The sequence below is a fragment of the Salvia hispanica genome, chromosome 4, assembly GCF_029641045.1.
Source record: "Salvia hispanica isolate PSC_SH4W2 chromosome 4, Shi_PSC_v1, whole genome shotgun sequence".
Classification (NCBI taxonomy): Eukaryota; Viridiplantae; Streptophyta; class Magnoliopsida; order Lamiales; family Lamiaceae; genus Salvia; species Salvia hispanica.
This window is the reverse complement of record NC_142695.1, coordinates 47,555,202-47,619,768: the sequence shown is the minus strand read 5'-3', so window position 1 is coordinate 47,619,768 and position 64,567 is coordinate 47,555,202. Positions and strand designations below refer to the sequence as shown.

General features: G+C 37.1%; 7 protein-coding genes across 11 annotated transcripts; 1 reads left to right on the top strand and 6 right to left on the bottom strand.

The window, feature by feature from the left end:
* Window positions 1-34,759: 34,759 nt before the first annotated feature.
* On the bottom strand, window positions 34,760-38,278 carry LOC125192105 (uncharacterized). Its single transcript, XM_048089559.2, has 3 exons — window positions 37,971-38,278; window positions 36,074-37,372; window positions 34,760-35,163 (listed from the first exon to the last, which is right to left on the bottom strand). Exons 1-3 carry the CDS (start codon window positions 38,151-38,153, stop codon window positions 34,936-34,938), a joined length of 1,710 nt encoding a protein of 569 aa, XP_047945516.1. The 5' UTR covers window positions 38,154-38,278; the 3' UTR covers window positions 34,760-34,935.
* Window positions 38,279-38,864: 586 nt separating this feature from the next.
* Window positions 38,865-41,296, bottom strand: LOC125193348 (ribonuclease 3-like protein 3). The gene is made up of 4 exons (XM_048091122.2): window positions 41,016-41,296; window positions 40,388-40,785; window positions 39,672-39,818; window positions 38,865-39,600 (listed from the first exon to the last, which is right to left on the bottom strand). The coding sequence occupies exons 1-4, from the start codon at window positions 41,068-41,070 to the stop codon at window positions 39,337-39,339; spliced, it is 864 nt and encodes a 287-aa protein (XP_047947079.1). The 5' UTR covers window positions 41,071-41,296; the 3' UTR covers window positions 38,865-39,336.
* A 3,116-nt stretch (window positions 41,297-44,412) lies between these two features.
* LOC125196694 (Lycopene beta/epsilon cyclase protein) lies at window positions 44,413-48,775 on the bottom strand. The gene is made up of 18 exons (XM_048095304.2): window positions 48,505-48,775; window positions 48,169-48,286; window positions 47,873-48,060; window positions 47,663-47,770; window positions 47,442-47,506; window positions 47,174-47,279; window positions 47,013-47,096; window positions 46,565-46,711; window positions 46,366-46,494; window positions 46,211-46,278; window positions 46,059-46,092; window positions 45,730-45,814; window positions 45,495-45,562; window positions 45,311-45,424; window positions 45,190-45,225; window positions 45,025-45,111; window positions 44,865-44,956; window positions 44,413-44,621 (listed from the first exon to the last, which is right to left on the bottom strand). The coding sequence occupies exons 1-18, from the start codon at window positions 48,616-48,618 to the stop codon at window positions 44,525-44,527; spliced, it is 1,740 nt and encodes a 579-aa protein (XP_047951261.1). The 5' UTR covers window positions 48,619-48,775; the 3' UTR covers window positions 44,413-44,524.
* Window positions 48,776-50,631: 1,856 nt separating this feature from the next.
* On the bottom strand, window positions 50,632-53,673 carry LOC125192565 (chromatin remodeling protein EBS-like). 4 transcript variants are annotated; one of them, XM_089069614.1, is made up of 6 exons: window positions 53,239-53,673; window positions 52,795-52,919; window positions 52,245-52,587; window positions 52,095-52,163; window positions 51,194-51,332; window positions 50,806-50,908 (listed from the first exon to the last, which is right to left on the bottom strand). In XM_089069614.1, exons 3-6 carry the CDS (start codon window positions 52,568-52,570, stop codon window positions 50,873-50,875), a joined length of 570 nt encoding a protein of 189 aa, XP_088925740.1. In that variant the 5' UTR covers window positions 52,571-52,587; window positions 52,795-52,919; window positions 53,239-53,673; the 3' UTR covers window positions 50,806-50,872. The 4 variants fall into 4 exon arrangements, with proteins under 4 accessions (XP_047946134.1, XP_047946135.1, XP_088925740.1 ...); XM_048090177.2 differs by lacking the exon at window positions 52,795-52,919 and having other exon boundaries at window positions 50,632-50,812; window positions 53,239-53,666; XM_048090178.2 differs by lacking the exon at window positions 52,795-52,919 and having other exon boundaries at window positions 50,781-50,911; window positions 53,239-53,667.
* Window positions 53,674-54,855: 1,182 nt separating this feature from the next.
* On the top strand, window positions 54,856-56,810 carry LOC125193915 (uncharacterized protein At4g08330, chloroplastic-like). Of its 2 annotated transcripts, XM_089057525.1 has the most exons (3): window positions 54,856-55,006; window positions 55,526-55,659; window positions 55,734-56,810. In XM_089057525.1, the coding sequence occupies exons 1-3, from the start codon at window positions 54,924-54,926 to the stop codon at window positions 55,847-55,849; spliced, it is 333 nt and encodes a 110-aa protein (XP_088913651.1). In that variant the 5' UTR covers window positions 54,856-54,923; the 3' UTR covers window positions 55,850-56,810. The 2 variants fall into 2 exon arrangements, with proteins under 2 accessions (XP_088913651.1, XP_047947811.1); XM_048091854.2 differs by having other exon boundaries at window positions 55,526-56,810.
* Window positions 56,350-58,716, bottom strand: LOC125193914 (plant UBX domain-containing protein 4-like). Its single transcript, XM_048091853.2, has 4 exons — window positions 58,235-58,716; window positions 57,611-57,905; window positions 56,967-57,062; window positions 56,350-56,858 (listed from the first exon to the last, which is right to left on the bottom strand). The coding sequence occupies exons 1-4, from the start codon at window positions 58,672-58,674 to the stop codon at window positions 56,475-56,477; spliced, it is 1,215 nt and encodes a 404-aa protein (XP_047947810.1). The 5' UTR covers window positions 58,675-58,716; the 3' UTR covers window positions 56,350-56,474.
* A 2,555-nt stretch (window positions 58,717-61,271) lies between these two features.
* Window positions 61,272-64,343, bottom strand: LOC125195265 (ARM repeat superfamily protein). The gene is made up of 2 exons (XM_048093441.2): window positions 62,466-64,343; window positions 61,272-61,664 (listed from the first exon to the last, which is right to left on the bottom strand). The coding sequence occupies exon 1, from the start codon at window positions 64,186-64,188 to the stop codon at window positions 62,509-62,511; it is 1,680 nt and encodes a 559-aa protein (XP_047949398.2). The 5' UTR covers window positions 64,189-64,343; the 3' UTR covers window positions 61,272-61,664; window positions 62,466-62,508.
* Between the last annotated feature and the right edge of the window lie 224 nt (window positions 64,344-64,567).

The following is a 64,567-nucleotide window of genomic DNA, read 5'->3' as shown; positions in this document are numbered from 1 at the left end:
ATCAAAGCATAATTTCTTCTTTCATTAATCAATATTTATTCTACAAACTAAATTATCGTTTGAATGGTCGGATCAATGAGCAATTGCAGTAAATTAAAAAATATTAGAAAGAATTAGGCACTTGGAGTTTGATTCATATAATATTATTTCTTTATTCCATTTTATCTCTCCCCTCGTACTATCACACACAACTCTCTTCCCTCTATAACACAAATCATTTAAGTTGTTTTTTTCTCTATCCATGCATTGTGACCACAACATACACGAAGATTAATAGTTTAATGCAATTGTATATATACTTAATTTAACATCCAAAGAAATAATAATAGTATTTAGTAAGAGAGAACTAAAAAGTTGAGTTTATACGCATGTAAGTAATCTTTTAGTTAAGAAATTTAAAAATGATTTAATAATAAAATAATTAGATGTTAAATATTAATACGATTTTTTTTATGATAACACGAAGAACATGCACTTGTTTTTACAACTTAGAATTTTAAAAATTATTTAATATTTCTAATAAAATAATTGAATACGAATGATTATGATTATTTCATTTGATGATAGCACTAAGAAATTAAGAATACGTGATATAGTCATTTTTTATTATTAAAAATAGTTGTAGGGTTAAGGTCAGACCAATAGTTTAATCTCAATATTGATAAGGTTAGGATAGAGATGGGCTTTGATGTGGGCCTTCTATTAGTTACGGGCCGCAAATTTTTTTTTTCTCTCACAAACGGAACTCAAAATTTTGAGTTTGTGAGATTTGATCTTGGCAAATCGGCCCGAACGGTCACAAAGCAGATAAAGCACAAAAATTGCGACTCCTTCATTTTTCGAATAAAACGAGACTTTCAATTCACTCCGAATTAAAACCAAACGTGAATTATGCTAATGAGTGCACAAATTTTCGTTCTCTCACCTTGCAATTTTATGGCACTCTCTTTGAAAGATTGTGTGAAAATGGCTAAATGAATTTAAATCCGTGCCTTTATTAGCAATTAAACCTAAACCTATCAAAAAAATTCATTTTAGTTCCAAAACAACAAGAAATTGGGTCACAACGTGACCAAGGAGTGGGCCAGACACATGCATTGAACTTATGTTAGCTCTGTTTAGTAGTATGATTTTTAAGGTTATGTTAGTGATATACTGATTTGTAGAGATGTTAATGTAGCCTTCATCATGTTGCCTGTTGAAGTTAAGAGGCTAAAGTTGGAAACTTTTAGCCCGATAAATTACAACTTGATTAGCCGCAGCCTGAACAGAACAAACCCAAAACTTGATGAGCTAGTTTGATGGGTTGGACCTAGGTACAACTATTATCTATTTCTCTGTTTGTATGACACCTAATTCAACACTTTATTTAATGATTTTCATAATATAAATAACTAAATAACAAAATTTATATTAAATATACATACATGGAGCATTAGGGCGCATTCTTAATTAGAGTTACAACGTACATCCAATCTCGTGCTGCCACGTGGCACGGAAAATGCAATATTGTAAACACTAAAATGCAATATACATTTGTGAAGATGTATATGCATTTTCACAGATGCATTTTAGTTATAAGCAAATTACATTTTATATTGTTGCATTTTAGTTATAAGCAAATTGCATTTTAACACAAATTGTCTACAATGCAAAATAAACTATATATAAGTGCAATCCGTATATATAAAATGCAATTAAACAGTCTATATATCTTGCAAAACTCAACAATAAAATATGCAATATGCCTATAATTAAAATACAATATGCCGAAATCAATCTACAGCTTCTGCATACATATATTGTATTTTAGTGTTTACAACATTGCATGTTTCGTGCCATATGACAGCACGAGATTGGATGTACGTTGTAACTTTTAAATTAGTTATTTTTAAGTACATCCCTATACATATATATTAGATTTTTATTAATATAATAGTAGTAGATAAATAAATTAGAAAATTCAAATTCACTATTAGAAATATTTTAATTTCTAAAACATAATTCAAAATTTCTATTTTGTTTATGTTCTATTTTATTTATACAATCCTTAAATTAGTACTATTTGGTAATGTTTTTGTTTAAACTCAAATCTCAAAATGATTATAATTAAATATTTTACATTCTATGCATATAACTAATTTTCATCACTATGCATTTGACTGATCACATTTTAATTTTATCGGTTGCAATCCGATTAGCCTGTTCGACTAGCCCAAAACCCAATAATTTAGGATTAGAGTTGAATATTTATAATCCGATAAAAATTATAATCCAATTAGTGCACACCCAATTAACCCGCAATCTGAATAGGGTTGACCCGAAACCCGCTCAGCTGACCGGATTGACATCCATATTGATATGTGTCCAAGTGAATAAGATTTTAAAGATCATAAAAATATTGGGTTGTGATACTTGTTGAATTTCCCATTGTTTTGTACTTAAAATATGTTAGGGTTTATCATTATGAATTAGGCAAGAATATCTATCATTTTTCAAAGCATCCAATCTCGGCCTTCGCTCTTTAATTCTTTGTCTCTATTTTATGGAGTACAAAAGCGTTCAGAGCTTTCTCTAGTATTTATTCGTTATTTCGAACATATGAATGTAATAATACCACAAATTATATAGTTTTGCTAGATTATACTATGATGCAAAGAATATAATAAAACATTTAATACTGTATTGATATAGAGAATCTCATCTCAGGATCTCAAATAGTACTCGAGGACTGAAAATCTGAGCAATTTTAGCAACACAGTAATGACACGGAATTAATTTTCTAAAAGAATACCATTTCATTATCAAGAAATGAAAAACGAATTAATTACAACACAATGCTGCATATGTAATGAACTTCATTTTATCCCCTATAAATTCATGAGTTTCATAGAACAAAAGCCAAGGAAAAATTAAGTTTGCAATATTTGTATAATATTAATATCAAAGAAATTGAAAAAAGGGCTAAGGTAGTAAGAATGGCGAAGATGGTAGCTGTGGTCGTGGTGATGCTGATTGCTTTTAGCGCTTTGGTTGAGCCGTTGTCTGGAAAAGTTATCGGCTACCCTGTGATCGGCGTAGACCAACCTGTTCCAAGTACCCCAGCGCAGCCTGGAAGCCCTTACCAGAGAGGCTGTAGTCCGACAACGCAATGCCGAGGCGGCCCTCCAAGCAGCAGGAAGCTCTTGCCCATTCTGAAAAATGTTGAGCATGGAGCTTAGTAGGATCGATGTTGAGAGGATTCAATCCACTTTCTTTTATACTACTCGTGTTGTGCTTCGTTTTACTTTATTTAAACCAGTGATATTCTATGATAAAAATTTCATCTCATTGAGGAAAGTAATTTTCATGTTATTTTAGTTAAAGTCTCTGATTCATGGTGTATTAAATTTGAATACTAGCTATTGAGTTTATTTTTCTCATCAATAATCCGGAAAAGAATTACTAGGGCAGGTGCATAAATGTTCCACAATGGCCAAGTCCATTAATTGCCTTTATTTATAACCTTGTATAAAAGGTATCGTTATAGATATTATATCTTAAAATCATTTTAAAATTTTAAATTTACGTAACTCTCTCAATTTAAATTATTTTTTCGTAAAAAATATATTAAATTAAAGATAATTTCATAAAGATTCTAACGAGATCTTAATTGCATATGTTCCAACTGATCTGATGATGAAATTTTATAATTTTTATTTCAGTTTTTGGATATATGTTGATAAGACGATTTTATAGCAATAAATGCATCAAATTTTTTTAATATAATGCACTTATAATATCAATAAAACTGTATTGATCTATTTTACTTTTTTTTTTTTTTGATATTTTATCTACTATATATTGAAATCCATAAGTCTTACTCACATCCACTTATTTTAAGATCTAATGATGTAGAATTGGTCTAGTGAATTTGATACTTTATGGGTTTTTTACATGATCCATTATAGATATTCTCAATACACATCCATAAAACAGTCATTTAGTGACGTCACTTTTATTAAATGTATTCATAAGTTATTATACCGTAATAAATTCTCTGTAAAAATTGGTAATGAAGCATACCTAAATATTTTTCCTGAAATAACGACATAAATTAAATTCACCAAAATATTAAAATAACAAACGTAATCTTGATATAATGAAGGTTTGAGGCGTAGGGATGAGGAAAACCTAATCTTCATATCTTGTTGTGCCGACATTTTCATCTTTATCTTCTATATCAAAAAGTAATTAAAGCACATTATTTATCCCTATATATATTCATGTGTTTCACAGAAAATAAAATCAAGAAAACATTTTGCAACAATATTTCTACAATAATATTATAGAAATAAAAAAAAGAGGGTACGTAGGGCAGCAAGCATGGCGAAAATGGTAGTTTTGGTGGTGGCGACGCTTCTTGTTTTTGGCGCTTTGATTCCGGCGTCGTCGGCACAACCTGTCATTGGCTACCCTGCGATCGGCGGAGACCTCCCTAAACCGGGAACTTCCCCGCCAGCGGATTCCGGAAACCCCTACCACAGAGGCTGTACTATAGCGGAGAAATGCCGCGGCCGCGACACTCCAACTCCAACCGCCAGGAAGCTCTTGATCACACTCAAAAATGTTGTGCGTTGAGTTGAGGATTCCATCAACTTCATTTTTATGATTCCTTTTTTCGCAAAATATAATCAATAAAATTGATAACATTTAATTTCATGCTATTCAGTTTAAAGCTGTCTCAATTCTTTTAATATTCATAAAAAAATGGCACAAACTAGATCATCTACTTCTAATTAACTGACAATATTGGAGTTTATGAACATTAATTTACTGGATGAATGAGAATATACTTCAATTTTCTTGTCGAAAGTCGATGAATATATATGATACATGAAGTTGCGTTGCGATGTATAACCAGAGCAACAACTCAGGCGTTGATCGATCATTTTTTGTCGCATAAATAGTTAGACACAAATGTTGTGGGAGAAATTCAATATAGTGTCAATCATTGTCTCTTTATTAGTACTAGTATATGATATGATAGTGATAAAAGAAAGAATAACACAACTTTTCCGAAACAAATTAAAAAGAATAATAAATGGAAATCAGAAAATTTCGGATCAACTCTAATTGAAATGAATGGTTAACCAACAAAATTTGCATCTCAACTTTGATCTATAAATAGCCATGAGATTATACAGAAAATAAAATCAAGAAACAGCACAATTTCAGAGGAAACTCATCTTACATTAATTTCAATTCTCAGCTCCATTTTTTTTTTTAAAAAAAAGTTGCTATCATGGCAAAGACTGTTGCATTGATGTTCGCGGCATTGTTTGTCATGAGCGCTCTTTTTTCATCATCCGAGGCAGCCACTGCAATCGACTACAGTGCTCTCATCCCTAAGCTGGATTTGCCGACAAACGGCTTCAAGAGGGCTTGCCAAGCATTACATGGATGCCGCAGCAACCGCAGGCTTTTGAGTGATGAATCTGAGAAGCTTTTCAGTGAATCTGAGAAGTCCATCTCCATGGTTGTGCAGGCAACTGAGAAGGAAGCTGAGAATCTTAAATTTAAAATTTTGAGCCTTTTCCATTGAAGAATTTGTTTTCTTCATTATTAATTTGCCTCTTCAAATTGTGTATTAACCATATTATGGTTGCTCTTCTTTTATTTGATTAAATATATAAATGTTTCATTGATTCATTTATGAATAAATAAGATGAAATTTCCTTTCAATAATCGTACAATTTGAACTACTCTACGCAGTATGCTTGACTCATTGGTATTGAGTAGAATTCCAACTCTATTTATCAATGAATTGAATTTAATAAATTACTTATTCTAAAATGAGAAAATACTTTTACTTGATTTCATCAATTCTTGTATTATATAATGTCAAGTTCAAGCTCTACTCGATCAACTGTAAACCTTCGTTAAATTATCATTCAAGAATCAAGATCATGTAACTCACAGGTAGCTAGACTCATTATTTACATTCCTAAATACAATTGCATGCGGTGATATATATGGAGAGAGAGAGTTGTTTAAAAAATAATTAATGTCTAATGCAGAATCAAAGATCAAATTTAAATCATTGAATCAAATAAAAAATCATTGAATCAAATCAAAAGTACGTTTAGGGCCGTTTCGGTTTGAAATATTATATCTCATGATTGAATATGTATTATGTTTGGTTCATAATATTGATTCACATCTTAATTCTAGATAGATAATCATGCAAAAATGAGTAATGGTCACTCCCATGTAACTAAAATAATCTCATAATTTATACCTAAATGGATAATCATATAATAATAAGTCATAGTTACTCACATCCAACTAAAATAATCTCACAATTTATCATAAATGGATAATCATATACTCATATCATCCCATAGTAGATGTCACACTTGTGAGATGACACGAGATTTTAGGTGATGTTATTTTGTGTGTTAAGTGGTGAGAGAAAATATAATTTTATAATTGATGTGAGAAGGGACTTTTTTCAAAAGAGGAAATGCATGTGACATCTTTTGTGCCTGGTGTATAACGGGCCTCGGTCTGGAATCATGCTCGGCGCATGTGCTTCTCTTCGGGCCTCGTGCCCTTCCGCGTCCAACCCCTTAGGGCTTCCGTGCCCTTCGGTGTCTTATCCCTTAGGGCCCCGTGCCCTTCGGTGTCTTATCCCTTAGGGCTCCGTGCCCTTCGGTGTCTCATCCCTTAAGGCCTTCGTGTCCTTCGGTGTCTCATCCCTTAGGGCCTCCGTGCCCTTCGGTGTCTAATCCCTTAGGGCCCCGTGCCCTTCGTTGTCTATCTCGGCCTTGTGTCGTGTCCTTCGTGCCTTCGGGTGCGTCCAACCCCGGAGGGTCTCGTACCCTTCGGTGTCCGACCAGCGTCCTTCGGGGCGTTGAAGAGTGGAAACGAGGCTCTCCAAAAAATCCCACGACACGGGCTTCCTTAGTGGGCATGTACCAATTAGGGTTTCTGGAGTAAGGGGTTGTTCGCGGTGGGCCCGTGCCACTATAAATATTGTTTACCCATACTACAGTTTTAAAGAGCCCCCTTGGTCTACTGGCAAAGGGCGCCCCCCTTACCCGTCCATGAGGTCAGTGGTTCAATCCTCAATGGAGACAACTTTGTGGAATTAATTTCCATGAAGGCTCCGCCTCTTGCGTGCATGCATGCATGAGCGTGTTTCTCGCCAGCCTTCGAGCTCGTGTTTCTCGTGGGCCTTCGGGCTCGCGTCCCTCTCGGGCCTTCGGGCCCTTGTGTCTCCCATCGGGCCTTCGGGCCTGGTGTATAACGGGCCTCGGCCTGGAATCATGCTTCGTGCATGTTCTTCCCGTCGGGCCTCGTGCCATTCGGCGTCCAACCCCTTAGGGCCTCCATGCCCTTCGGTGTCATATCCCTTAGGGCCTCGTGCCCTTCGGTGTCTCATCCCTTAGGTCCTTGTGCCCTTCGGTGTCCATCTCGGCCTTGTGCCGTGTCCTTCATGCCTTTGGGTGCGTCCAACCCCGGAGAGTCTCGTACCCTTCGGTGTCCGACCAGCGTCCTTTGGGGCGTTGAAGAGTGGAAACGAGGCTCTCCAAAAAATCCTATGACACAGGCTTTCTTAGTGGGCCTGTACCGATTAGGGTTTCTGGAGTAAGAGACCGTTCACAGTGGGCCCGTGCCACTATAAATATTGTTTACCCATACTACAGTTTTAAGGGTTGAGATTTTTTCTCTCTAGAAGCTACCACCGTTCCTCTCTAGACTCCCTCCTTCACCTTTCTTCCTCATCTAGGGTTAGGGTTAGCTTTTGACGGCGCCGCCACCCCTTTAGAGTTTCCTCATGCCGTCTCTCTCTAGCCGTCTGTTACCTTCGTTCTGCTCTTTTCATCGGATCATCCCTTTTCGGTGTTCGTTTCAAAATCGCTTGGCAGATCCCAAGTTGTTTGGCGACCCCCTCTCCTTTCTTATTACGGTGGTTTTCCCCCGTGGATCTAGATTGGAGAAGGGAGGCCTGTGTTGCTCTATATTATTCTAGCCGGCGACAACTGCAGCGCTACTTTAGAGTATCTTTCATGCTACTTTGGTGAGGAATCGAGAAGAATCCGACGCCATCAGCCCAACACTCTCTTTAGAGGAAGGTCACCTTCATAGGCGGCGCTCACCGGATTGAGAGAGGCCGGTTCGACTGAAGTCTCGCGATCGGTACCCTTTTGGTATACTCGCTCCTTTATGTTTTTCTGTTTCTGTTTATTTTAGCAGTATTCTCCACGCATCATAACAATCACCTTCATCTTTGTGTATACAAAGATTGGATATAGGGACATTGGTTTTGTTTCTTGCTTTTTAATTAGGGTTTGTTATGGATTCTATCACTGGTGTGAGAAGGCCTGGCCTTGATTCTATGATGAAAAAATATAAATATTTCGCTCACCTTTTTAAAGTGGGTGGAGCTCAATATAACCTTGCTTCCCTAGTTCAGCACTTCAAGATCTCCCTTCAATACATAGAGAATGGAACGAGTCGAAGCAAGTCGGAAGATGAATTAATAAGTGAGGTTGACTACCAAATTAAATGCAACAGTGCGTGGCTGGCCGAAAATCAAGATTCAAATCCCGACTCAAGCCTTGCTGCACGTACACTGCTCCCAGTGGAAGGTATATCTACTGACTCTTCAAGTATTTCACTAACCAAGGATGATATCCTACCCATTCGGGAAGGATGGGGTTCCTCGTTGTGTGGAAAATTTGCAGGTAGGTTTCCGGGCAAGGCCGTGGTCTATAATCCGGTCCAGAGATGGGGTGTTCCAACCAATGTTGCTTATCATAGTAAAGGTTGGATCCTCTTCGGATTTAAGACCTACTCGAACCTCGAGAAGGTTCGGAACAGGGGCCCTTATGTTGTGTTCGGGATCCCTCTCAACCTTGAGGATAATGTAAAGCTCCAAGTCCCAATCTGGATACGCATTCCGGATCTCCCACTTACCCTCTGGACCAAGTCGGTGGTGGAAAAAATTGCTTCCTCCGTAGGCATGCCGATTGCGGTTGATCAAGCCACCATCCGACGTCAATCCCTTGATGGCCCACGTGTTCAGATCACGCTAGATATGCAAAAAGACCCACAAGACAACATTGATATTATCCTACCGGATAGGTCTTCACTTCAACAACGCATTATCTTTGAGCATCTCCCTAAAATTTGCCACACTTGTCATGTGTTCGGTCACGTAACACTAGGTTGTCCCGGACCAGTGGAACAGGAAAGGATACAATTGGAGAACAAAAAACGGGAGCCATCTAGGCCTCGTACCAGCAGCAAAAGTAGGGATCCTAGTCGAGGAAGAGACACCACCATCCGTGGTTCGGCGAACAGCAGACATATTACCCAAACACAACCTGTGGTGGGCCAAGCAGTCTGGAAGCCATCTAGAAAGAACAAAACAAATGGGTACATGGGTGCTGAACCGTCAACATCCAAAGACCCACTGCATGGAAACAGGTTCTAGGCTATCCAAGACGACCCGGAGCAGGTCAACGGCACCATAATGTCTGAAGAGTGTTAGGTTTGGTATACTGAAAAGCATGTTTCGAGCAGTTTCGCTCGAATAGAATCTTGCTTGTATACGTAAAACTCTATAATCCACTTTTAACCTGATTCAGTATTATTCGAGCAGTTTCGCACGAATAGAATCAGTATATTATTACATTGTGTTTGCTTATGCATTTATAAGATGTTTTATAAACATTTAAATGTATAAGAAGCAAACAAAGTCTAAGTCTTTTGCTTAGTAGACTGGTTGTGGGCGTCGTCCACTTTAAGGTAACACAGTCGGTTCTATGCAATGCTTTGCAAAAGAAAAAGAAGAATTTCACAACCCAGATAGGCTTAGACTACCTATCATGAAAGGTTGCAATGTCAGTCCGATTATTTCTAAGCCTTACTGAAATAAGATGACGTTGGTGTGGTATAGCACTGAATGGATCTAACAGCAAGACGTGTCTTTATGCTATCTACTAAAAGACTAGGTCTTGATAAATAACTATTTCTTAATCTACATACGTTAGCATTGAGCATACGGTATTGATTATGCACTACTTTGACTTATCAAATGGTGCGGGTTTTTCGCAACCCAATAATCCTGATATATTGGGTAGTGGTGATTAATATCTAGCGGTGCTAGGATTGCTATTATGTTGAATCGCGCACGAGGTGAGTCTCGTTTGATAATGTCCTCAAGAGGAGCTCGAACAAGGTTTTATTATTCGGAAAACTGGCCAGTTGGAGTTTTATTACTCTATGAATAATAAATAAGTGTTTCTTGCTAAGTCCACTCTTGGAATTAATAAGATGTTAATTAATTAAGTCCATAGCAGACATTAATTAATTAATGGACATTTATATCTTAAGCGCGGGAAATAAATAATATAAATAATGGAAACCCGGATTACTTGTAATTTCGGATTTGGATGGGGAGTGCAATATTACTTCTGTAGTGGCTGCTCGTAATATTCCAATATAAGCTTGTATTAAATTGTAGGTTCAATTTAATTAGTAAAAAGCTAATTGGGCGAGCCCATATCCAAAACCTTCCATAGATCCCTGTCTGGGCCCAAAATGAACTTAATATAAATAGGAGAATAAAGGAGACAGAATAATCACAATTTTCATATTTGTAATTTTCGAAAATTTCAGCTTCCCCAGCTGTAGGAATTTTCGAATTCCACTCCTTTTCCCAAAAGGATTTCTTCTGTCTTCTTTATTCGAGTCCTAATATTTTGATAAGATCAGCCCACCCTGATATCGAGATACAGTTCGGGAACCAGTCAGAAGATCCGTGGTCTAGTATTGAAGATCATCACGTGGAGAAGGCGCGAGCAATCGACGATTCTTTGGAGAATCAAATCGGTAACTCTAAACCGTAGAATTCATGTTTTAGGATTTACTTTCTATAAGTATGAATTATTTGCGTTCTAGCATGCAATTATCTGTTTAACATGTGAATTGATTAATCGCATAATCGGTCAAATAGATCCGTGTCTGATTTATTTGTTTGTACAAGTCTTCCGCTGTGCAAGGGGCACCAAACCCCAGAAATTGGTATCAGAGCCAATTTTTGACTCTGATTATGTGGATTAATTTCATGTTATGTGAATTGCATGAACGTTTGTGTTTTCGTTGGTTATTATTTGTTTTATAATATGAGATCTTCCAAAATCCTTCTGCTGCTTGTTCTCGAGACAATTGTTTATAGTGAATTGATTATCCAAATTAATTAATTCAATTGCATGATGTCATGAGAGTATTGATGTATGTTTGTTGCAATCAATTAATTGCTTGCACGAGATTTTGTCGTCATGCCACAATATTAGTTTATGTTCGCGACTAAAATCATCATCATCAATTCGCAAGTCGGCAATTCACGGTTTGCGCTGATGCGGGCGGTCCAAAACCGGGCAGCAGCGCCGGCGGCTGCAGAGACGACGTCGCACAAGCGACGACGCAGCAGCAGCGCCAGAGGAGTTGCAGCGACGCAGCAGCGTTGAGTGGGAGCTCCGCGCGCAGCGAGTTGTAGCGCTGCGAAGGCGACTTCGCAGTAGCGAAGTCGACGCAGCAGCAGCAGGCGCCGGCGGAGAGGATGCAGCAGCGCCAGAGTTCCGGGCAGCAGCGGCTACGATGCCCAGCAGGCTGTCGGAGATGACGCAGGAGCAGCGTCGGAAATGAAGCAGCAGCGTCCCTCCGTGAGCAGCCGCGCGTCCCGTGACTTCGGTTTCCAAATTTGATTAGGGTTTCCAAATCCTTAGATTCAATTTTGGAAAGTATTCAAGATGAATTTGGAAATAAGATTTGAATATATCTTTTGGGGATTTTATATATTATAAGAGATTTAATTTCACGGATTAATTAGATTCTTTCCTTATTTAAATGGATTTATATGGATTTTATTCTTATGAATTCTAGTTATATTTGGAAAATAATAATCTATGTTTTTATCTATATCCTATAGATTTATGTGGATTTAATCCTAGATGAATCTTAGTTGGATTTAGATAATTATAATATTATTTTATTCTTATCCTATGAATTTATATGAATTTATTCATAGATAAACTCTAGATGGATTTGGAGAGTAATAATATAGAATTTTATTCTTATCTTATAGATTTATATGGATTCATTCCTAGATAAATCTTGGATAGATTTGAATAATTATAATATAATATTATCGTATTCTATGGATTTATATGGATTTATTCCAAGATAAATCCTAGATGAATTAGGATAAATATTTATATTAATTTATTTTATCCTATGGATTTGAATAGATTTAATTCTATTTAGACAAATCTTAGATGGATTAAAATAAGTATTAATCCAAGTTGTCCTTATCTTTTGGATTTATGTCCTAGATAGATTCGGATGTTAATGATATATAAGAAAATCCTTATTTAATTGGATTTAGATAAATTCATTTATCTAAGAAATCCTAAGTAATATTTCATATATATTAGATGTCTATTCTAAATAGAATTAAGATTTGTATAAATCTTGATTGATAGGATTTTATTTTTATCGATTATGATGAATTTATTTCTATCTAGTAATATCCTAGTACGATTTAAATAATGATAATCCTAAATCAACGTTATCTTGAATTGTAGGATTTGATTTTATCGAAATAAAATCTAGAATAATCCTAAGTGGATTTAGATAGTTGACTCTATCTTGATAAATCCTAAATAATTTTGGATAATTATTATCCAAGATAAAACTTAATTATTTAATTGATTCTCCCTTGACTAGATTAAATAATTTTCGATAATTATCATGTGCGTGTAAATGCCATGCATTAAATGGATTTATCTATTTATTTGGTGTTTATCTATTTTAAGTGGATTATCTGTTTTATCTGCTTATGTGATAATTATGCAAAAACCATATAAAAATATCTAAGTGATGATTACAACAAGTGCGTTGTATACGGTCTCCATCGGTTGGTTTGCAAATTTATGAAGCTAGTTTCTAATATTATCGCCACCCATGCTGTGGGGACAATAATCCTAAGAAATAGCAAATTTATGAGGGCAGACTTCTCAAATATAAATAGTATGAACTAGAAAGTAGTTTCTAATATTATTGCCACCCATGCTGTGGGGACAATAATCCTAAGAAATTACAAGTTTTAGAAGTTCAAACAGAATTTATGAGATAGCTTGGTTTTGTTATCAGCACATGAGCATTGTTATGAGAGTGTGTTGTAGAAACAAGATTCTGTAATGCTAAATCTGATGGTCGTGCTTAGGCAACATTTGACGGCCATGTCGTGCTGCGGTCTCTGGACTATTCGTCGGTGTTGTAACCAGTAAAATTGCTAAAATTTTAATGTGTATTGACCTCTGCTTGAGGGTACAAAATTTTGATTTTACAGTTGCAAGATACATAATTGTTTTGTGGTTATTTGCGATTATGTATTGAGCATGAGTATGTGATAATAAGTTTATTTGCCAAATCTTCATCATGTCATTTAATATTTGTCTGCGATCCTTAAATAAAGTAAACTCGAATGCCTAAATTATGTAGACCGGAAACGAAAATGGATAAGATTCTCATCGCTGAAAGCTTGGAGTTTATACTCAATGATTCATGTCCTCCATTTCCTCGGCATAATTCCACGAAGAATGTTCGAGAATGCATTATGCATGTACTTGACAAGCTCTTTGAGGAATAAGGTCAAGCTATTTTCCTTTTAAGTAGCTCGACAAGTCTTGGTTAATGACGATGAAAGATGGATATAAATATAATCTGTCAAGACGATTCGATTGGAATATCCTAGAGTGACAGAATGTTTTGAGGATCTTTTGATCACTCAAATAGTTTCTGACACACAAGTCATCGCCTAAAGTAATAAGAAATGACTACAAGAAGGTTTAACTGAAAAGTAGAAAATCTTCAGAATAATAGTCGTTATATTACTGTTAGAGGAAAGTAACATGATAGATGACGAATTCATAAAGGCTGCATTTTCTTAAGTCCTAGTTCATTTGAACAAAAGACTAGATATGGAAATTGGAGAGCCTGAATTGTCGTCAAAGTTTGTTTAAAGCGAGAACAGATGCTTTGTGAGTTGGATTGACCTATTTTATAGAAGGACAGTGACTTACATGACAATGCAACTTCTAAGTAAGAGATCTTGATCCAGTTAGGTTTTTGTTGCAGTGGGAGCTATTAATGCTCAAATATTGTTTTATGGTTGATGCTTAAGGCATCATAGTATTAAAATAATATAAGTGCGACAAGGTTGAGTATTCAACAACACATCAACTTCTTAATCATTGAATGATAAGGTATTTATGGCTCTTAGTCATAAGGCCAAGAAAATACTTAGCAATTGTTCGAACTGATCTAGACTATCAAGATTTTAACATTTCGTTAAATAGCTTGAGAGTTGAGAAAGTCTATTTGATGCACTATGAGTTAGAATCATTTGATTTTTCAAGAGATTCAGAATACTTATAGAAGTGCAACATAGAAAGACTAGCAAGTCTCAATGGTTTGCACCATAAGGAGACGAGCAAAGGGTTATGATCAGTAGTGGGAGTCTAATCTCCATTAACGAATCCAAGCATTCATCTAATGAATGGGATAGTTATGTAAGAAGGAATCGAAGTCTTTCTAAGACAAGTTTGATTAAGTGATGAGTTGTGCTCATTAAGATCTTATCATTAATGGGATAAACATTAAAGAAACTACCAACATCAGTACCTTCTACAAAACACGAGTTGTGGATTAGAGCGTCTTTAGTCTAGCACATCTCAAGGTGTAATGTTGTTCCAACACGTGTTGGAAAAGTGTCCAAGAAATTGGAGTTGTGTACTGAGACATGTTTTAAGGTTTGTCCCAAATGATGTAAGATTATAAGTTCTGTAATCTTCAAAGATATAATTCTTGTATGAAGATCATGAGATGAACTACAAGCCTAACAGCGTGATGACTCTCAAAATAAAGAGAGAGATATCAGATTTTCCACATTACCAAGAAGTCATACCATTAGAAACTTTTTCACTATAAAATCAACTTCAGTACCTAAGATTGTAAGAACCATGTCATAGTGGGAGCGTTCCACTGGAACACAACAAGTTCATGGGTCTAAGAGTGTCGTAAGACTCAGTCTTAGATTAACTTGAACATAATCCCTTTAACTACAATGTAGTATTGGTTAATTTGGATAATCATCTTTGAAAAGGTGATAGATTCCATATTACAATCTATGATAGACAACATATTTTACAAGAATTGCAATACTACCTACAGGCTGTGTCAGTCAGTGGGAGCAAGTATCTTTGCAAGTGTAAATGTGGATCTCAAATGGCTAGACAATGACAATGGGTTATGCCCAAAGAGAATTATCTTCTCGCTATCGTTGTGCTAGGATTTAATCGATCATATTGTCTATTAGAACTTACATAAATTAGAATGTATGTATTATGATTGTCAAGACAGCCTTCTATAAATAGAAGTCTTGAGGAAATCATCTACTAGAACATTCTAATGGATATGTAATTAAGGGCAAGAAACACATGATTGGAAACTTATATAGACCTTCATGGTCTTAGGCAAGCATCTAAATCAGAGTATATGTGTTTAATCAAATTGTCAAATATTTGGAATTTGACTTGTGTCCTTATCAGTGCTATAAGCACAAGGAAGTTGAAAGTACATTACATATGGTATTTTTGGTACTCTACGATGATGAAATCTACAAAAGTTGCAAACAACTAAGATTGACATTTGGCGTAGGAAACTGGTCATCTACCCAGTTTAAGATAAGTGATTTAAGAGAAACTAATTACATTCTTAAGCATCTAAGTTCTTTTAAGATGCTAGAAAGAATGTTGACATTCTCTTAGGAATCCTATATCTACACATTGCTTGGAACATTTAAGCATTAGAAATTCCATGAAAAGGTTTATACCTCTCAAGATGGAATTGTCTTGTCTCTAGCCAAGTGTCGTTTGACGCTTAGTGAGATTAAGAATAATGAGACTAGTGTTGGAGATAGATGTCTCATATATGCTATAATGTGTACTAAGTTTGATATTAGTTGTGCTTATGCATTGCAAGTATATATCATATTAACCATGGCAAAGGATTTTGATTGAGGTAATGAATATACCCTAGTGCTTGAGAAAGACTAGTAACTATATTCTAGTTTACCAGTCATTCATGTAATGTCCTTGGGGTTACACTGACTTAGTTTTATGACTAATTAGTGATCGAGTAAGTCATCCTCTAAAAATGTGTTTACCTTAGGAGTATCTTCCTAATAGCTTTAATCGTAAGTTTGAGTATGCCTATGAGTATTACATTTGGAGTATGACTCTAGTAAAGGCTAACTCAAGGGACACACGATCTAATAAAGCTAAGCAATCACGTAGAGAGATGAAATTAATTAAAGATCAAGTACGCAGCAAAGACATTATGGTGGAAAAGATATGATCAGAGAACAACCAAACAGATTTTTCACATAAAATGCCTTTGTGGCAACATGTTCAAACATGATGTGAAATGAATGGTGGTTCGATATATCTAGTACCAATACCTGCTTTGTGTATAAGTGGGAGAGTTTTTGGCAGTGGGTATACTCGAAAGCATGTTTTGAGTATAAGTGGGAGATTGTTAGGTTTGGTATACTGAAAAGCATGTTTCGAGCAGTTTCGCTCGAATAGAATCTTGCTTGTATACGTAAAACTCTATAATCCACTTTTAACCTGATTCAGTATTATTCGAGCAGTTTCGCACGAATAGAATCAGTATATTATTACATTGTGTTTGCTTATGCATTTATAAGATGTTTTATAAACATTTAAATGTATAAGAAGCAAACAAAGTCTAAGTCTTTTGCTTAGTAGACTGGTTGTGGGCGTCGTCCACTTTAAGGTAACACAGTCGGTTCTATGCAATGCTTTGCAAAAGAAAAAGAAGAATTTCACAACCCAGATAGGCTTAGACTACCTATCGTGAAAGGTTGCAATGTCAGTCCGATTATTTCTAAGCCTTACTGAAATAAGATGACGTTGGTGTGGTATAGCACTGAATGGATCTAACAGCAAGACGTGTCTTTATGCTATCTACTAAAAGACTAGGTCTTGATAAATAACTATTTCTTAATCTACATACGTTAGCATTGAGCATACGGTATTGATTATGCACTACTATGACTTATCAAATGGTGCGGATTTTTCGCAACCCAATAATCCTGATATATTGGGTAGTGGTGATTAATATCTAGCGGTGCTAGGATTGCTATTATGTTGAATCGCGCATGAGGTGAGTCTCGTTTGATAATGTCCTCAAGAGGAGCTCGAACAAGGTTTTATTATTCGGAAAACTGGTCAGTTGGAGTTTTATTACTCTATGAATAATAAATAAGTGTTTCTTGCTAAGTCCACTCTTGGAATTAATAAGATGTTAATTAATTAAGTCCATAGCAGACATTAATTAATTAATGGACATTTATATCTTAAGCGCGGGAAATAAATAATATAAATAATGGAAACCCGGATTACTTGTAATTTCGGATTTGGATGGGGAGTGCAATATTACTTTTGTAGTGGCTGCTCGTAATATTCCAATATAAGCTTGTATTAAATTGTAGGTTCAATTTAATTAGTAAAAAGCTAATTGGGCGAGCCCATATCCAAAACCTTCCATAGATCCCTGTCTGGGCCCAAAAGGAACTTAATATAAATAGGAGAATAAAGGAGACAGAATAATCACAATTTTCATATTTGTAATTTTCGAAAATTTCAGCTTCCCCAGCTGTAGGAATTTTCGAATTCCACTCCTTTTCCCAAAAGGATTTCTTCTGTCTTCTTTATTCGAGTCCTAGTATTTTGATAAGATCAGCCCACCCTGATATCGAGATACAGTTCGGGAACCAGTCAGAAGATCCGTGGTCTAGTATTGAAAATCATCACGTGGAGAAGGCGCGAGCAATCGACGATTCTTTGGAGAATCAAATCGGTAACTCTAAACCGTAGAATTCATGTTTTAGGATTTACTTTCTATAAGCATGAATTATTTGCGTTCTAGCATGCAATTATCTGTTTAACATGTGAATTGATTAATCGCATAATCGGTCAAATAGATCCGTGTCTGATTTATTTGTTTGTACAAGTCTTCCGCTGTGCAAGGGGCACCAAACCCCAGCAAAGAGATGGTGCAGGAGACTCCCCTACAACAAGAAAACTCGGCGTATGTGCCCACGAAAAAAGACTAAGGACTTGCGGCCGTGATCACTGAAGACTTTTATTTGGAATACAATCTTGATGGTTAGGTCAAGGACTCTGAATGTGAAAGGCTAGATGATATTAACCATATTATGTCTCACAGTAGCCACCCCTCTGAAATGAATATTACACTTAAAGGTGAAACTAACGGAGGTATTGACCCATTGGAATTCCATCTCCTTGGTGATGCCATGGCGGCTGGCTCCGGTAAAAAGAAAGGGGTCTCGGCCAAATCAGGTGGGATCCAGGGCCGGAAGCCGCAACCTCGCAGTAGCTCGGTACCGAGAGAAGAAGCTACGAACCTTGCTCCGGTGTTTGAGCAGGCGGCTGACCTTGCAGCGAATCAGCCATGCAACGAGGACTCTAATCCTCCTAGTGTGCGCTATTGCTCGAAGAGCCGAGGCCCTAAGAAGGACTTGGCAAGTGGTACCTCAGTTCGTAAGAAGATCGGCAAGAACAAGCGATCTCTTTCGTGTAACACTCGCCCTCTGGGGGTGTCCGATTTTATCCAAGCTCAATGATTATCACAACCTGGAATGTCCGGGGAATGCAGCCGCCTGAAAGACAACCGGTGGTGGCTGATCAGATCAAGAGGAATCGGGTGGATGTTATGGGCCTTGTTGAAATCAAGATGCAAAAGCCGAACTTGGAAGCCTTCATGGCCAGGTATTTTCCCTCGTGGAATTTTATTTTCGTTCTTGCAGACAGAAATGGTACATGCAGAATGCTCCTTCTCTGGAACCCTCAAACAACGGTCCTAGATGTAGTTACTACAGAGCAACAAGCCATTCATACAAGAATCAGGTGTGTCCGCTCTAGAAACTCCTTTCTTTTTTCCCTTGTTTATGGTTTGCACTCATCTGAAACACGACAATCCCTTTGGGACTCGATAGTAGATTTTGGTTTGCAGGGCCTTCCATATTTGGTGAGTGGAGACTTCAATGCAGTAATGCACGTGGATGAGCAGCGTGGGGTGAGGAAACCAGAAAATAGAGAAATGGATGGTCCGTTTCAGGCTTGTGCGATTTTAGGGTTACAAGATGTGGCTTCTACGGCTCCTGGCCCGGATGGTTATTCGTCCGCCTTCTTCAAGAAAAACTGGAGCACGCTAGGCGCTGACCTCATTGGTGCAGCTTCGGAATTTTTTGAATCTGTCCATCGCTTAAAGAGCTTCAACACGACTGCAATTGCCCTCATTCCAAAGAAGGCAAGTGAAGAGTGGTCAAAGAGTAAGCGAGATGTGTTTAAAATAAAATCCTCTGATCCAGAGAATCCACTAGACACCAGGTCTAGGAACTCAGAGAATCTTTGGGTAACCTGTCATTGGGCACACAATCACTTCCTTCGCCCTTCAAAACCCTCAACCCGCTATAGCTAAAAAGATTAGTACAGGGAAGCAGGGATTGAATCCACAGAGATGGATGTGTAAGAAAACATGTTCAAAGACCTGGAAGCTATTTTTGGCTGCTGCCACACAATTTTTGGGGTTGAGCTTTAATTTCTAGACTGGATAAATGAAATATTCTACTCTGACAGCTAGATCTAGGCAGGGACATGTATAATGACTAAAAGTAATTGAAAAGACTACTTGACTGGGTAAACAACTTCCTAAACTATCCTAGACAGACGAAAGGCGAAATGTGGGGACCATTCCCCAGAATAGCATAGTACGACCGGAAAAGCTGCAATTTAACTAACTAAAGGACTAACTAACAGCGACATCATCTTCTCCAACTTTTACCATGAAACAATCAGTGAAAAACAAGGTAAAACAAAGATCAAACAGGGCAAACCAAAACTAAACCGATAGACACAATAAATGGGCAAAATTAAAGCAGATCTACAACTACTAGACGAGGCAAACGAGAATGCAGAATTTAAACTTCTCAATCATGCAAAAGTAAATAGATCTAGCCACGGGACACTTAATCTACTCCGGATCCAAGCCATCCACAGCAATCAAACATCATTTCCATCTCCGATCTTCACAGATTCCACCAGATTTAACCGATCAACTTCAAAACTCCATACAATTCAAACTCCAAACTCAAATCAACCAACAACATCCAACAAATCAAACCAACAACACTGCAATAAGGTAAACGAAAAAAAAGTAGCAACATCCGTAGCAAAATACGAAGTATTCAACGAGAATAACAAAACAGAACCGAGCTTCGAACAGCGAAGACTCGGGAAGTACGAAGTGTAAACTGGAAAGCAAATAACAATTGTTTCTTCGCCTCCGTAGAGACGGTGTTACGCCACAACCAAACTAGAAACGTGAACCCCCGCGATAGTGTGTGTAGAGAAGTGGAAAAACTAAGCTAAGAGCCGAAAAAGTGATGGAACGAGATATCTTCATGTTGATCGCATGCTCTTATTTATAGTGGATAGAGCTTCTAGACTGTTCTTGTGTTCCCTATTTTGCCCTCCAATTTGATGTTCCTCAGTCTAGTAACAGCTTCTTCTTCCAGACAATCTTCGTCTTCTTCCTGGGGCTGGCGATTTCTCTACACACCTGGCTTATAAAATCTTGTTAGACTCAGGAAATCACAGAATTTTACCACATAACCAATGCATAAAATTAGCCTTATCAGCAAGTAATCCCCAGGTAAGTGACTTTCACCCTATAGTCTGTTGTAATGTGTTTTACAAGGTGATTACTAAGATACTGTCTAGACGGATGAAAAATCTCTTGCCTAAGTTAGTGAACCAGGCTCAATCGGCTTTTGTTCCGGGCCGCAACATTATGTACAATATCCATCTCGCCACGGAGCTCATGAGGAGATATGACCGAGCTAGAGGTGTTCCAAGGTGCACAGTCAAAATTGAATTGCGAAAGGCCTATGACACGATCTGTTGGGACTTCCTTGAATATGTTCTCCTTGGTCTCAACTTCCACCCCATCTTTATGGAAAGGGTTATGGAGTGTGTGACATCCCCGTCCTACTCTATAATGATCAATGGAAGCCCTCACGATTTCTTCAAAGGTAAAAGGGGGATAAGACAAGGTAACCCTATGTCCCCCTCTCTCTTTATCTTATATATGGAATATCTCTCTCGCCTTCTCTCGTTTCGCACACAAAGGCATGGTTTTAACTTCCACCGGAAATGTGCCACCTTCTCGGGTACTCTTTTTCCTTTCGGGATCTTTTTTCCCGTTAAGAGTTTTTGGTCTCAAAAGGGTTTAACGAGGCCCATCTTCCATACTGAAGGCATCATGAGTTGATTTTTATGTTGTTTGGATCTCGGGATTTTGTGCCCTTTAGATTGTTTTATTCTAGCAACCGAGCCTGTTCGGTTTGCTATTTCTTGGATATGCCCAAGATAATTTCTTGTACGTTTTCCTTTGAGAAATACATTTGATTTAAGTATAAAAAAAAAAGGAAATACTAACCATCGAATGACAACTTAGAACAAGAGGTGCGGTTATACCTTGATACAGTGTTATAAGTTAGCATAACACAAGATTCATCATCTAAAGCAATGAAACGTTATTGGCCAAGAATGCACTCTTCCATCATGTTTGGCAGTATGGGTGCGAAGCTCGACAGTCGACAATACTGTCATTTTCCAATATTCTGCTTTTTTTTTAATATGCATTTAATTCTTTAATATTTTTTATTTCCAATACGTACATTAATTCAAAAATTTCTCCTGTAAAGGTAATTATTTTTTTGTACACTCCAAATTCCTATGTTTTTTTATATACTAGTATCATTTTTCGTTTATCTTGTACTTGAATCATTGTAATTCTCTTCTCTGCATATATTTAATATGTTTAGTTTTTCTATTCTAATGGCCAATGCGCATATCTTTTCCATTTTATAAAACAATGGAAACTTTTCTTAAATAAGTCAAATGACAATAAAAATAACACACGCCTAAAAAAGTTTAAGGACATTATTTATAATAAATTTAAGAACTTTCATTTTATATAGTAGAAAACCATCCAAATAATAATACTACTAGATTCATACAATGAAATATATTAACGAAAAAAGTAAAGACATAGACTGTGATTAAGAAAGCAAATTAAGGAGGAGATAAAAGATCAGTCGAATTTTGAAGCTCCAAGAGGCTATAATTATTTATGTCATATCTAAACTAAAATTTCTCGATATGCCATTGCTGGTATCGTTTTGTTGCATATTTAGATTTTTAGATAGGTATATTAGTCGTGATAATTTCACTATTCAATACAAAATTAAAATATAATTATTATAACAAAAAACTGAATTTTGTTAAACCTAACTCAACTTGAATATGGAATTCAAAGGGATCAAACAGGAAAGGATACTCTGAATTAATTAACTTTATCATCGGAATTACTACTCCTATTAATTTTTAAATTGAAAAGTAAATATGCAAAATAATCGATATGATAAAGTTAATTAATCCAGAGGAAGGCTATAAGCGCTTTAACAAAATTCATTTTTTTTACTCCCTCCAATATGAAAATTTGTTACTTATTTTTATTTTAGTTTATCTCTAAAAATTTGTCATCTTTCACTTTTATCCTTTTTGGTAGTAGACCTCACATTCCACTAACTCATTTCTACTCACATGCCATTATTGTTCCAGATTAAATGGTGACAAATTATACTAGGTGAAAACACGGTGGGACACAATAACCCTGAACGACATAGCCAACTTATTGACTCAAAATTAGGGCTGTGATAAGGCTAATTTCATGCATCGGTAATGTGCGAAAAATGTTATAATTTGTTGGGTCTAACACGTTTCCTAAGCCAGGTGTGTGAAGAAAATAGCTAGATCAAGGAAGTACTGAAGGAGATGGTCTAGCGAAGGAAAGGAACGAAATGAGCAGGATTTACAAGGAAAATTGGCGTGACAGAGGAGTCTACAGCTGAGGGCAACAAAGTCTTATCTACACCTCGCTGGGCCCACTCAAACGCCTATATATATAGAAGAGCATGCAACGCAAAAAGAGAGTTTTTTTTTCACTCTTCTTAGCTCACACACTTTACACACACTTGGGAATGGATCTGGGGTGGTCGTGATCGGAAGGGTACTTTCTAGAAAATCTCGTGTTTGGCAACACCGTCCGAGTGAGGGCGAAGATACAATTACCTTTAATTTCAGTTGTTTTGCTTGTTTCACCGTCGAACTTCACTTTTGGGAGTCGACCTTGATGTTGATGATGCTTAATTGTTTTACCGTTCGTGGATCTGCGTTTAGCGGTTAAATTTAAAGTCATTTTGCATAGATCTCTCTGCTGTTAGCTTATTTCTTCAATTGTTATGTCGATCTCTGTTTATTTTGATGTTGAGGTGTTTGATGTGGAATTTGGTGACAGATCTGTGGTTGTTTGAGTATTCGGAGTTCTTTTTTTTTTAAATCTGACGTGATGGAGAGTTTCTGCTGTTTGGAGTTCATGTCGGACGCTTGGATCCGGAGTGGATTTAGCGTCTGAGGTTGGATTCGACGTCTGGAAAGATAGTAGTTTGATAGATCTTTTTTTTTTTTTCTTCTTGGTTTCTATTTTACTTCGTCTAGGGTATGCAGATCTGTTAAGTTCTTCGTTTATTATGCATAAATTTGATTTCAAGTCAGTAGCTCTGTTTTTATTTTGCTCATGATGCTTTTCTTAAGAAGTTTTACGCAATTTTGGTTGTAGAAGACGATGTCACTGTCAGTCGGTATGAGAGTTAGTTATTCTGCCAACTTTTCAGTCATACCTTGCTTTTTCAGACATGGTCCCCACAGTAGGTTTATTTCCTAGGTCTAGCTGTTAGTTTAAGAATTTTTAAAAGTTCCCAAGTCAAGTTAATTTTGATTTTCCTCAACCCAAGAAAATGCGTGGTAGCAGCCAACACCAAAACACTCCCAAATCCTTGAACATGAGTATTATGCATCCTTCTCTGTGGGATCGATCCCTACTTCCCTATACTAGGTTTAGTAAAGTGGTTGAGGGTTTTTGAAAGAAAAAGTGCTCTGTGTGTCCGACGACCGGGATTCCTCGCGACCCACGAGTTCCTAGACCGAGTGATCTGGTGGACTTGCTGGATCTAGGGAACCTGCTATTTCCTATTTGAACACGCGTAGACCAGAGAACCTTTCAGGCTGGCACGGTACGGTATACCGCACCGAGAATGCCATACCGCATACCGTACCGCAAATTGCGGTATGAGAAAATGTCATACCTATACCTTACCGAATTTTTCGCCGAAAATTCGGTATGTCAATCTTTGAAAACCTTTACCTTACCGACATTTCGATATACCGTACCGTATTGCAGTATACCGCGGTATACCGCATACATACCTGTTTGATATATAAAATATTGAAAGTAACATTTCATCTATCTAGAAAAGGTCCAAAATATAAAATTCCATCAAAATCAAACATAATTCATGTCATTCAAAAATCAAAACATAGTTCATGACATTCAAAACATAGTTCATCAATATTCATACAACTTCCAAAAGGTTAAATAACATGGTTTAGGTAGAGAAAGTGATGCTAGAGCTTCAAAGAAGATGCCATTCCATTATGCATCAATCATCAATTCATCATCAACACCTGTTCGAGATCAAACAACAAACATGGAAAGCTCATATCAGAAAGATTAATACCAAACCATTGATAGAAAACATGAAGCATAGCATACTACTCTTCTCAAAGTGTTGATACACAAAATTGCATAATTATTAAATCAACTACCAAAAAGAAAGTTTTTTGCTCTTCCATTCAATAAACCTTGTCTACAAAACTGAAGAATCATTAAATCAAGTTCAAAAGGAGAACTTTTGTACAAGTTTATAGCAGCAACAGCCAACAACACATACCCACGTCACACTCATTATTCATTAATTCATTCCTAATCCAAACAAACAACCCTATGAATTAGAAAAAATTGCCAAAAGAGATAAAAATTAAATTCACTACCAATTATGTATAATACTTTCCAATATTATACGAGAAAGAGAGAGATTCTGTGAATATGCAACGGTGGACAGCGGTGGTAGAGTGGTGGTGGAGTGTTGGCGAACGGCGGTGGTGGAGAGAATCAACTGTGTGTCCACCGGTGGTGGAGTGAATCACCTACGGCAGACGGCGGTGGTGGAGTGGCGGTGGAGTGGTGGTGGAGACGTGAAGAGCTGTTACGGGCCTGTGGCGGAGTGGACTGTGGAGATTTGGAATTTAGAATTAGGGTTAACTTTACTCTTTAATTTTGACTTTTGAAAAGTTTTGAAAGTTTAGAATTTAGAACGGCGGTGGTGGAGAGGAGAATTCAAAAGTTTTGAAAATATATATTGATTAAATTTTATGCCTAATTGCTAAACCCATAAAATATTAGTATAATTTTATAAATATTAAATATGTTAAATATATATATAATTATTAACGGTATATACCGCAAAATTACGGTATATACCGTAATTGCGGTATGATGCGGTATACCGCGGTATATGCAAAATTCATACATTTGCCGTACCTTAATCTATCGGTAAGCTATCATACCGTACCGAAAAGTGCGGTATACCGAAAATGCGATATTTTCGGCATTTTTTCGGTACGGTAAGTGCGATATTTCGGTATTTCGGTATATTTTGCCAGCCCTACTCAAAATTTACCAATTTAAGATTTTGAAAAAAAATCAAACATCTCAGATTTATTACCTAAATATCAGTGTTAAGCATTTCCCCCTGTGATTTCGGAAGAACCCTAATTACAATGTACGATCCTCCTCAAAAGAGTAACAACTTACAATTTTGTCAACCATCAAACATAATTTTTTCCAATATGCAGTTATGAGATTATAGAGGCTATAAAACCAAGAAAACATCCCCACATTTGAACAGAAAAATAAAAATCATTCCACACTTCCACCTCGATAGATTTTCCAAAAAAGAAAAAAAAAAAAAAAAAAGTTTGCAGCATGGCGAAGACAACAGCGATTATGTTGGCAGCTCTGTTTGTGATGAGCGCTCTTGTTTCGTCGTCGTGGGCGGCCTCCGAGGTCGACTCTACCGCTCTCCCATTGCAAGAAGCTGAACCGGCAGCGGAGGCGTCACCAGGAAAAGGGTTCAAGGTGTGCAACTCCGCGGAAGGGTGCGGCGGAGGCGGCAACAGGAAGCTTTTGAGTGATGCGGAGGCGCCGGCAACCGCTATGCAGGCGGTGGAGAAGGGAGCTGAGACTCTCAAAACAAAGATTATGAGCCTTTTCGGCGGGTGATTCATTTTCAGACTTTGTGAATTAGTGTAGGCATAGGAGTGAGTATTCATGTTGTTTGTTTTCTTTTATTTGATAAAAAAATATGCTTATTCGTTGTTTGTAATTGATTATCTCGTGTAACATTATTGCACAAAGGGATCGGTTATGCATTAATAAAGGAAATGGAATTTTCTTATCATTTCAATTGCAATACACATAAACAATATATATAGAGCAATCCTGGAGGCAGTGGTGGAAATCTGAGACGGATAATCGATGGATGATATGATGCGAACCCAACCGACACGCATCATGCATCGAGCCCGTTCAAGGACGTACACCAAAAGAGGACGAGGAAGATGAGTAGGAAGATGCTAGAGTCCTTAGGTCTGTTCATAACAAGCTTAAGACTCAAAGAGGAGGCCCAGAAGGAAGACCCGAGTGTCTCGAGAGCAATACACCAAATTCGGCTCGGCCCCGCACCAAATCGGAACTGGGGGTCTGTTCAAACGCCAATCTTCCTACTAAGACGGTGTCCAAATGCTGATCCAAGACCACCATCGTCTTCATCGTCGAAATACCTTCGCGTGGGTACCTCACACACCCCAAACGGAGTCCGGATGAGAGAGATATGGTCGTTTGACGAAAGTCGCGCAGAGCTGCCGAGGAACTAACCGTGGCCGGGCGAAAATCGCCCGGGCGGGCAAGAAAAACGCCCGGCGTCAGAGGAAACGCCCGGGCAAGGTCCCAAAACGCCCGGGCAAGGCCCAAAATGCCCGGCCGGGCATTTTGTCCGAAAATGTCATTTTTTTAAAGCTTTTGAATATTTGTAAGAGACTATTTCTCCATATTTGAGAGCTCACCTTCTTCATCTTTTGAAGACTTATCAAATTCCTTCGGGTTGCATTCGATCTTTTGTCGGGCTAAGGTTGATTCTTGTGTTGCTAGTTTGTGGAGCCATTAGGTGTTTGTATGTGAAAGTGCCTTTGGGATTTCTTTCTTGTTCTTCACCTAAATCATAACACTAATCCATCATCTATCCTTTTATCAATTTTTCTTGTTCCATTTCTTGGTTTATCTTGTTTATTTGTTGAGTTTATTTACAAGAATAAGTTTGGGGCAAATTCATGAGTCTTCAGTCTAGAATATTCACATTATGATATTTTGGCATCCACGTAGTTATAGATGCCAATATCGTTATTTCTTCCATCCTCGGCAATGACGAATTGTTGGCCAAGTGTTGCTGCTCTTCTCCATTCCACAGAATATACAAGATTGGAGTATTGAGTAGGCCATTCTCCCCTTGTATGTTAACGGAGTATCCCTCAAATTAAATCAATTTTTTTTATGACCTGTGGGCTACGATTCATTAATTTAGCTAGACCATTCATTTCGATTCACTCAAATTTGAGTTACTGACTAATTTTAGTAGATTATCCCTTTTTTTCTCATAGAAGAAAAGAGTAGAATTCAATTCAAGATTTATCCCGATCTTAAGTCATAAATACTACTCCCATAATAGATGAGATACTTGGATAATGACACGAAATTTTAAGAAAAATTGTTTTGTATATTAGGTGGACAGAAAATAGTAGTAGTATATATTAATGTGAGAGAGTTTTTTCCGAAAAAGAAATGTGATATCTTTTACCGAACAAACTAAAAAGGAAAGTGTGACATTTGGATGGAGGGGTACTAGTATTTGAGTAATTAATAAATTTATTATATATATAAAAAAACTGAAAAATAAATATTTTATTGAGAATATAATTTGTTAATATAGATCATTCATTTCAATTCTAAGATCCGTCCCAATCTTTAGTCACATTTGAATTACTCGTTTGAAACTTTGACAATGATGCGTTGTGAGTTATTCGTATGAACTCATAATTAATATAGTACTACAATGTAAATTTGAAACTTTTGAAACTCGTTTCCCCTAATTTTAGTTAGAATATCAACAATAAGAACACTTTATGAAATATTAGTGACATAATTAGACATATAAATTAGCATCTTTAATAGCATTACAAAATGCTTTTAGCCATTCTTTTTTGTAATGGTGTATATATTTCACCTTTTAGCTGTAAAGAAATATTGTGCATCAAGAGTAATACTTCTGCATTTTCACATAATAATAAACTCCATACACATCATCAACTCCATACACATCATCATCATCATCATCATCATCATCATCATCATCATCATCATCATCATCATCATCATCATCATCATCATCATCATCATCATCATTATTAATATTATTATTACTATTATTACTATTTTGTTACTACTATTATTATTATTACTACTATTATTATTACTATTATTATTACTACTATTATTATTATTACTATTATTATTACTATTATTATTGTTGTTATTATTATTATTACTATTATTAATATTATTATTATTATTTCAAATATTTATGGAATAACTAATTCCTTCCAATGGTCGTTACATGCAATATTATATTTATGAGTTTTGGCCTTCTTTTAAAATATTTATAAATTTTGTCCTTATTATGGAATATTTATAAGTTATGGGATCAATTCAAATATTTATGGAATAACTAATTCCTTCCAATGGTCATTACATGCAATATTATATTTATGTATATTTACGTTACATTATGAGTTACTTTGGCAATTACTTTGGAGATTATTAGTCTCACTAAAATTTAGGAGTTACTTTGTTTACTCACAATATTCAAATTTGTGATTGGACAAAATATATTTGTTTCTTATTATTTTGTAATCGCCACGTTAATAATTTATTTTCAATACTTTACAATATCTATAAATATGTATCATTTGCAAGATTCTATTTCACTTCTTCATCATCTCCCCTCACTCCATCACAAATTTTCGCCAAAAGTAAAAATTTGTTCAAATCATGGAGTTCACATTCCTTAACGACCTATAGTCTAACAATACTTCGTTAGTGATTCGATTGCGGTGCATGAATGTTTATGTTCAGTAAACGTGGACAAACCTATGTAATCTTCTTGGAATGTGTGTTCATGATCGGTTGGTATGCGTGTCGATGCTTAGCTTATTACTAACTTTTAGTTATTTATCTAAAACTAAAATTATTCATTGTTTATTTTTCCATGCATGAAACAAGGATTTAAGGCACGGTTCCAAGGAATTTATATAATACTTTCAACTTTTTGTCTATAAATATGTATCATTTGCTAGCCTTTTTTTTAAAGCACTACGGAAGGGAGGGTTAGGCGGACCCACGCCTGTACATTTCATCAACAAAGACCGTTATATGTTTAGAGGCCAAAAGTGCCTCTAGTAAGACATTACATTACAAGCAAATAGGTTTACAACCAAAGTGGTCCTGAAAAGAGTAAAGGAGGGGCGGTTCTCAAGGTGAGCCGACATCCCTGTACTCTCTTCCACGTGACTCATGTAATTCCCAGCTCCTGAACGCGTCTGATATTAGCCATTCCTATCTTCTCCAAATCCGAAAGTGCCTTGATGTTTGGGGGAGCAGAGTTGTGGTCGAAAAACAGGGGAGCCTCCTGTTTGCTTCCATGCCTTGCCAGCCAATCTGCAATCTTGTTTCCTTCTCGATGAATATGTGATCACTTGGTACTACGTTTTCTCACGTAGTTACGTATCGTTGTAATCAAGTGGCGGCTTCCTGCTGGTCCATTGCATCCGATTCAATCCAGAGAGGAGCTCCCATATCCTCTGCTAGTTCCAGTCCTTTGTGTAAGGCCTTGAGTTCGGCTTCCAGAGCTGACCCAGCGGTGAACCCAATGGCGTATCCTCCCACAATATTTCCATGCTCATTTCTAAAGATTCCTCCACCTCCCGACCTGCTTGTTTGAGATGCGAAGCTGCCATCCGAATTGAGCTTGATCCACTTTGTCTGTGGCGGCTCCCATCTAACGATCCTAGGGCTGGGAATTCTTTCCTTAGGTGTGCTCAGGAAGTTGAAATTTTCCAGAGGAGAACAACCAGTCCACTGTTGTTTCCCGATTTTCGAAGCAGATATCGCCCCTTGGAGGGTCTGATTGATTCTAACAATCACCAGATCAGAGTTGAATATCGTCTCCTTGTGTATCATTTGCTAGTTTATAATTCATTCTTTCATTGTCTTGTCCCATTGCATAACAGATTCTTTGCAAAAAAGAAGAATTTTTCTCGGTATGGTTATTACTCTTTACCTATAGTAGTACATTTATATGTGATTAATTTGTTTAAACGATGTTAGTTCATATTTAAGTTTTTTCTTAACGTTAGTTTGTTTTATTTTTATTAGTTTTGTTTTAATTTTTCTGCCCAGGCTATAATAGTTCTTCTTTTTACAAATATAGAAATCACATAAGCTTATAACTATCTATAATATTTTGAAGATACAATATTACACATTTGTCACTCAACTTCGTCACTCAATAGTTTTCATGCAGAGAAAACACCTGAAGCAACGAACTGAGGAAACAAAGAAGACGAAGATCATAAACTATCACATTTGTTTTTGCGCATATGCACGAATCATTAATTTATAGATTAAGGAGGAAAATAAGGCTAATTTATTTAATTTATTCACAATATCTAATTAATAGAATAAAAATATTATGTGTCGCGCATGACGCGTGGGCTAACACTAGTTATTATAAAGACCTACTTCATCTCTCAGTCTGTCTAATAATTTATAAACTAATAAGCAGTTGCAGAATTCTCATTGTCAATAATTAGGGGTCAGACCACCATTTTTGGCAACCCCTTCAATATTTATTTATATTAATCGAAAATGTATTATTAGTTGTAATGATATCTACGATGGAGTGTAGTACAAAATTATTTTGTTTTCGTTTTTTTTGTTGGATTAAAAGAACTCCATGATTTCCTATAACCTAAAATTTTGGCTGTCCACTAAGCCTAGCTACTATTTTCAGTAACTTTTCATGCATCTCTATATAATTATTAGAAATTCAGCTTTAAATATGCAACCAAAAAGAATATACAAGCAATTTGAGAAAATAGAAAAAAAAATTAAAAAAATCAAAGCAACAACCATGGCGAAGACGCTTGTTTTAATCATGGCCACGCTGCTGTTGGTCGGGACGATTCTTCCGTCGTCGCTGGCACAGGGATCGGGTCATAAAACTATCGACTACGGCGCCCTTCAAGGAGATAATTATTATGGACACCCGGGGCATAACCCTGCCAACACATACGAGCGCGGTTGCACCGCTGCCGAGCAGTGCCGTGGGGGGCGGCGCCTGATGACGGATGAGGAGGAGGATGCCGTGGAGGCGGCGGAGCAGGGAGCTGCCAATATTAAGGACACGGTTGTCAACCTTTTTGATTGAGTTTTTCTAAATATGTAGTATAGTTATAGTACATTTTCTTAGATTTGTAGTATATTTCATCATTTTAATTAGCCATCATGGTTGATGTTTATTAAGATAGTGTGTAGTATAGATTCTCTTTGCAAGTGATCATATATTTATATAATTATATTTCGTGAAATTTTCAATCAATTATGATCATAGTTTTTCATTCAATTTCAATAATGATGATTTATGCAAGGTAGATTTTTTGTTGTTTAGGATTCAGTGGGAAATATATATACCCAATTTTTGCGATAATGTAGATGCATGATATTAGAATCATTTGGTGAGTTAATTAATGATAATAGTTTGGAAATGGTCTGGCTTTTGGGCATGCACGAGGTAACATTGAAAAAGAGTTTTTAGCACGTGTAATGTAAATGTGTCATTCTTGTGTAAGTCATTTTTATAAGTTCCCATTTTCATAAGTACTATATTACCACACTTAAAAGCGTTTGGCGATGTCATCACCCTTTTTACTAAGGGTAAAGTAATTAATTAAATACGAATTATTAACAACATTTTAAACTAAGGTGGGATCTATTTTCGCAAATAATATACTTGCACTGTTTCACAACCTTTGCCCTGTGACATGTCTTACTTTTCTTAGTCTGTCCAGACTAGGGCTGGGGAAAAATACCGAAAAAATGATATATCGCTCGTATCGTATTGAAAAATATCGAAAAATTGTCGAATTTTCGATATGTCGTAATTTTCGATACGATACGATATCGTATCGTAAGTTTTCGATACGATAACGATATGAATTTCCTTATATCGCGATACATCGTTTTATATCGAAAATATGATATATATCGAAAATTTTCGATATATCGATATTTTCGATATATATATCGATATTTTATTTTCGATATATATCGATATTTAACGATATATCGAATTTCGGTACGATATATCGAAACTTTCGATACGATAACGATATGAAATTCTTTCATATCGATAATTTCAATACGATACACGATACGACGTTTCCGATACGATATATCGTATCGACCCACCCCTGGACTCCAGACAAAATCACGCTTCCATTAAATTATCATTAATATAAGTATTCAATTATATTTATTTTTCTTCATTCATAATTAATTCAATTAGTACTTTTTTCTCTCTCCTTTTCAGCAGCAACCACGTAGGTTGGATTTGATTCTCTATATATCAGTGCTAGTTTTAACCTCTAACCTTAAGGTCACAACTCACGATGAGTATATTTCACCATTTAGCAGTAAATTTATAGTGCACCGAGACAGTAAAAAAATTTTGGGGCATGGAGACTAATTCTGCTGTATTTTCACCTAATGCTACATACTCATTATTAGCATTACTAAAAAAAGAGACCTACTTCATCTTTCAATCCATTAAGTAAAAAAACTCAGCTGGTACAGATTTTTCATTGTCAATCATTTGAGGTCAGACTAGCATCGTTGATAATATTTCCTATCAATCGAAAATTTATAATTAGTAATTGTAGATTTCTCATGGTTGCAGCCTAACCACAAGCAGCAGCATCACCACCATTTTTCCCATTTTTAATCAATGCATATCTACGATGGAATATGGCTACTATTTTAAGTAACTTTTACATGCATCTCTACGTAAAAATAGATATTGCAATAAATAGGTAGCCAAAAATATATAATAGCGATTTCAGAAAGTAGCAAAAATGAGCCTTTATAAATAATTAAATAAAAGGAGGTGCAACCATGGGTAAGACGCTTGTTTTAATCATGGTGGCGCTGTTGTTCGTCGGGGCTATTCTTCCGTCTTCGCTGGCATATGGATCGGGAAATCATAAAGTTATCGACTACGGCGCTCTTGAACGAAACAATTATTATAGTCGTCACCCGAAGCATGACCCTGCCAACAAATACACCCGCGGTTGCTCCGCCATCGAGCACTGCCGTGGCGGGAACCAACTGCCGACGGACGTCAAAAATGCTGTCAAGGTTGTCGACCTTTTTGATTGAGTTTTTTTAAATATGTTTTTATCACATCACTTGTTACTTTATTACTTATTTAAGAAATAAAACTCACAGCCCACCATATCTTTCCTATATATTCATGGGTCTCGCTTTTTTATTACTGTAGAATATTCCAGTCCAAAAACATAATTCTGTCTTTAGTTTAAATATAATCCACTTCAACAATCAATCTTTTCTAGTAATATGGTAGAATAACAAAATAACAAAAATTAGTGGCGTTATCATTTTATCAAACAGACATTACATTCCGTAACTTTGGAAGAAATTTTCTGGAGGATAGTTTCCAAAAAAAAGGAAATAGAACAAATAGTTTGCAATAACCTGCAACAATTGCAAATAGAGTTAGTACCTTGGGACAGAGGGAATATAAATTTTTCCTCTCAGCTAACATCCCTCCTCTATTTCCTAATAATAGAGACTTTATAGAGACGATTTTATTGCAAAATTGAGAAAAAAAATGGATTACTTTTAAAGTGGATGAAAAAAATTCTATAAATCTATTTTAGAATAAAAGAAAGGGGATTAAAATAGACTATTTTAAAATTTTGAAAGTGAATGAAAAAAAATTCTACCCCCTTCGTCTGCCATTTATAGTCTCATTTTGACTCGGCACGGGTATTAAGAAATTGTTTGACTTTGTGAAGAAAAATGAGAAAATGAGTTGCTGGAATATGAACCTCACTTTTATATGTATTTGTTTGATGATATGATTTAACAAATTTTTTTTTATCATATGATCATCTCGAGAAATGTATTAGACGATTTTATTCTATCAAAATGCATTGGATTTCTTTAGAATCAAACGAACGATTATTTGCTTTCCATATTTGAAGGTGACATTCTCAAAACTAATTCAACATTATTGAGTTAGGACATTTTATAATTTAAATAACAACAGATCAATATATGTTATAATAAACAAAATAGCCCAAATGAATTATACAAATTATGATTTTGTGTAAACCGATTTTATCATTAAATCATAAGATATTCATTGGACAAATTTACAAAACAACAAATAAGTCATCAATGATGATGTCAAATACTTAGTACTATATATCCCAATCATCCTAACTAAAGAGGTTGAATATATACCAATTATCTGAGGACCGAAAGGGGACACGCCTACTAGTTCTTTGGATGGACTGCGATTTGGTGGATATCCATGTCCTTGAGCATGACGGATCGTCCACATGAATCGCACGGTGCAGTTCTTGATCCACAAACACTCTCATGTTCTGATAATCCTCTAATACGGTCTCGGGCATCAGCAGCTGACCTCCCAGCTTGAACCATGTCTCCACAAAACCGGCATGTAATGAGGCGCAATGGGCAATTCGAGGACTGGTGCTGCACCTGTAGAGTGCACACTGACATTAGTCGAGTGGGAATAGGAAATATCTGCTACGTATATAGATTGTATCCAAAACAGGGTTGGACAACTGTATCTTCCACCTTTTAAACATTTTAAAGATGACTAGAACATTGTGGTGCCATGATTTTTTTCAAGATCCAACTGATCGTTTCCTTCGGATTTCTTGGAAGGGAAAAAATCGTGAATCATGGCAGTCGTCGATAAATAGTATGGCCATGCCATTATTGAAACATTTTACAAGTCATGTAAAACTAAAATCAGGTGCAAGTTGGTGAGCCAAACGAAGGCCTTAAATATACAGCTTCAACAAACGACAAAGCACAGTTCCATTAATGGTAAAACACTTTCCTTCCAACCAACAGATCGGGACTTCAAGTCAGTGTGTGTGTGTGTGAGTTGTAACTCTAAAACACTATAGAGCTTCAACAAAAAGATAACTAAGCCATAAAGCATTTTACATAAACATAGACAGTCACAGTAGAACAATTTAGCTCATGAAAACAGGAAAATAAGCCACATCACTGAGACAGAAGAAACTGAAACAATAAGCCAAAGAGCACAAGAAAGAAAGAGCTTCAACAAAAAGATAACTAAGCCATAAAGCATTTTACATAAACATAGACAGTCACAGTAGAACAATTTAGCTCATGAAAACAGGAAAATAAGCCACATCACTGAGACAGAAGAAACTGAAACAATAAGCCAAAGAGCACAAGAAAGAAAGAGCTTCAACAAAAAGATAACTAAGCCATAAAGCATTTTACATAAACATAGACAGTCACAGTAGAACAATTTAGCTCATGAAAACAGGAAAATAAGCCACATCACTGAGACAGAAGAAACTGAAACAATAAGCCAAAGAGCACAAGAAAGAAAGAGCTTAGTTCTTACCATTTGCTCCTTCTCGAGAACAATCCCACAAGGGCAATGAAGTGGCTCGTGGAAAACTTTCATGTGTTTCTCAATCTCTTCCCTTTGAAACGCTTTACTACATTTTTCACAGTGAACGTGCCTCTCACTCTCCTTGATCCTCAAAACAACCCCACAACTGGGATGCTGGCAAACGGTATTATGCCTGCTACAATAGGCTTCATGAAGAGCAATCGTTCTTGAGGGGATATGCCGTTTACAGTTTCTGCACTCTGCAGTGTCTACCTCAGCAGACGAGGTTGAAGATGCAGCGTGCTGCCCCACCAACTGCCCAGCAACATCTTCAACATTCACCGAGACCTCGTACTTTGACGTCCCTTTGTAGCCATACACAGCAACGGTATAGGTACCTGTTCCCAAGTTCTGATCCTCGGCCCCGATTAGTAACACCTTTGAACCCAAATCATGAGATGACCACACATGTTGGTGCTGAGTCGGGAACAATAAGGGATGCCTAGAAACATACAAGTCGGTATCTCCGTCTTGTGTCTGCGTTTCAAGATTAACCAAAATATTCGCATCCTTGGAAGAAATTCTTTTCCAAGTCTCGTCGTCCAAGGAGAATTTATAATACATGTACTTCCCTTCCTCAACCACTCCACACTCTGGTTTTCCAAATGAGAGAGGCCTCAGCATATACTGGTTTGAGTTATCCACGGTCTCCGGACCTATGATGTAGACCTCAATATCCGTTTCCAGAACAGATATGCTCGACGAAGGCTTCAGCTCGAGAACACGCAAATGGTATGTCAACACACCGTGATTGACAAGTAGAACATCCCCTTGAGTAAGAGTCGCGTGATGGCGAAGACTCGTCTCCAGTACTGCCTTGTGATTAGGAATGTCGGAAAAGCCAAATTCCACAGATTGAAGTTTCGCATACGTTCCTTTGGGAAGCCAAATGTAACGTACTTCGACTGCAGCAGAGCTCGGAGCCTCTTCGGGGAATAGATTGCTCCAACAGTGCTGGGGAAGTGCTACAAAACCTTCCTCAACAGTGAACTCGAGGACACCAGCATGTGTCATCCTGGACGCTCCTTCATCACCATTATCAACGTGCATAGCACCCTCAGGGTGAAGCAATGATAGAGAGAAATGCAGCGGCCCTTTGTCAAAGGCTCCTTGATCGGAGAGCTCTGTGAAACAGGAAGGAGGCAGTTTGATCTTATCACCAATACCCTGATAAGGCACGGCTTCTAAAATACGAGAAAAAACAACTCCTCGACCAGCAAGCGAGCTGTCCTCTGCTAGCTGATTAGCCTAAGACACAAACAAGTTTACAATCACCAAAAAAACACCCCATTATTCCTTAAGCCAATAAATTCCACTAATAACATAATGTTTTTACCTGAAAACTCAACTCCAACGAGTCAATAATCACTAAAGTTCGGACAGTGTGGTATGAAATGTGTATTAAAACATGTAGCTATTGATTTGGAAAGCATTATAAAGCTTCTTGACATAATTCCTAAATCCTAATTTCTAACAAGAATTATATACAATCACTAAAGCATATAATACGTATCTTCTTTGTCATCACTAAAGAATATTCAATTTTCTGCTTTTCTAGCTATAGAATGCAAAATTGGGGAAGTGGGAGACTCCACATAAACACAATAGATCACATTTCACTGAAATCCCAATCACTTAGTAATCAACCAAGAGATTTTTATCAACCAGACCAACTAAACGCCCACAAAATACAATTCTAAAATAGGATTAAAATTTTTTTTAAGGTTTCTAGCAATCAATTAACCTAGAAATTTTTATCACAGAATAGCAAACACTAGCAACTGAAGCATAAAAAATGCAATCAACTGCATTTATAAAATGATCGATGGCGGAAAACAAATCGGACCTTGAATTCAGCTTCGGCGGCATCGAGGCGGCGTTGCCGCTGAGTCGCTTCTATGGCTTCCCGTTGGCGAACGGTTTCCTGCTTGACCTTCCTCTCTCTATCTAACTTGAGCTTCGCTCTCTGTTTCCTCTCTCTCTGCTCCTTCTCCAGCTTCTCTCTTGCCCTCCTCAATTCGAAGTCCATCACACAAATTAGGGGGAAAAAAACCTCTTTTATGAAACAAAATTCTGATCAATCTCGACTACAATTTCTTGAATTGAATGAAATGTGATCACCGAATCCCACTGAAATTTTCATGGGAGGGAGATGATTGAAATCTTCTACCTACCTACCAGTGGCAGAAGCAGTCAGTTTGGGCTGACATTCAGGCCCACCAGTAAAGAGCCCAAAACACCTACTTCCTTTTAAATCATTTTAAAACAACGCAAAAGCCCATTATAACATTTTACTTCATTATAGGAAATTCAAATTTTAAAATGAACTCAAAATATAAAAAATTAAAAGTGTCATTTAAGATCTAAAATTTTTGTATTAAACTAACAATGAATGTATTCCTAATAAACTATTTCTATTTAATTCTGCATTCTACGTTTAAAATTAGTATATGCTGATCACGTACCTATACTAGTGTTATTTAAAGGTATTTTGGTTTCTTTTTATGCCATGGAGAGTTAGCCTTTGACGTTTGGTTAGATATTGGGCCTTTGGATGTGTGGTTGTGCGGCACTTTATGACCAAATCATCTACTAGCAGTTAACAAAATGAAAAACTTACCTTACATTATTAGGTGAATTCCATTAGGGATAAAAGTAAGTATTTAAAAGACTTTTCGTGAAGCCACACCAAAATAGCCATCGGTTATAGGTGGTCCACAAGTCAATGTTTAGAATTGCATTGGGCAAAATCGTTATGTTTTCAACGTTTGCTTTTACAAGGCCTTAAACATTTTAATTTATTTTTGGTAGAAAAAGTAAATAATGATAACAACACATTTTTTTGTTCATATAACTCCAAGATAGATGAGTTATATACCCCATCGAATGCTATTGGAAAACTGAGCATTATTCATCGACTTGAACTAGCTACAAACAGCCCTCCATGGGCCATGGCAAATGTTCTTTGTTCCGACAAGTGACGATGGATTCAATAAAACCTCCTCTGGGACAGGGTCACATAAAACCTGTTGTCGAGGGCTAAGCAAGACATGGGACAGGTGAGAGCAAGTCTGGTGCGCCAATTAATCGTGAAGTGTCTCAGAAACAACTCGAGGAAGCTGTCCCCTTGGGCCGTGAAATCCAAGAATGGAATCCATAGCTTAATACAAAAACTGATACGCATTGTTGAAAAACATTAGCAGCCTTCATTTTTAAGTTTTTGGGCTCAGATTGAGTAAAACTTCGTTATAAGCAGCATTTGCTGCTCTGCTCAGTGCTACTTCCTTCTTTGCGTGGGACGTACCTGTCCCTCTAAGTTTACCGTCGACATAAACTTTGTAAGTTCCATCTCTCGACCATTGATCCACTAGTTTCACTTCAAGCTTGTGTTGTTGGCAGATCTCATAGAGCTTCTTCACGGGGTGTTTTTCAAGCATTCTCGGGGTTATTATGGGTTGTATTAGATCGCTGGCTACCTGCAGGAAACCAAAACCGGCGTTACACAGTTTTACGAGCAGCTAAATGAGTTGGTTAAAAATCACCTTACCTCCCATGTCGTATCAATTGAATAATTGCTGTCAACATAAACAGCTCCAATAGTTGATTCAACAACATCAGCAAGCACTTTTGGGGTATGAATCAAACCATGTGAATGCAAAGGATATTTAGGAAGAGCATTGATAAATGTCTGAATCTGCAAAATATCTAAAATAATTGAGTTTGAAAAACTAAGAAAACAAATTTTAGAGCAACATGGTTGGCAAGAAAGAAGCCAAAAGAAAAAGTTAGCAGAAAACATCCGATCTTGAAATCCTGTTTCTAATCACCATATTCACAGTTTCTCCATCATTCCCAACAAATATACTACTACAGTTAAACTATGTTAGCAATGTAACAAGCTGAGATTGTTGATTAGAAATGAAATTTTCCCTGTCGTTGCTCTACGATTCAGTGATTCTAACTATGTACATTTAAAGATGGTACATCAGTTCTCCTCACACGGTATCAGAACAACTACGAAATCTTTCCTTAGTCCACACCAACTAGTGTATCTCAGTATAACTCCAACTATGAACAACTTGATCCTCCCTGTGTAGAACCATGTCAGACTTACATAGATTCAGTAAAATGGCTAATCACTAACGTAAAAATTGCTCATTCAATCCACAAGACAGAATTAAAGCATATGATCAAGGTAACAAACACTCCTACTAGACAAGTCACTAATACTAGTATACTACAATCTGAAGCAAATCAACATACCCTCTTGGTGTAGATTTTAGCGCCAAAACGGATGTATCTGTGAAAGTTATGCTTGACAGCCACCCGTGCAAGCTTCTCCGTATCAACATTGGCAGCTCGAAGTGGGGACAACGATCCCGGTGCAAGATCCGGGTACTTGGAAAACTGTTCCTTAGTTATCAAAAAATTAAGCACCGAGTCACCAATATACTCGAGCCGTTCATATGAAATGCAACCCTGCTGGTAGGATGGATGGGTAAACGCTTCGTATAGTAAGCTACGGTTGTTAAATCTATATCCTATTATTCTCTCAACTTCTTTAAGATTCTGTAGTGACTTAGTTTCTGACTCAACTTGAACCAGTGATAGGTCTAATTTCCTGCCATTGATGCTCTTCAGATAATTACATAAAATATTTCCTGGCAGAGAAGAAGCAAACATGCTACATTTAGATCATTAAAACACTAATAGCATCTGCATCAGAAATTTTACAAAATTTACCATTAAAATAGTTCAGAAATTTCAATTAGGTTTACAAACTAGAGTACATCACAAATCAGCAAATGATAACGCAGCAGTTATGTCGAATGAATTTAAAGAGAGAGAGGGAAATCCCCAAACAGACACAGAGAGAAAGCAGGGAACATACCGTATATACGGAGGCGCTTGGCAGGAAGAAATAGAGCTTCCCACAACGAAGACATTTCAGCTTAAACGACCAATTCCTGCGGATACTCCGCCATTCTCAATCCCGATTTCGGCCAAATGCAGTCTCAATCCCACTGGAATTCAAAAATTCGAAACTATATGTGGCCTTCAGCACCGCAATGCCGCCGATGACGACAAGCGGCAGCTCAGGTGTAGTGTATCAGTATACGACACCGTTTTGGCAGTTAAGCGCTAATCGTTTCATTTTCTCATAATAATTTCAGTATGTATTTACAAAATTACATATATAAATTATTAAATTATAAGCAAAAATTTCATCAACTTTAGACAATATTAGTGGTGACAATCCAACATTGCCTAACAATTATCAAATACAGATGAAATACGAGTTACGGCATGTATACTAGGAGTACAATCATTTTATTTAGTTACTTAAACTATTGAAAAACTATATGTGCTGAAGCAAAGTAAACTATAAAAAGGCCCAAGATAAAGCCCAATTTTGCTAGACGAGTTCAATTCAGAGAAGCAAACATATACCAATTCATTTAGTTAAGAAAATTAAATACTTAATGATAATATTGTATTTATGCTTTTGTTCTGTAACGAAAAATTAGGTACGACTTATATATCAATACCAATTTTCTTTTATCACAATCATAGTGTCCAAATTAAAATTGCATATAATACTTTTATACTATCTCATTAATATAACAAATAAAACGATACACTCATATTCTAATTTTTGGTATATTATTTGGTCATCAAACTTCAATTATTCAGCTTGAAAGTTTGAACATATTCTAGGTTGGTCCAAAATCCACTAATTGTTATAACAAATAAAATGGAAACATAGTCAAAAGCATTTTTACCATTTTCTCTAAACAATTTGAAACACAAGTTTTTGAGTAGTGAGATTTTTCGAACGAAGAATCATCGTGTCCATGTACATGATACATCGACATGTGATTACTTACAATACTTTTTAAACCAATAAAAATACATACGAATTTCATCTCAGAAACAATAATTAAGATTAATAAAAAAACATCCATATTCCTAATAATTTACTCATCCCTCTATGAAATGTTTGTGTTTCGGTTTACATGTCACGAGTTTTAATCAAATAGTTGGTTGTATGTATACTTGAGTGGTCCCTACTTTAATGTGCAGTGGATGTTATAAATTGTGTGATCCTACTATACTATACAACAGTAACAATTTCATTTTGTTGACAAAATAAGGACAAAAAATTCAGCAACGGAAATTGTATTTTATATACAAGCTTGATAAGTGATAACCTCATAAATCAAAATCCCCAACTACATCGATCATGACAATTCACCACATCTTCAAAATAATAGGAGCAGTATTCACCGCCACCCTCCTCCTCTCCCTCGCCCTCTCGCTCCGTGCTGTCGCCGACGCATCTCCTGCTTCCGAGCAAGTTTTCTACAAAAACGAAGCTCGTGATCAAGTATTGGCAAATAAATTTGGTTCGGAGAAACGTAGAGTTCCTACAGGATCCAATCACCTCCATAATAAATGACGTCGGCCGATATATAAACAGCTCAACTTAAATGGCTCTATATATTCTCTCATGCTCGATCGTATAACTAATACTTGTCCATCTCCATCGATTAGTAGAGCTCAAGCTTTCAGGGTAAGTTTGTTCGTGTATGATTTCTTTTTTTCTTTTTCTTCTATGTAGATACTCAGATTGCGTATAGATATATCACATACTATATGCTATACATTTCCTTGCATTTGTATATATTTTGATGTTACAAAGAATTAATATTTTAGCTACCTATCAAATATTGATTTGAGTTTGTATTCAAATTGAGCGAGCTTATTGCAACAATTTTCAGATTCACGTAAAGATATATACTTCTTCCTTTAAAATAAATAGAAGAAATGTATTGAAATGGAAGGTTTAGTTAACAAACTTTATTTATTTTCCTCCTGCCACGAAAAAATGTCTGTTAATTTGGTAGACGTATTAGAATGAAAATTTGAATTATTTTTCATAGACAAGTATGGAGTAGTATCTATTCACTAACATTTAAACATGAGAATTTTTTGTTGATATAAATTTTGCTGAATTTAATTAAGAATATGTATATGTATTTGCGTCTTGGGTTAATTTTAATTATAGTTGAGCTTTCCAGTTTCCTACCTGGAAAAAATCCATCTTTAAAACAAATGCAAACACAGAATGACAATATTTCACATTTTCACATTTATACCTTTCAAAGAAGTTACTATAATTAATTATCAATATTATATGAGGCGGGAATTAATTTATGCATTTATACTTTGTCCAATTATACATTTCAAAGACTCAAACAAATCGTGACTGTAACAATTAGCACATCTCATTGTATGGGACCCATATTTAAAATAGACATTATTTTATACAACCATCTACCAAATTCGTAATTACTCTAGCACACATACAAGATCTATTTGATGTCACACTAGCTACGAATATGCTAAAGCATGTATGCATTTGCAAATAAACTAGAAATTCACTTAATAGTCAACAATATCACTTTTTTAAAGCTTTTGCAAATAACCCATATACCATTAATCACACTATATGGTAAAATTGGTCTACATAGTCTAATATAGACATCATTAGTCTAATTGTCTAAAGAGCCATCTTTAGAAAAATGACACTCCCTTTTCCAAGAAAAAAAGGTTTCTTTCTTTAAGTATTATTCTTTCAATCATGATTTATTATTTGACTAATCAAATAATGGATTCAAATGTCACCCTTTTCCCCCACCCTAATTGGCAAAAACTTAAATTGATCAATGATCATGTATGTTTATGTATATGTAAATAAAAGAATAAAGTATACTTGATCATGTGATTAGAGAACATATGAGGGAGAAATGGAAGAATATTTGAAATGTAACGATTAGACTAATTTGCCTTTTTTTTGGTTTAGTGAATTGTATTGACATTTTTGACAAAAAAAATAATTACATGATTGACTAAACCATACTTTATCAACCACTGAATTTGTATTTGTATTATTTAAAAGAATTACATTGCATAGATATTTTCAAAGTTGATTGCGTATTGGCCTCACCTCCCTTTGTAGTATAAAATTAGAGATCATATAAAATACTGCCTCATTATAACAAAATCATACTAGTATTTTATTTTATAAATCTCCCACACTTCTCACTTACAAAAATTTACACTAACATATCCATCCATCCATAAAGATATTTTTTGACTAAGTAATGCAAGTTTTAAGATATTGTTTAGTTCTGTACTAAAAGAAAGACGTGACAAAAAGTTAGATTCTATATTTATAATTAGTTTTTAATGGAATGTGAATTTAATGATTTAGTGGAAACTAGTAAGATGAGAATGCAATATAATTTCCAAACAGAAAGAACAGCATTTCTTGACATTAGCGCCAAATTACACTAAAAACTACTAAAAATATGTTTAAAATGTGATCATTTTTTGTTAATTTTCATAATCTAGACCAGATCCATACTTCCAAGCCTCAAGCTTCTGATTCCATTCATATCTCATTCTTGCTGGAAATCTCTTCAACAATGGCCTGCAAAAAACCTCAAAATGAATTCTCAAAACGTTTACCAGAAAGCAGAAACACCTTCAATTTTGGGGGAGCTAAAATCGAAAATCTCTTGCCATAAACAACAAATAAAAAAACTGGTTAGGCGTGCTGAAAGCCCCCTAAATCTGCTTCCGCCGATACACAGCACGTCTCGGTAGAAAGAAATCAGACTCGAGCTACGTTTCATGGAAATCGGAGGGTTAAAAACCACATGTTATTCATTACCTAATCAAGGGGTCGGCGTAAGAAGAGAGGAATGTGTAGGATCCAAGCATCACAAAGTGTCCCAACCAGTCAAGAAGCACTGGTATTCCAACCTGCATTGCAAGAATCATAAGCACTCCCTGTGAACTCAAATCTCTCTCTCAAGAAAAATGAGATATACCTGCTCAAAAATCGATGGCAAGATTTGAGGTCGAGATAGCATCACTAGGCCTAATGTCTTGACAAGAGGGCCAAATTGTATGACATCCTGCAAAATTGTGAACTCCAATTTTAGTAGTTTTTTGGGCTCGAACCAGATTGTAGAGCATAACGAGACAGTACTGACCTGAAGAAACGGTCTAAGCACCGGATCTCCTAGCTTCTGGTGGAGAAACACGAAGATCAATTATGTGAGACGATGAAGAACATTTTCTATCAAGAAACAACTATCAGAGTAGTTTTAACACCTCCATGCACGCGAAATTGACATAAAGAAGCTCGTTTATGAAAGTAGGCGAAACATTGGAGTGCCTTTTCGCGGACATGGCTCTTTGAAACAGCCACGACGAGCTCAAGTTTGGCTGCAGGAACAAAAGATTTTATCAACACGAGCCGTTTTAGATTTTCTAGGGAGAGAAGAAGTTAACTAACCATGTATGGATTTAGCAACGATAAGCTCTTGGAATCAAGAAGATCATTGTTGATTGCTTCATGTATACCTTAAACCTCAATAAAAAAAAAACACATAAAAACTAGTTGATAAACAGGCATCTTAAACTATATTTTTCTAAAATACGGTGAAAATGCAGATCATTTGTTTTATCCGAAGCTGTCTAAAATCATTGTGTACATAAGAAAAATGCTGATTTATTCAGTAGCGAATAACCTGCTGATAATCTTCCGAGGTGCCTTGTCAAGCTCCCGAAGCCTCCAAACGAAACGGGGGACTGTATGCCGCTTGCATCCCCAAACTGTAGAGATCACACTAAGTCGCAAGGATTAGTTGCTCCAAAAATCAATTGCAAATTCGACACGAGAATTAAAATTTAGGCCCCAAAACCAGAAGGTGTTGTAAAATTTGTGAAGTTTAAAAGTCATGTCGGATTAGGAATTATGTGAAAACACTAGTGATTTTTGCTGCTATTAACCCCAGGGCAATCAACGAACGACAAGCATAATTTACTGACTTTTAAACAAAAATGGTGGGTAAAAGACCTGTAGAACGCGATCAAAAGCAGCTGGCAACGGGCTGTTGGTTCAATCCATAAGAGTTAGGCAGAAAACAGCAACAAAAATTAGTCAGATTCACATAATTGTGTACTAAGGCTTGTATTTTTGATAGTTTATAATTAGTTGCAGACATTTACCTGTCACAATAAGTAGGAAAAATGCCGTATATCACCCTCAAGACCTCTAGATCGTCAAGAGATACATTCTGCAAAGTTCAAACAAACGAATCAAGAGAGTCGAGCTATTAAGACATAAAAGTCAGGCATCTAACTGAGAAAATGAGGAGCATTACTTGATACTTTGGCATCAGTTCCCAGTAATCTTCGAGCAGTTCTTCCAGCAGGGGAGATCCGGGTTCTGGGTTGAGGTAGGTGAACATATACGTGGTTCGATCAAGAGGCCCCGAGCCAGCAGGAAACGCCTAGAAATGACTAATTATTACACAAAACAGTCGCTAGAAAAAAAATGTGCATGTAGGAAGCTCGTTTCACCTCCCAGAAGTACTGTGCTACTGACTTTCCAACACTCTTCGCTGAAGCACTGCTGAATATGACGTCACTCATGGTGTTCTCTTTGAAACCACGGCAACAAGAGCCAACCACTAGGCAGACGCCATCCGGCTTCCTTCCTCGTCTAATCTGTAAAACTCAAATGCATCAGAATGAAGCTTTACACAATTTTATCAACATATGAACTTATAGCTTTATGAATTTCACTTCGGATGAATGAATAACGTTATTATATACTCCATATTGCGAGAATGTGAGAACACTTCACTGAACTTTTAATGTATCTGCACCGTGAGAACACTAAAATAACTTTTAAGATTATCACAGTTCAGATACTTTATCCGTTCAGTTGAGTTATTTTACACGTTCAGTGCAACTGGTTCTCATATTCTCATTTGAACCTTCCCCTATGTGTATATAGTATCTCAACTTGTCTAACAACAGGAGAAAAATTTCCCATTGCATCAATAATGAGACGTGAAGATAAAATCCTTCCATCCGATAGTTGTAACACCTGTGAAAAAACAGAGAAATTAGTCAGATTCTTTTCAATTTCAAGGCTTCAAATTGTAGGTATATGTATATGCTCACAGATGCATCCTCGTAGATTGATATGTTCGATACACTGCAACCCTCCAATACGACACCACCAAGGAATTCAAACCGTTTTCTTGCGATTTCTATGAGCTTGGCAGGCCTACAAATTATATGAAAAAGTATAAACTATACAAATATACGGCTTAATAGAACTGGACGGTTTCAATACGTAAAGACTTCTATGTTCTTTGCATAAGAGATGCCTATGTTCACTTTTGTATAAAGAGTTAAACGCAGTTAATGTAACTCATACTAAACTTACGAAATACCAAGATTGAGAATGTCATCAACCCAAATCTCGCCTTTCCCTTCGAATCCACATCTGTTCTGCCAAAGTCATAGAAACGATAGGCATCAATCACGTCATATTAAAACAAGAAACCTCTTCCCAGCGAGATGAATCCAACTTTGATCTTAGATTTCTCATGCTCGTTCTAAGGAAAGTCATAGATCAAAACTAACAAATGAGATGAAGCAACATACGGGATTGAAACTAGCTGCAACAACACAATCAATGTCGTCTTCTGTTAGAACACCGACTTCAGCAAGTTCCAAAAGCTCTTTTCTGGATATATTCCATTCTTGCTCTCTCTGGCCATCACAAAAGGGAAATGGTCAAGAGTTAGCTACCATTTTTTAAGCTCATTCGCTCCTCCAAAGATCCAATGACAAAGCCAGCAGAAACCACAATACCCCTTTGAGTATACCCTTCTCGACAATCCCAACACGAAGGCTTCTAGAGCTCAAAGCAGCAGCAATGAAAACCCCCAATGTACCACCACAAACCACCACATCAAACACATCACCACACTTCTCAGACATCTCTGATTCTCGAAACCGACCAGGAACACTGGAAACTACTTGCTGAGGTTCTTGCACAACTGAAATTCAAATTTTGGGACATTTATCCTCTCTATTCAATTTCAAACCCTAAACTGAAATTAAGGAAACACTGGAACTATAGAAGTTGAGATATAATTAAAGTAAACCTGATGAAGCAGAGCAAATGCTAGTCCACAAATTATCCAATCTTTTTAAAGCATTGTATGAATATGCACCGCCAGCACCACCAACTTCCCCACTCATTGGCAATTTCTCCATTATCCTCTAAAATTAACAAAATAAACCCAAATTCAGATTAGGGCACTCTTCAGAAACACAAAAAGAATCAAAATTGGTCTGATTTAAGGTGCAAATCAATCTGTAAATGCAATTCCCAGAATCCCCAATTACTAGTACTACAATTGGCTTTGTGTACTGAATATTGAGAGGTGAAAAGGGAACAAATTTGAAGTACATAATAACAAAAAAGAAGAAGAAAATACTTGGGTTGTTGAAGGAATAGAAGCTTGAGCCAGTAGCTGAAATCTCCTAGGTTTTGGGAGCGGAGAAGGAGCTGCAAAAGGCCAGCCTCCATTTCTCACCTGCACCACCATCATTTTTCCCAGTTTGAAATTTGGGTTTTCAGCTACAAAGATTCTAGTATCATTTTTGCAGCAAAGCCATTAATGGAAATTTGGAGCTTATACGTGCCCAATTCTCCCCTTCTCCTTGTGGAGTGATCTCGACCTCTGGTATAGTCTATCTGTCTATGGTAGGAAATTGATAATGACGATATAGTTTATTTACATGCAGTAACGTCAAATCTACCGCCAAAATAGGCTCATGTGGAAACTGTATTCAATATTGGTTTAGTAACAAAAAAAAATGGACTTGAGTTGAATACAAAAAACTTATGTACTATAAAGTAAATTATTTTTTAACCAAGATTATTTAACTGATTGAAGAGAAAAAATAGTAGGAGTATCTTATTTTGTGTTTCATAGAATTAAAAAAAAAAAAAAAGTATAATTGAGGAGCCCATTTTTAGCATTTATGGTCAATATTGATGTTCTGCATATCAGAGAAAACTAGAGGAATTTTCTGCAATAATGAGAACTCGAAGCTCAAGAAATAGATTTTCTCACCTCTTTGTGGATACACTGCATAGTTTTTCTGTAAGATGAAGTTTTTTTAGCGTTTAAAGTTTGTGTTAATAAAAACAATCTGGGAAATTATCTCTCTTATCAAAGTTGCTTTTGAATTACTCCTAAAATGTGATATCCGTTAACACATTAATTTGGTCTATGATATATGCACAATAGAATGGTTTCCCAATGCAAGATTGCATAATTACACGAACAATTCTATTTCCATACATTTATGATATTTTGGTGATAATTTGTAGTGCATCCCTTGTTTAACAACGTTGTATGCTTTGAAAGAACAAAATAATCTCAATCCTCGTGTTTTCGTGCAGTTTCTGCACGTCACTGAATTAGCAAGTGGTTATACGATCATCAAATATGGCTAGGAGTATCATCGCTCCAATGCTAACACCCTCCTTGTCTTCTGCCAAAAAGCACAAAGGGTTTGCTCCTGGCCCGAGGCAGTACCAGCCCGCACGAGCAATGAAGGTGGAGACGCCATTGGAGGAGCTCTACTACATGAAGGTAGAGAGGAAGGTGTCAAGGAGTGCCTGACAGAGCTCGGTGTATCGAGATGGTCTGCATGGAAGACGAGCAAGTGCCAGCTTCCATGGGACTGGCAGGTCAACCAGCTCTTTATATCGAGGAAGGGGAAGTGAGAGTGGTGCCCGAAGGGAGCAAAAGCTACATGAGCTTCGTTGCAGGCGAGACCTTGTTCGTTACCTGAACCTGATCTCTTCTTCAATGATTTCTAATTTTCTATTAAGAACGTTACAGCTTTCGAGCATATGGTGATGATTAGCAGATGTCGATGATCTTGATTCTCTCTAGAATACAATCTTTGGCATATTAACTAAGCCTCCATGTTGTGATTACCTTATCTGGTTCAAACAGTGATCAAGTTTAATGGAAATATTCCTGAAACTACCCCTTTCTCAACAATATGGAATCCCCTTCACCCTTTCACAAACCCAGTCGCCTTCGCTTCCGATTTCCATCTTTGACGATGGCCGCACATTCATGACTGCGAAGGAAATGTGGCAGGAAGCTGTAGGGACAACGATCACCTAGACCCTATATCAGTTTCACAAGTTTCTTTCGCGTTAGGGCTATAACTGAATCGAGTTCAAACCCAAGTCTATAAGCATTAATAGAGCTCAAGCCTTGGTAAAAAATCAAAATGCGAGTCAGAGCTTGAGCTTGTCAATGTTAAACCAGACAAGATAAAACAAGCAATCCACCCTTACATTCCGCTCTGCAGGAACACATGGAGATTGAAAACTAGAAACACTACATACACATCAGAAAACATAACGAATTATAAATCACACATTTAAAATATTTTACTTCTACCATTTTTGGAAAACTAGGTTTAACGACAGGTTTTAATCAACAATTTCATGTTTTTTAAGGGAAATTGTACACGCACATAACAACAATAATGAGTAGTAGTAGTAGTACTAATTTACTAGTCTGCACAATAAATAGATGATGAAAACTAGGTTAGCATAAATTAGGAAAAAGCCTCAGGCCTTGTCTTATAGTTTTCCCTCTCTCTGCACTGTACAATTCCACGGTACAACAACAAATAGTGCACTACTATGCAAGAAATCTTCGTACATACTCATGCACTACTCATTCACCTCTTTCTTCGCTTCGCCTCCACCTAACAATTCATTATCATCGAAGGGGTTAAAGATGCCCACTTGAATAAGTATGTTGTGTCTCAAAATAGAAAGAAAATCATCCCTCGTCCTCGCAGCTACTGCACAGAGGAGACGAAGTAAAAAGAGTTCCAAACTTTATCTTGATCCCACTAAGAGAGAGAGAGAGAGTGTGTGTGTGATGTGTGTATATCTAATACACAAGTATAGTGTGATTCACCTGAACACAAAATTTTGATATACATGATTTTTGTTTCTCCTATTATTATCTTCTCAAGAGAAACCATCATTTTTAACAGCCATGGCCTAAAATTTTAGGGTAGAGGCATCTACTGCTACAGGTAAGAAGAAAAATGAGCTCAAAGAGAAGAAAACGTCTTCACCTTTGTCTCAGCAGCTGGTGATACAGGAAATGAGTTCAAAGACCTTTTGGTATCATCGTCGGATGAACAATCCAAGCACATGAACTGATCCAGCTTCTTTGCCTCTTCAATAGTCATGCCCATACAAGAAGGATGAAACCTTCAATCGGAAAGAAGCATCAGAAACATATCCTCCAAAGGGATGTAAGGAAATGACGTCCACATGAAAATAATCTTCAGTCCAACACAACACAAGTTCTAAGTTGGCCGAAGAAATAGAAAACATCAAATAGTATGGAAAACGTGTGTCATGAGCATCAGAAAGTACTCACCAATTTGGCTCTCTTTAGTCTACAATATACCTACAACTACTAACTAACCAGAATTTAAAAATAAAATCGCTCAAACCACACATCTGTAGTGATATCTCAGTAAATATTTCTGATTTTTTCTAGCATGAGATCTTTGCCTCTGATGGTAGAAACTATACCAAAATTTTCCAAACTGGACTGCCTTTCCTGAGTAGAGGCATGTTCCTCTCTGTTGTAAACTCCAAATATATCTTGAATAGGAGAAAGACATAACAATATACCCAGGGAAGAAGGCCAATAACGGTTTAGACACAGAGGATTCATGGACTAAGGAGGCCATCCGGGTGATCTTTTATGGAAAAACACCCTTTTATTTTCGATTATCTCTTATAAACGTAAAATTAGTGAAATACAGCTAGTTGGACTGGTCAAAGTGGCAAACATGATGAACCTTGACTTGGCAGCATAAATGGATAGTTATGAATTTGCGAGGGAGGGGGAAGAGTTGAAAGTTCCGAATTTGTGAAGAAGACAAATTACTCTCAGAGACCCTCAAATACACAGACGAATGTTACATTATAAGAAAAATAACTGTAGGATATATATCATACCAGTCTTTACATCCTTCACATTGCACCATGAGATCGTCTGGATTATAAGGCATCTCACACTTGCAATATCTTGAGAAACAAAGTCAACAAATAAATAAACAGATAGAATAAAAATAACTGATCATCAAAGATTTAATAGCTGAGACTCACACAGCAACACGGTCGGGAGTGAAGCTTCCAGTAGCAGCCTTATACTCAAATCTGCAAAAGTAATCATTCGTCCCCACATTCTCTAGCTTGGTGTAGTTCTTAAACGTATGCACAATGCACTTTCCTTCAATGGTGTGAGCACTTTGTACATCGTAGTGGTCCGACAAGAATAGCTCCTTGGAACTGTGGAACTGCCTACGGCCTCCAATTGATTCCTCAGGGCGGTAGTACCACCTCACCCGCACTTTCATGTTACTCCTGTGGTCAGCCTCAATCTTTTCGACTCGTGCCACATATGGTGGCCTGTCCGTATCAGGCGGTCTCATCAACACACAATCTCCAGCTGACAAACACCAGTTTATTTCAGTTCACATCAACTAAACTATACTAAATGAATGTATCAAGACACAACATATATAAACCATCAAGTTCAAAATTTCAAAACTAGACTTAAAGTGGCCGAGGTGGATGAAAACACGCATATTCAAAACTAAAACAGTTCAAGCACATTTCCTAGGACAAGAAAACGAGTTAGAAACAGCACCAAAACCTTTGTTTCCGTTCGAATTGAGATCATTGAGCTGCCCGGTTACACGTGTACAAACAACCGGCTCCAAACCAAGTTAAAATGACAGCATTTAGGCATTTCAAACTTGCAAGTAACCAACCAGAAACCTGATAAAGAAGCTTAAAACAGAGTTGTTTAACCAAAGCTAGTTAACAAAATTATAAACAAATTCCAAATTCCAAATTCTAATCAACCTCAAACAAGCATTCCCTAGCTTCAGGAATAGAAAGAAAAAAAAACATTTTTAGCAACACAAAACATGAGCCACGAACATCAAAACAAACAGCCCCAAAACCCCACATTTGATACCTCAACATACAAAAAGTACAAAATCATGTTAATCAACCGCCAACACGACGATTTAAAACACAAGAGAAATAAAAACGAATAAAAAAAATAGAGCAAAGGGGATGAAAATGGGAATACGTCTGACAACTTTGTTGGTGCCTTTTATAGTGTAGGAATCAACGTCTTTTTTCCCCGGCTTCGTCTTCGCCATCGCGATCGAAGGACTGGGTCCAATTTTGAGCAGGGAAGTGAGAAACAGAAACCCTAATTGCCGTGTTGAAGAGAGAAATTCAGTGGCTACGGGTGAAATTTGTCGGACGACAAGGGTTCAGTCTTTGCCTAAACTGATCAATGGATCTTTCGATTTAACTCTTCAGCATCTCCAATGGCCGGCTAGCCACCGGCTAGCCGATTCGTCGCGCTAGCCGGTCGGCTAGCCGAACCATTGCAATAGGCAAGCGGCAATTCGGCTAGCCGATCAGCGTGGGCTGGCCGATCGGCGGGCGCTGGCCGATGCGCTAGCCGATCGGCTAGCCGCTATTGTGGCAGCCCGATCGACCAGCGATCGGCCAGCGCCAAATTATGTTTTTTTTTTTTTTTTTTTTTAAAAAACCTATATAAACGCGATTTTCTCTCTCTCTAAATTTCGGTACAAGAACAACATTTAACGATGGACAACAAAACTAGTCCCAATACAAAATTAAGAACTAAAACAGAAACATGTCATACCGTCGGGCCGGGGGCCTCTCCGCGCCCCCGGACCCCCATGGCAAGGGGGCGTCGCCCCCCTTGACCCCCTGACTTGCTGACCGGGCAGCGAGACCCCCGTTCGGCTAGCGGCAAACTATAACTGATTCAAGGCATACTTACATTTTTTTAATGTATTTTTTTAATAAATTAGTGAGGAGTAGAGTGGGGCGGTGGCTCGTGTGTGGAAGTCCGGATTTTTCTTTATTATGTAATTTTTTTGATTTTTAGTTAATGTACTTTTTTTTATTTAAATAAAATTAACGAATTTTTCCCGTATATGTGTCGAAAATTTAATTCCGTAAATGTAGTATATTTTGAATTATTTTTATTGCGGCTGGCCTATGGCTGACCTAAATCTGATGTGGCAGGTGGATTTTTTAGTGTTGCTGACGTGGCAGGGGAGAGAATGGCTGGCCTATTGCTGACCTAAGCACCATTGCGGATGCTCTTACCACTTCAAATGATAAATGCTCTTTTTCTATATTAGGCTCATTTTACTAAAAAAAATTTAATAAATCAATGAAATGTATTTTACTAAAAAAATTAGCGTACTAATGTTATTTATAAAGAGTAAATCTCCAAAATATACAACATAGTCAAAAGTTGAATGTTGCAATTATATAGATTTTGTTCACCTCTATAACTCTTTTTTCATACTTAACACCAAAACTATTTTTAGTGGATGAAAATAGTAGTATTTGTATTTTCATCTGCGAAAGCCAAAGATCAAATACGAAACAAACTAGAAAGTTTAATTTAATTTTAGGCGATAATAACTCTTCTAACATTATTTTGGTATTGTATTTAGACTATTTTTCAATTTACTTAGAATTTCACAACAGATTATTTAACATAATGATAGTATTTGCTAAAAATATTTAAAAATAAATAACGGTCAATTCTTTGAAAAAATAAATCCAATTTCTAGGTGCAGCTACACCAGCGTAGGAAATCACGGCAACGTAGTTACCGTTGCAAGCCTTTTGATGCTGTCCGCTCACAGCTCGTTACTTAGTAGTACTATATTCTTCTCACACACTCACAATCACTGCACACACAAAAACAACACAGTAATGAGCTTCGGCAGCGACGATCTAGAGGCTGCTCCGCCACTGCAACTGTCATCATCTGATTCCTACTCTCATGTGTCTTACAGGTTTAACTCTCTCTTTCCCACCCATCGTCTTCATCAATTCCTTTCCTTTTCATATTTTTTGCTCATTCACATACTCTATAAAAGTATCCATGAGTTATAAATTAAAAAAAATTGAATATAAAAGATTCTTGATAGAGAGATTGAGCTTATCATTTTCTTGTTTAGAGCTGTTTCAGCTACATGGATTAATCTTACTGTGATCTCAAGAACTAAAGATGTGTGATTTTATACAAGAAAGAGGAGTATGTAATGAAATTCTCTAACTAGATAATTAGATGAAGGTAAGCCATGCTGTAATTTTCCATATGGTGAATCAAGATTGATATGTAGATAAAGAGTTAAACCAAAGTTATATATGTCCAAAAATGTGAGTTTGTGATGAAAATGAATTCAAATTTTCATATATATGCATATGTACTCGTTGAATATAATATTATGTTGATGATCCAGTTCTCATGCTCAATCCTAGTTCGTTAATTGTCAATTCCCTTTTTTTTTTTTTTTTTTTTCTTGCGGCAGTTGTGGCTCGTGTGGGTACGAACTGAACCTCAACTCTTGCAACCGCAACATATCAATGATCGATTCAGAGTACGGCAAGTCGATGAAGCGAGGGGTCATATCCTTCTTCTCTGTTGATGAGAGCCGATTCACACAGATAAACAAGCACCGATGGCTACCCTACTTGCCTTCATGGAGGCTATTTCAACGACCAACCAAGCTGTTATGTAGGGGTTGTCGGAGCTACATTGGCACGGCGCGGAATGTGGAGGATGGCATTTCTTCCTCTCCGTATCAACTGGTAAAGCAAGGCTCAATGACTTGGGATGGGATCTCTGCTCGTAGGATGTACGAGATCAAGATACGTTCTCTGAGACCCGTGGCATTTACTCTCAGTGATGAATTGGACTCAAAATTTGAAGAATTCCATGATCATACAAGCTCAACTGTTCAATTGGTTGATTAAGTATGCATCAAAAGGTTTTGTAACTTCTACTTTTCCCAATCAACAACCGAATACAGATAGCTTCTATTTTTTCCCAATTCAGAGTGTCTAAATATATACTCCCCCCGTCACATAATAAATGGGACACTTTGTAATGACACATAATTTTAGGAAATATTGTTGTGTGTAAAGTAGAAAGAGAAAATAATATATTTATATTAATGTGAGAGAACTTTTTCCGTGACATCTTTTCTGCGACAAACTAAATAGAAAAGTGTGACATCTATTGTGGACGAAGGGAGTACTATATATTATACTAAAACAAAAGTTGTCTAGCAAACATTTTATGCATCACATGGGAAGTGTAGAAGATCCAAATTTGCAAAGAAGAAGTCCCAAATAAAACTGAAACCAGTGGGAATATAGAGGGCTAATCAAGATGTAGAGTAATTGGTTTTCAACAAAATATAAGACTTCATCAGTTTCTCACATAATATACCCAAATAATTACCAAATAATTACCGGCTATAGTTTCTGGATCACAACCGAATTTGCAATTCCGGTTTCGTCTATCGTCTGGTCCAGATCAATGAGCTGTTTGGGAGGGAAACCCATGGATTGCAGCTGATAAGTCCTTGGTCCATCAGGCCGCGATGCATCAATGAAGCCTCGGATATCTCTGATCGTGTGGTGGTTGTTGAAGCGTGAAACCATGCGTGTCCCATCTGCCAGCCTCAGCTGGATAGATGTGGAAGGCTGCGCCTGATCAACAACCAGACCAGGGGATGGTGTGGGAGCAGCAGTCAGCACAGTATGAATGCTGCTCGCTTCCATTGGCGCTGCTGTGTCACTGGTGCCACCTAGAGTTCTTCCAACTCCTTGGAAGGGAAGACTCTTTTTTGGTGGCTCCTGCATTTCAAAAGCATGAGCAACACTAAAGAAAATGAAAGTCTGCAATATTGAAGTAGTTGCAGGTGAAACGACACTGGTATTAGATCGTTAGAAGTGAGCTTAAACCTTGTAGTCTTCCTCCCTCCTTGTAAGATTAGCATGAACAGCATTCCTCTTATCTGCCGGTGCAAGCTCCCTTGGGCACTCGGACTTTGCAATGCTCTGCATCACGATATATATTTACAAATACCACCATGGTTTCATTAGGAAGCTAACAAAGAAAAGTGTCAGTGAACTAGAGCTAAAACGACACAAGGAATCCTGAGCCTAAGATATACGAGAATATAATACAACTGAATATTTCTGGTGATCAACTGATCATCAAAAGAAAGTAGAAACAATCTTCAAGCAGAGGCTGATGATAAAATATGGCATCTTAATCAAGAAAAATGCCAAAGTTTTGACCTGGATTTTAAGGCATAATAGCTACCAGAAAAAAACAGAAATCAAGTTTCTTTTGAAGCTATAAACAGATTGTGAATCATATCAAGATTAATTAACTTGGAGCAATGATACGATATGGCATCTCAATGAAGAAAATACGAATACCAAACTTTTGAGATGGATTTAAAAGTATATTAGCTACCAGAGAATTAAAAGAAATTAAGTTTCTTTAGAAGCTAGAAACAGAGTGTGGAGTGACCACATCAAGATTAAGTTTCTACAAACAAATTTTTGGGATCAAATGAACAAAAAGTACAACAATATACCTCTAAGAAGGAGGCGTTTGCAGGGTCATCAAACCTCCTCAGAGGCCCATCATCAATTGTGAATCCATTTCTCCAAAAAGTGATGTTGTGGGTAACAACAGTTTGAGGCAGGCTAGGCTCAGGGGTAGCAGAAGAAACCTCCCCGGAGAGTAACCTTCCCGTCCCAGCAAAGCTTCTTGAGCTCAAAGAAGGCAAGATATGTTCAGCTGCTGCTTCTACACCTCCTGACTGTCTTGCTTGATTGAATATGGCATCCACATCATTCGGCTTAGGTGGACCACGAACAAGCATTCCACTAATCGCAAACAATAGCATTAGCTATATCGAACAGAGTAGTATCTTTTATTCTTCATTACATAACAAGCTAGGGTTTGATCGTAATCGAATTTATAGACACAATTTATTCACTACATAATGATCTAGTATTTGATCAGTAAAATTGTAAACTAGATAGCAAATAATCACATGGCTAGGGTATGATCATGATAGTAATAGAGCTTATCATGCATAACAAAATTTCTTTACTGCAAAATGAAACTGGTTGATCATTTAAATTGTAAACTACGACATGACAAATACCATATGAAAATAAAGCAAAACTCATCGCAAGGAGCAATATTTTACCTCTTTTCTCCGCCAGTGTAGTATTCCTGAGGATCAAAATCAGGATCACTATCAGACTCCTCATTTGTAGGATTCTTATTGAGATCAGCGAGAGTCCTAATTCGGCCGCCAGCGCCAGCGCCAGCGCCTCCAGCAGCGGAACTACCAACTCCAACGCCACTTTTAGCGGCGGAGCGGGAAGCAGGCGGCGGAGATGGGGATCGCGACCGGGAAGGAGACGGCGACAGCGACTCCGAAGGTGAATAAGGCTCGACGGGGTTGGCGTCGTCTAGGTAGGTGGAGACCGCGGCGTCCACTTCGAAATTGTGCGATTCGAGGAAAAATAGGGCTTCGGATTTGGAAGGGCAGGCGGTGATCTCGCAGAAGGCGTTGATTAGGGAAATATGAGGGTGGCCGTCGAGAGTTGCATCTCCGGCGAATTCCGGCGACTGATTCGCCATTGTTGGAGCGCTCTTTTTTGGTTGATTCTTTTCTTGTTGAGGAATTTTTGGTTCGGATTTATATGGACTGGAACTGTCAGTAGCTGCGACTTGGAATTTTTACTTTTTAACTCCTGGGGTAAAATTACATTTTAACCTAAGCTCCGATTTCCAAGTCAAATGTGACGTCATTTTACTTATAAGTGTGTTTATATTGAGAATACTCAAAACAGAATTGCAATTATATTTTCTTTTCAAAATAAAATTCTAGATAAATAGTACCCCCGCTAATCACGAGTGGACTCCTAATCAATTGACTAAATAGAACTCTTCATCACGGACGAATAGAGTATTTTATTAATTATAATTTCTAATTTATTTTATTAAAAATAGTGCAGTATATTAAAGTTAAATTAGTTATGTCATTATATCAATATAATGATATACGAAGACTATTATGACATGTTTTTAAAAAAATATATGAACATGATATAAAATTATAAAATTTCATAAAATAATTTTTGTTGCGTAAGCAATGGTTAGTAATTGAATACTAATCCAGAAATTTTTATATTCTATTTTAAGGAAGATGATTCCTTCCTTTCTTGGGCGGCAAGAGATTTTTTATATCTTTAGTTTGCGTGTTTAAATGGAAGGAGTAAAGGGAATAAACTAGAGATACAATGTATTTCTATTTTAAGTAATGAGTCAATTGTTGGGACAAAGAAAAAAAAAATAGATCATCTTCAATGAGACGAGGGAGTAATACGTACACATTTAAATTGTGCCCAAGTGTAGTCCACTTGCATAGGGGGTAATCTTTCTTAAAGTTTCTAATTGGCTAGATATTTAAATCAATTCAATGTCTAACTATTGCTTCATAGATTAAACAACGACTATAATTTGGTTCGATTTGATCCAAATCGTATCCACTATCCCATAAGTTTTTTTGAGTATGTGTATATATATGAAGCCAGAAACAATAATACAAGAGGTGGTTGTTTAAAGAAGGCACTGTTTCATGATTGTTACTTTACTTTGTATGACCAAAATTATTAGTGCAACCATAACAAGAATGATTGGTAAGACCAAAATTATTAGTCCAACCATGTCTAGATCGAAAATACACCCTCCGTCCCAATAAATATGAAATATTTATTTTTCGGCAAGAGATTTTGTATGGTGTTGTTTTGTGGGTTAAAGAAAAAAAAGTAAGAGCAGAGAAGAATAGAAAAAAAATTATTTCTATTTAAAAAAAATATTTTTAAATGAGACAGATGAAGTATCGTTTCATTGATTAAAATAAATTGGGCCTGGCGTTGGAATGCCAGATATATACGCAACTTCCGTTGCAAAATATGAGTACTAAGGTCATCTCCAACCATTTACACCAAACTCAAACCCAAATTTGAGTATGAGTTAACACCAAAAGTAATTTTACTCCGATCATTTACATCAAACTCAAACCCAAAAGAATATTCTATTTTCTCCTACTTTTTATACTTTTTCAATTATACTCACATACTTATTTAAATTACACATCAAACCCACAATACTTTTTCAATAACTTATTTATATTAAAAAATTAAATTAATTTTCTTATTAATAGTATTAAATATACTTTACATTAAAAAACTTACACTAATTTGAAATGTTCTTAATTTTAAATAATTAATGAATCTCACCTGACTATAAATAATTTTAAATAACGAATGCCAAGCCAAAAGAAATAATGCATTCCATTGCAGCATTACTACCAAACCAAAGAAACAAGTATTCCAATAGCATGCTTTCTTGCTGCAGAGAAAGACAACGTATTTTTTTTTATATATGGAGTGATTTGCAAATCTTAAAATTTTTTGCAGTAGATACCCAAATTTGGTGTTCTACTCTAATTTTGGTGTTATCACATAGAAAAACCCAAAAATATGTTTGGGTTTAGAGTATGGTTGGAGATGTTTTTTACACCAAAAATGGGATATGATGTATGGTTGGAGATGGTCTAAACGGTAAACCCCAATTTTATTTGTTACTCCCTCCGTCCACGAATAAGAGTCCCGTTTTTCCATTTTGGTCCGTCCACGAATAAGAGTCCCGGTTCATAATTACCATAAATGGTAAAAAGACCTCACATTCCACTGACTCATTCCACTCACATATCACTTAAAACTAATATATACAAGTGGGACCTTTATTCCACTAACTTTCTTCCACCCACTTTTCTTAACATTTCTTAAAACCCGTGCCATTTATAATTGGGACTCTTAATCATGGACGGAGGGAGTAATTGAAAAAAACAATCAATTGTTCAACTACTTTTATCGATAAAGACTGGAGAATATCAAAAGAATATAATCTCAATAAAGATTCATATATTCCATCGATAACAGATTATATATAGAAATAAAAGAAAAATATCAAGTCTACTTTTCCCCTACATCACGCCGCTGCTTCCTCCTTCGTGATGAACCTATTTCCCTTTCTCCAAGTCTCAAATAAAGGGAACAAAAAAATCCGGCTCAAATCTCGTATTTTAATTTAAAAATAATACCTAAAATATGAGATTACAAATAAATATAGTAAAATAAATTAGTGCAAAATTGGAGTCATCACCGAAATAATATAAAATAAAAGATTAAAATTACAGGCGTGAAGAAATGTACAATAACAAACAGAGTAACAAAGGAATTACAGAGTGAAAACCATTGAAAACAGCACACTCTGCGTCACTCAAATATACATACCAAATTAATAAAATGATAATTTAAAAAGTTAAAAGAAATTAAAACAAGGATACTCCCTAATAACCGCATCCATGCCATAGTAAAAAAAAATTAGAAACAACCCTTCTTCCATTTTTTTTCTTTTTTTTTTGTCCAAATGTTCAATTTCTTCCATATATTACAGTATGTAACTACCATACGCTTTCAGGCGTACTCCGGTTACGTTTGTTGCCTAAGGAGACCTTCTTCGTCTCCGACTGTTAAGGTAAACCTCACTCCATCAGCAATCTGTAGAAATGATGAAACATAACCAATACAGCAGTGATGAGAGTGTTGGGGAAAATGAGAGCTTATAATCATAGCATTTGTATATGATGAGGAAAATCAAATGTGTCACACTTTTAATGTAGTGTGTCTAGATATGAAAAACACCCGCAGCCACGACCCGTCGACCACCACCACCACTACAACAACGTCTCAATCATGTTCGTCTTCTAGAAATCGAGCAAAATCACTACAAACAGTTGGGGATTGGGATGATTAAAGAGGCCCTCACTCTGGCATTGGTATCACATTTTTGGTTGGCCCCCAACTTACAAGTATCATGTGAACTTACTTACTTCTTTTTTTTATCTCCTATGTATTCAATGGTTATGACCACCAACTACTTTCTTGCCTGTTTTAATGAAACAATCATCCAACTTCTGTTCTAGGATGTAAATTAATGTAGCACAAGAAAAAATAAATAAATTCTTGAATTGAAAATGTACAAGAAATGGATGATGTGGGAATCCCATGTTATCTCAAAACATTGTCAGAGTATTTTATCACAAGAATAAGCTCATGATCTAGTTTTTGCTTCAATCAATTCTTTCCCAATTCTTTATTCAAGTTGGATCTCAATTCTTATATCATTCCAAATTTCCAATCTACCAACCTATCCCCAAATTTAGTACAAACAAACAATGAACACCTCTAAACCAATCAAATCAAATTCACAACTCAAACATAAACTAAAGCAAGAACATAAAACAAAAAGCAAAAAATTACTCAAACAAAAACAAAATTCATGAAGAATTATTAGTATACCTTTCAATGGCTTAAAATCGGTTAGATTTCTCGATCGATCCATTCAGTCCCGCCAAGCCCTAGTAAAGATACTGGTTAGCCTATTCGCAGAGAGTCTCTGCAGCGCCTTCTTTGCCCCGGGCACGTCCATCTCCGCGAGCCTCTGCACGTGCCCGTGAGCCCCTGCAGCCACAAGCCTCCTCCGGCACCCCTGGCTCCCTCCAGCCACAAGGGCCGCCGCCACCGCGACAGGAAACTTCTTCGACACAACCTCATTTCTCGGATCCAACATCTGCACCAGCCTCATCAAGCTCTTCTCATCCTTAACGAACTCCTTCTTATTCGAATTCACCGTCAGCAACGACAGCAGCGCCTTCGCCCCGACCTCCTGCATCCCGTCCGGCTTCACCGACTCCATCAATTTCACGAGTGATCCCATGCTTCCGGCGATTGCCCTCTTGTTGCCGTCGCTGATGGCCAAATTCGCGAGCAACGAGGCTGAGATGTGCTGCAGCATCACATTGCCGTGCTTCACGAGCTCCGCGATCTGTATGATGAAGGCCGTCGAACCGGAGAGCATTCTGTAGCCGGAATCGGAGACGGAGAGGGAGTAAATCGAGCGTAAAACGTGCTCCATTGTTTCAGAGTTGGAGCAACCGCAGAAGAGCTGCAGTAATCGATGCAATCCTTTGTCCTCCAACAAAAGCCCTCTGAATTTCTCATCGGTAGAGGCGAGGATTGAAATGCAATTAGCGACTTTCCCCTGCGTCGATTGGCTACCGGAAATGAGCAATTGCATTAAAATAGGGATTGCGCCTTCTTCCGCCAAAGCAATTCGGATATCCTCAACGCCGGAAATGTTCCGAATTGCACCCGCGGCGTGTGATTGAGCTATAATCGAGCCGGATTTCAACAATTCAACGAGAATGGCGACGCCGCCGTAGGCGGAAACCGCCCACGCGTTGTCAGGGTCGTCGGTGATGAATTCGACCGCCATAGCAGCGCTTTCCTTCATCGGCATTGTGCCGCATTCGATTATCCTGAGGAGGGGACCTAAAGCCCCTTCCTCGAACACGCACTTCCTGGGCAAATCGCCGGCGGAGACGATGAGGGAGACGGCGACGACGGCGAGCTCTCGAATGGAGAAATGAGCGTTCAAATCGAGGAGAGAAATCAAGCAGGAGATGTTCCCCTCTTTGGCGACGACGGCGGCGGCGGAGGAGTTGTGGTGGTCGGAGAGGAGGTGAATGAGCGAATCGAGAGCCTTGAGTTTAAAGTGGAGGGCGCCGATCTGGAGCCTGGTGAAGAGGTCTGTGACGAAGAAGGCGAGGTCGTGGTTGGGGTCGGGGCGGGAGAGGACGATGGCGGTGGACTGGTGGAGGACGCCGGAGCGGAGGAGGAGGTCGAGGTCGTTGGTGTGGCGGGAGAGCCAGGCGGAGGCCATGTCGAGGTCGGACTGCATGAGGAGCTTGCCGCCGGAGAAGGAGGGGAGGGAGCAGTGGTGGGAGAGGGTTTGGGTGCGGAGGAGGGTGGAGAGGAGGGAGGGGAGGAGGGTGAGGAGGAGGGGGTTGTCGGACCAGTGGGGGGAGTCGGAGATTTCGGAGAGGAGGGATTTGGCGGAGGCGAGTTTGGAGCGGATGATTTGCCAGCGGGAGGAGAAGGAGGAGACGGAGAGGGAGGCGGGGAGGAGGCGGTCGAGGAGGAGGGAGATGGAGAGGAGGGTTTCGGCGGCGGAGGAGGGCATCTGTGTTTTGCTTTGCTTGGCGGAGGGAATTGTGAAAAGGAGAGAATGGGATTGGGAAATGGTGTGGAGACTGGTAAAAAAAAGGAGGGAAGAGGAGGGGTAGGCGGTCGGCTACTACTACTACTACAATCCCTACTAAAACTGTCTTTTATTTCTCTGTCTCATGCCAACCTGTCAAAATCTATTTGTAATATGAATGTTTCTTACTCACTTTTTTAAGTGTGACTCACATTTATTGCCAACGTCCCAACGTCATTCAAGGTTATACTACTATCTTACTGGATATTATATTTTTAAAATAATAAGTATTACAAATTTTGATATACGGAGTAATAATTAAAGTTTAATTTATTCGCCTAAAGATTATGAGGTCTATAGA

Excerpts from the sequence above, each read along its gene's own strand:
- LOC125192105 (XM_048089559.2), bottom strand. The coding sequence starts at position 38,153 with ATGGACTTCGAATTGAGGAGGGCAAGAGAGAAGCTGGAGAAGGAGCAG. Across the intron at positions 37,373-37,970 it reads CCGCCGAAGCTGAATTCAAG|GCTAATCAGCTAGCAGAGGA; the intron begins GTCCGATTTGTT and ends TTTGTGTCTTAG. Across the intron at positions 35,164-36,073 it reads TTCTCGAGAAGGAGCAAATG|GTGCAGCACCAGTCCTCGAA; the intron begins GTAAGAACTAAG and ends TGCACTCTACAG.
- LOC125193348 (XM_048091122.2), bottom strand. The coding sequence starts at position 41,070 with ATGTCTTCGTTGTGGGAAGCTCTATTTCTTCCTGCCAAGCGCCTCCGT. Across the intron at positions 39,819-40,387 it reads CTAAAATCTACACCAAGAGG|ATTCAGACATTTATCAATGC; the intron begins GTATGTTGATTT and ends GATATTTTGCAG. Across the intron at positions 39,601-39,671 it reads CAATTGATACGACATGGGAG|GTAGCCAGCGATCTAATACA; the intron begins GTAAGGTGATTT and ends GGTTTCCTGCAG.
- LOC125196694 (XM_048095304.2), bottom strand. The coding sequence starts at position 48,618 with ATGATGGTGGTGCAGGTGAGAAATGGAGGCTGGCCTTTTGCAGCTCCT. Across the intron at positions 47,507-47,662 it reads TTGCAGCTAGTTTCAATCCC|AACAGATGTGGATTCGAAGG; the intron begins GTATGTTGCTTC and ends TGACTTTGGCAG. Across the intron at positions 45,563-45,729 it reads CCTCGGAAGATTATCAGCAG|GTATACATGAAGCAATCAAC; the intron begins GTTATTCGCTAC and ends TTGAGGTTTAAG.
- LOC125192565 (XM_089069613.1), bottom strand. The coding sequence starts at position 53,311 with ATGGCGAAGACGAAGCCGGGGAAAAAAGACGTTGATTCCTACACTATA. Across the intron at positions 52,164-52,244 it reads ACTCCCGACCGTGTTGCTGT|ATATTGCAAGTGTGAGATGC; the intron begins GTGAGTCTCAGC and ends TTGTTTCTCAAG. Across the intron at positions 50,909-51,193 it reads CACCAGCTGCTGAGACAAAG|CTGCGAGGACGAGGGATGAT; the intron begins GTGAAGACGTTT and ends TCTGTGCAGTAG.
- LOC125193915 (XM_048091854.2), top strand. The coding sequence starts at position 54,924 with ATGAGCTTCGGCAGCGACGATCTAGAGGCTGCTCCGCCACTGCAACTG. Across the intron at positions 55,007-55,525 it reads TACTCTCATGTGTCTTACAG|TTGTGGCTCGTGTGGGTACG; the intron begins GTTTAACTCTCT and ends TTCTTGCGGCAG.
- LOC125193914 (XM_048091853.2), bottom strand. The coding sequence starts at position 58,674 with ATGGCGAATCAGTCGCCGGAATTCGCCGGAGATGCAACTCTCGACGGC. Across the intron at positions 57,906-58,234 it reads TACACTGGCGGAGAAAAGAG|TGGAATGCTTGTTCGTGGTC; the intron begins GTAAAATATTGC and ends GTTTGCGATTAG. Across the intron at positions 57,063-57,610 it reads CAAACGCCTCCTTCTTAGAG|AGCATTGCAAAGTCCGAGTG; the intron begins GTATATTGTTGT and ends ATCGTGATGCAG.
- LOC125195265 (XM_048093441.2), bottom strand. The coding sequence starts at position 64,188 with ATGCCCTCCTCCGCCGCCGAAACCCTCCTCTCCATCTCCCTCCTCCTC.